General features: G+C 40.0%; 3 protein-coding genes across 3 annotated transcripts; 1 reads left to right on the top strand and 2 right to left on the bottom strand.

The window, feature by feature from the left end:
• Nucleotides 1–3614: 3614 nt before the first annotated feature.
• Nucleotides 3615–4214, bottom strand: NEUROG2 (neurogenin 2). Its single transcript, XM_088523979.1, has one exon. The coding sequence runs from the start codon at nt 4212–4214 to the stop codon at nt 3615–3617; it is 600 nt and encodes a 199-aa protein (XP_088380105.1).
• A 5010-nt stretch (nt 4215–9224) lies between these two features.
• Nucleotides 9225–31906, bottom strand: ZGRF1 (zinc finger GRF-type containing 1). Its single transcript, XM_088523981.1, has 28 exons — nt 31810–31906; nt 31585–31665; nt 31404–31460; nt 30735–30920; nt 28119–30387; nt 27715–27797; nt 26890–26988; nt 26266–26439; nt 25560–25665; nt 25367–25473; nt 24974–25124; nt 23263–23930; nt 21480–21618; nt 20743–20927; nt 20097–20284; nt 19241–19380; nt 18345–18491; nt 17262–17376; nt 16389–16624; nt 14967–15126; nt 14336–14413; nt 13389–13536; nt 12707–12834; nt 12275–12398; nt 11653–11829; nt 11370–11504; nt 10431–10692; nt 9225–9369 (listed from the first exon to the last, which is right to left on the bottom strand). Exons 1-28 carry the CDS (start codon nt 31828–31830, stop codon nt 9254–9256), a joined length of 6480 nt encoding a protein of 2159 aa, XP_088380107.1. The 5' UTR covers nt 31831–31906; the 3' UTR covers nt 9225–9253.
• A 4791-nt stretch (nt 31907–36697) lies between these two features.
• On the top strand, nt 36698–60683 carry LARP7 (La ribonucleoprotein 7, transcriptional regulator). Its single transcript, XM_010224047.2, has 13 exons — nt 36698–36712; nt 37882–38097; nt 39199–39299; nt 39417–39500; nt 41746–41910; nt 42482–42590; nt 44159–44533; nt 45593–45740; nt 48739–48896; nt 49773–49891; nt 52629–52788; nt 55214–55305; nt 60306–60683. Exons 2-13 carry the CDS (start codon nt 37890–37892, stop codon nt 60384–60386), a joined length of 1800 nt encoding a protein of 599 aa, XP_010222349.2. The 5' UTR covers nt 36698–36712; nt 37882–37889; the 3' UTR covers nt 60387–60683.
• Nucleotides 60684–69102: the final 8419 nt, after the last annotated feature.

The following is a 69102-nucleotide window of genomic DNA, read 5'->3' as shown; positions in this document are numbered from 1 at the left end:
AGGCTGAGGCAGCGCGGGCTGCCGCCCCTTGGCGCAGGCCGTCACGTTAATAGAGGTTGATTTGCAAACGGCGTCGCCCCCCCGGAGCCCGACTCCCGCTTCCCTGCTCAATGGCACAGATGCTGCTTTGTGCTGCCCACGGGCAGGCGGCTATTAGCAGCAAATCCAGCGAGGGAAATTAATGAAGGCGACTCCTAATAAAAGACGGCTCAGGACAGCCATACCAACTTGCTCCCAGCAGTAATTAACTTTTTCTAAAACTCATGAAGGTAAATATGCCGTCAGCTTCGGTCCGCTTGCTCTTCTTTTTAATAAAAGCTGGAGGGAAGAGGAGAGGGGGAAGCGCCCGCCCGCACCGCCGTGACTTGACGGATGCTCCCCGCCAGCCCAGCAGCCACCCCACGCTGGGAGCCCCACGAGCTCACGGCACGCGTGGGGCGACCTTTTGTCCAGTCCAAGCTGGCGGGATTTGCCTTTGCGAGTCACCTGCCCAGCTGCACTGCCAGCGGTTTCAGACATCACAAGAGGGCATTTCCTTCTGCGCGACCACATGCGCTGCCGCCAGTACCTGGCGGCCCGAACATCCCCCAGCTTGCGTCTCCCAGCTCTGGCAGACAACGCGTCTCTTTCTGCGTTTTCCCTGTGCATAAACAAGATTAGGTAAAGCGGTTGCTCTCCGCCGCTTAGCAGCCGGCGCGTGCCGTTGAGCGCAGCTGCCCTGTCACGCGCCCCCACGGAGCCGCCGCGCGGCCTGGCCTGGGCGGCAGTGAAACGGCTCGCCCGCCTGGTGCCTGCGCCTGCTCTGTCTCTTGCACTGATTGCCTCAGCTGGGAGCAGCGGCCTGCGGGCACCCACAAGCATGAATATATATGTCTGTATGTATATCCATAGCAGTGTGTGTATATATCTGCACACACATATAGTACGTATTTTTATATATATATATAGATTATCTTCACCCTGAGAGAGACACAAACCTCAAGTTAGTGTCAGCCTCATAAGCTCCAATGCAAATGCAGCTATGAGGTGCTCCCCGTGCTGCCCAGAAGCCACCCTTGCACCGTATGCACTGGCCCAAGCTGCCCAAGCTGCCCTTGGACCCGCTGCCTGCCCCTGCCCCAAGGGCAGAGCTCTTCTGAGGCACCATGGCACCCCTTGCTCTTCATGGGCCTGTCACACACTGTGGGGAGAAATGTGAGGCCCTCCATAGAGAAAAGGGTGTTTTGCAGACATTTGAGGGTAGGTTTTCAGTGCCAGGGTGCTACATTTCTTTACACGGTTCCTTATGGAAATAAGGAAAGATTTAGTTGTTTTAGGATTTAACTGTTTCTTGCTGTAGTGTGGAATGCAGCAATGAGGCAGCAGCGTGCTCACCTGACAAGGGGGCCCTGGACTTCATAGGTGCCCTGCTCCAGCATGGCCGCGCGATGGAGGAAACCTCAGGAGAAGCTGGGCCGGCGGCCAGGTCTCCTCAGAGAAACCCACCGTGTGGGTCGCAGATGGGGCGCGAGCCCATGGCGGGACCTCAGGCCTGGTGCTGCCCAAAGGGGCCGAGGTAGCAAAGGGGCTCCTGGCCCATGGCCGCTCGGCAGGGAAGGCGGCTCTGTGCCACTGGCCACATCAAAGCGGTGATTATGCAAATGTGCCCACTTTTTTCTCCTTTTTTTTTTCCGAGAATTATTTATCGCACAAAACCCTCCTGCCGGGGTGGGGGGTACAATAGCTTGGGCCAGAGAGCCCTGCTCGCCTGAGGCAGCGGGCAGGGGAGCGGACCCCCGCGTGCTTTATTGGCCTAACCTAATTTCACTAATTCTCTTTTCACACGTTCTTTTTCCTTCTTCTTCTTCCTTTTCTTTCCCTGCTTCGGGGACGTCGCTCTGAGGGCTGGGTTTCACGCTCCCGAGAGCTGAGGGCACCGGTCAGATTAATGTGCTGCACATTTTATTTAATTAATACGTGCAGGCGCCTCGGCTGGTTTTTAATGATTTCCAGGTGTTTGTCCCCAGCAGAGAACGAGGACTCCTGGGTACAAGGAGGGGGGCTCAGCGCTGGAGGGCCTTGATGAGCTGGCTGTCTCTCTGGCAGCACATTGGGTAAAGAGCAATGAAATGAAAGGACCTCGGGGCACCTTTCCTGGGGGTTATTGCTTTGCTGAGGTTTTATTTATTATTTTGGTGGGCCAGAAATGCAACCAGAGGGAAGAGACGAGTCGATGAGTGGTGGGTTTGGGGGAGATGCTCTGAGGAAGAGCCACGCGCTGTCCTGAATCTGCACCTTGGATCTGCAACTCGGATGTCACTGCATCCAGTGAGTGTGTGAAGCTACTTCTCTGTCCATCACTGAAGTGCACTTGCGTCTTACCAGGAGGCCAAGGTGAACAATCAGAAAAACTCAACTACGGAGCCTCACATCAGAGCCACAGTGGGTTTCCTTGGCCACTTTGGGGTTGCGAAACTGAGCGACAGGAGGGTGATAGGGTCTGATTTTGGTGTGTGCACATAACACTTCTCCCAGGTTTGGGGAAACCTTCCCAAAGTGTTGAAGATTTACTTTGGTGGAAAAAGGTAACATTTCTGGATCTGTTTCTCCCAGTACCTTTTCACTCAAAGCCTGCCCCATGTCCCCCTCGCCTGGGCTGCCTTGATGCCCCAAAGAGGAGTTCAGCTTCCTCCTTCTTCTGCATGAAATAGTTTTATTTTTCTACAGAGCTGAAGCAAAGCTTGGGGAATGAGAATGTACATGAGACTCCTGGAAAAGAGGAGCCTCGGGCTCCCAGGTATCACACGAGCAGCGCCCGACTGGTTCCTGCTTTGTGGGAACGTTGTCTGATGGCACATATGTCTGCAGAAGCAGGCGGGTAGGCGAGCGTCCCATACGCGGAGCAGCCGGCTCCGGCTCGGCTCCACGGCCGGGATGGGCACCGCGATGCTCGCAAGCCCCTGCTGAACAGCTCCCGGCAGGCAGCACACAGCTCCCCCCTCACAGCGGCAAACAGGCAAGGCTAGGAAAATTAGATATTTTATTTATAATTGTCTCATGACGAGAACAGTCCCTTTGCTCTTCAGCTGTAAATACATACTAGAATAAACTCTGTAAATTATACAAAAAATACATATTTTTTTCCATGAAATCTTTCTTTATAATAAATAAACGCGAGCACGTGCGTGGCTGATCGCTGTAATGTCCCGTGTCCGTGTAGGTTTTCAGCCTGTTGATTTATTTTTAATCTCCTGAAAGAAGGGGGGAGTTCCTCGTCCCCTTCGAGGTCGAAATAAATAATGCATGAGGCGGGCCTCCCCCTCCCGCGCCGAAACCCCCGCTTCCCCCTAACATTTCTCCCTTCTTTCTTCTTTTTTTTCTTCCCCCCTTTTGAGAGAGTTCAGCCTAGATTTCCACGCTTGCATTCAGCCCTCACAAAGCCTACAAATTATACAGTGACTTCTAACCTGGACGTCTAACAAAACGTCTTTTTTCGCTCCTTTTTTCTTTCCAGGAAAAATAATAAAAATAATAAAAATTAAAAGTTAATAATAAAAATAGCTCTTGTCCCCACACCCGCGCACCCATACGCGGATACCCCCCGCGCGGTTCTTCTCCCCGTCGGGCCGCGGGGGTCAGAGGCACCGTAGATGCGGCGGCGGCGGCGGGGGGACGCAGCGGGCGCCCCAGGCCTCGGGCTCCGAGGCGGAGCCGGCGGGGCTGGCGGGCGATAAAGTGCAGGCGTAGGGCGAGGCGGAGGGCGCGGGGCTGGCGGGCGGCGACGGGGCGCCCAGGCGGCCGGCGCCCGCGAGCCGCAGCGTCTCGGTGAGCGCCCAGATGTAGTTGTGCGCGAAGCGGAGCGTCTCGATCTTGGTGAGGCGCGCGTCCTCGGGGAAGGTGGGCAGCACGTCGCGCAGCGCGTCCAGCGCCGCGTTCAGGTGGTGCATGCGGTTGCGCTCGCGGTTGTTGGCCTTGAGGCGGCGGCTGCGTCGCAGCCGCTGCGCCGCCTCCGCCGTGCGCGCCGCTCGCGGGCCGCCCCGCCCGCGACCGCGGCCGCGCCGCAGCGACAGCGCCGCCTCGCCCGCCGCGCCTTCCTCCTCGTCCTCCTCGTCCTCGTCCTCCTCGCCGGCGCTGGAGGGCAGCGAGGGCGGGCGCGCGGGCGAGGCGCGGCGGCGCCGCCGCAGCAGCAGCTCCTCGTCGCCCGCCGGCGCCGCGCTCTCGGCCGCCCCCCGCATGCTGCGGCGGGGCGGGGCGGCAGGGGGTCGCGGGGGGGCCTGGCACGCGCCCGGCGCAGCGGCCCGGGCCCGACGGCGGCGGGTCTGGCACACGACCCGCCTTAAGGCCCCTTATATACCCCGCGGGCCCCCTGGCCCCCCCGGGCCGGGCCGGGCCGGCCGCGGTGCCGCCGCGGCCCCCCCCGCCGCGCGGCGCGGTCACTGGCGCCATTGGCGGCGGGCCGGAGCGTGCCGCTCATTTAGCCGTGAATGGCGCGCGGCGGCCAATCAGCGCTGCGCGCGCGCCACGCGCGCCGCCGCCGCCCCCGCGGGCGCCCCCCGCCGCGGAGCGGCGCCCCCCGCCGCGCGGCCCCGCCCCCGCGCCGGGAGCGCCGCCGGGGGCCCGGGCGGGAGGGAATTAATTTTTCCTCTCTCTTTTTTTTTTTTTTTTTTTTTTTTTTTTTGTCTTTTTTTGTCTTTTTTTTTTTAGGTCGCGCTGCTGCAGCACCTGCTGCGGGGGGACGCGGCGGCGGTCCCGCAGGGAACGCAACCCCGAGCAAGGACTGCGCAGGAACCGGGACTCAGGAGCCCCGCTCAGCCCGTTGCTAACAGTGACTCAGGTCTCTGCACCACCATCCCAGACGAGAAGTGGCACAGGGCTGATGCGGCTCGGCTTGGTGAGGCTGGGCGCGCAGGTGCGCTTATGCTCAGCCCGGGCACTACAGCACTGCTACTGGCATGAATTCGTGTTCCCTTCACCCCTCCTTCCTCTGCATCTGTAAGGAGCAGAAGGAGACGGAGGAATGGAGACTACCTGCCTGATGTCTGTGTTTTCCTGGTCACAAAAGGCAGCGCTTCTCACTCAGCTGTGTAAAGCCTGACTGCAGGACATGGCATCCACTCAAGGAGACTTGCGGAAAAAAAAAAAAAAAAAGACAGAAACTTGTAAATCCACAGGAAAGCCCCCTCCAACCCACCTCCTTCCCAGACCACCCTCTCTGGTAAAAAGCCCCAGTGAATAGATGGGCCTTGCAACATGCCCCTCGGGTCAACAAACTTGCTCTTTCTGACAGGCCAGCAGGGAAAAAGAATGACGCTTTGGGTATTTAAAATGAAAATGGCAGTGTGGTACCACCATGGACAAAAAGTCATCGGTAGGGCAGTTGCAGGGAGTTGGGCTTTAGTGATAGAATTCTAATGCTATGGTTTTATGCACAACCTGTGGGGAAAGCCCCCAGAAAGACAAACCAGGGCTAAAGTCCCAGAATCATCTCACCAGAGGCGCCACGTGCAGCCCCAGTTAAACCCCATCGCTGTGCTCCCTCATGGCCCCACTGCTGCTTGCCGCTGGGTGTGGCCAGGCTGCTGGGCAGAGCTGCTGCCAGTGCTTCGTATACCTGAGCACTGGTTTTTAAAGTGAATCTCTGCATCGTCCCCTACCTATGTTATGCAGTTTCGCACCCCAGCGAGTTGCCTCCTCCTGTAACACCAGTGACCACCAGTTCATTATGATTTAGCCTGTCCATGTCCGAGACTCCAAGGGACTTTGAACACTCTATTCCCCCTCCCAGGGAAGGGGAAACCCATGTGCTGTCTTGGCAGCACAGGGCAGAGTGGTGCAAAAGGCAACTGAGCTCCCTGTGGAGGCTCCTGCTTCACCATCACCTCCTTAAGCTGTGGGGCAGCATCACCTGCAGCAGGGCCACCCCATCTCTCTCTACCACACCCTCTGCTTCCAGCCTTGGTGTAAAACCCTGGCCAATGCCAGCTACTTGTGCTGAAGCTCCCATGACCCAAACGCCCCCAGAAACCCCTGAGGGGCGCAGCAACTGCCACAGTGCTGCGGAACAAGGAGGAGACGCGTGGCAGTGGCGGCAGCGGTGGGTGGGACAGGGAAGGGGGCTGTGGTACTTGGGGCAAGCCCCCTGCCCCGTGCAGGGATTTGCGTGGCCTGGCCAGGCGAGAGGCATCTGTGTGGTCTGGCGCCGCCCCGTGGGGTGAGTGCTGGTCTGGGGGGCAGGAGGGCCGCCGCTGCCGTCCGCGGCATGAACTGTCCTCAAGGGGTCAAGCTGTTCAGCTCCAGCCCCTTTACCAGGCGTGCTCCTGCTTTGCAGGGACAAAAGCCCCAAGTAGGCAACGATCAAGAACCTATGCACAATGATTTAAGCTTATCACACAGCCACGAAATAAAGGCTGCTGGGCGGGCACGCAGGAGCAAGGGAGCCCCTCGGGGCGCCTTTGTTTGCCCTAAGCAGCTTGAACTCTGAGGCGACCCAAGAGCCCTAAAAGTTTAGGGTCGGTGTTGCCCAGAGACCTCAAGAGCCGCGTGGCGACCTCACAAGTTGTGAGCGCTGGCAGAGCCCAGCCAGGCCCACGGCACCCAGGCTGACAGGGGAGAGGTGTTGAGCTGCCCTGCACTGAGGCAGCCCTGCACCCCATGGCCTCATGCGCCAGCCCAGCAGCAGAGCCCTGCAGCCTGGTGAGGGATGTGGGGGCAAGTGGGACAGCTCTTAGAGCAGAGATCATGTCATGCTGCACCTCTCCTGGGGTGTAAATGGGGGCTGTTCCCCTTCCCCTCCCCCCCCCCAAAAAAAATTAGGCCCTTCCCGAAGCAGCTGCAGGGGCAGGATAAGCACAGGCCCTGCTCCTGGGCTCCCCACAGGCCTGGGACTGCCACTGGGGTTAGGTGGGGAGGGTACCCCTGGGTCCCTCCACGTCGCCCCGGCCTCCCTGTGGCGGAGCCCCATGCGGCGGCGATTGTTGCTGTCAGATTTGCATGGCAGGTGCAGGCCCGTGGTTTTGCGAGCCAGAGCCCTGCCTGTGCCCCGTCCCCCCTGCTGCCCCCAGCCCCAAAGGCAGTTTGCATCCCTCCCAACACCCCCCTTGTGAAAAAAGGCCGCCGGTGCCCTCCTTTCCCATGAAGAAGAGAAGAAGCTTGAAGCTCGCGTGAACACGCTTCAGTTTTCTTATTCTTTTCTATAGCCGTGGGGAAAAGAACAGCCGATTGTGTGAAAAACCCGGTGCCTGCAAAAAGGGACATTGGCCACGCAGGCGAAGGTGCGCCGGGGAGAGCACTAATCGCTGAACCAGGAGACAAATACGATTACCAGCTCCGAGCCTTGAGTCAGAAAGTCTCATAGACTTTAAGATGTTAATCCCCAACATAATCCTTCCTTTGGCGTGTAGGAATAGTGCAGCCACAAGAGTTGTTTTGTTATTTATATTGGCGTTTAATAAAACTCAGCCAGCAGTGAATGGGCTGCCCACTCTCCAATGGTAATTAATTCCCTATTTCAGTGACCCAATTGTGCTGGGATAGAGCAGTGGGACAGTCCCACTGCCCCGACCCGCCTTTGTGCGGCTACACAGCTCTCGTGCTTCAACAGCTATGGAAACTCGCTCTTTTGATGTCATTCAATGAGTTTTCCTTGGGCATCTTCTAAACTTCAAGGACCCTTTTCTTTCTCAAACGCATGAAAAGCAGGACTAGCTTGACCACCTCTGTAGAATTTAATGATTTGGTGAAAGGGCCTTTTTGGGGGTTTGTGTAATGAAAGAGAGAAAGAGAATTTGTCAGGCTGCTATCAAACAGGGGCTATCCAAACGCGAGTGCACCCAACTCATTCAGCTCCTAATTCGTACGCATCTTAAAAGGCACTCTTCCTTACTGCTGAGCACTGCCCTGCTTCCCTTGGCCAAGGTGCTACTTTTACAATAGGCTTGCTGAAAGGTGCATACCCTCTTTTACACATTTGCCAGAAGTCCACAGCAGGTTGGGGATGGGTACAGGCACTGCTTCAAAGCAAAACAGAAGAAGTTAAAAGCAGCATTTTCATCCTTCCGAGGGGAAAAAAAGTCCCAGGCCCCAAGGTCTCTGGAAGCACCGGGGTTGCTATTAAATGTGTGCCCGGGACTTTATATTTTAGCTCTTACGCAGAGCAGTAGCAGTGAAGTGGCTGCAGGAGGAGTGCACGAAAGGACCACGTGAAGTATATGCAGCAACCCTGCAAAGCTGCCCAGCACAGGCAGCCTCTCCTATGTCTTTATACACACTTCCAAGGAAAAAAAAAAAGAAAGAAAGAAAGAAAAAAAAAACCCTTCGCAAGTCACAAACAATTCAGAATTCAACTAAGAAAACACAGAGTGAACCATATGGCCAGGGTGGCTCGAGTTGGCTGCATTTTCCCCCAGACAAAGAAGGGATTGAGAGTTGAAGGAAAGGAGAAAAAAAACCAACTTTCCGGCTGATGAAGCTGTTGTCTGGAGGCAATGATCCCAAATCTCAAGGCTTTATTCCAGGCTCCGACTGAGACGTGATATGTCATATGATTAGCATCTTTCATATTTACAAGAGTAGTATAGGCTGCCAGTCTTTAGAGAAAGGCGAGAGAAAGAAGGGGGCATATGCTGAAATAGATTTAGCATTTGAAAGAGAGAAAAGAGATTGGATAAATACACTTAAACGAGGATTTAGTTTTACTCCCGGCGAGCCCTAATGGATTGTTGATTGAGATTTTAGGGAGCTGCGGCAGAGGTGTCAGCAGTAATTTAAAGGCGCTATTCAGCGCCGCGGCCGCCCCCGCTTTCCCGCCCCTTCGCTCGCAGAGGGGCAGGGCGGGGGGCGCTGCCCCGAGCCGCGCTGGGGCGCTCCAAGCGGCGCTGCGCAGCCCCGAGCCGCGCTGCGGCGCCCCGAGCCCCACGCCGCGCTGCGCCCAATTGCGCTGCGGGCGGCAGCGCCCCCTGGCGGGCGCGACGCGACGCCGCCCCCAGCGCCGGCCCCGCCACTGCCTCAGAGGCAGCCCGGTCCCCTCTACGGCTGGGAAGACCCTCCGAAAGCCCTCAAAGGGACAGCTCTCAAACACGCACAATTACTTTATTCTTGGTCACGTAAACAGAAGGTCATAAACATGTAAAGAGAGGGTTAACACGGCAGTGTCAGCACACTGAGCGGTAAGTAAAATTAATTATCCCGCATGAAACAGTACCTTTGCTTGAAGAAGTCTAGTGATTTTTATAAACACCCAAGTTGCATTTTCAGGACATAAAACTACACACATACTTTATTTTTCCTTTTTCTTATTCTTTTCCTCTTCACTCTTTTTCTCCAAATAACACTGAAGAATGTTGTTTAGCTGCTGTTCAGAGTGGCTTGCATGTTGTAATCCATTTTCCCATCCTAAAAGCAGCAATAAATGGGATAATTACACCTCATTTTATAGTATTCATCATAATTAGTTCATTTTTGGTGATGAAAATATTTCCTCAAACCCAACAACTGGTTACAATATTTCTACTTTGAAAATTGTTCTTCTTGAGAGTTCAACCATGAATAAGATGCTTCCTTTGATGTTAACCAAATATTAAGTAAAGTAAAGTTAGTAAGTAAATAAAATAATTACTAATTCAGCACCTATCTCTAGCGACGAATCTCTTGCCAAGACTCGCGATCTCCTGTCTTAGAGACTAGGGATTCCCTTTGCAGCACCTGCTAATGGAAAGCTCTGCTCCTCTGAGAGGGGACATGCCTCTCTGCAAGGGTGCCTCAGTGGGCACTGAAGTCAAGTTTAATAAAAGCTGACTGAATCTATTTAGATGATCTGGCTACTTTTGCTTATTAAAAGAAAGGGTTCCAGGGTTCCAAAAAAATCTAGACATGAGAGGTAAATAATACTTTGAGATCTGAACTGTCTCATTTCAAGGGGTATCAACTCAAGCACAGATGAAGGGAGGAAATATGTCCTGCTTTACCAAAGTGTGCATGCTGGAGGAAGCAAAGATATACAGGACAAAGGGGCTCCTCAAGTATTTAAACACCTTCTAGTAGAGTTGTAGAGAGAAGACCATGAGGATTTGTGCTTTGTCATTTTTAATCAGGATTAGTTTTCAAGATTATAAAATAAAGAATTACAGTAAACTTCAGGAAACACATAGAAACTATGCAAGAAACTGACTTTCCAAAATCTGTATTTCCTTCTGTGGCCTGATTAAACAATTGTGTTCACAAGACAGTCACTGGCAAACAAACCAATGAGAAATTATGTGATAGAGCTTACTGATCCCCAGCATCTGATGGCATCAAAGAGAAGTCCTATTACTGGATAACAGATAAATATCAAGCATGAAAACGGTTTGCAGATGCAGCTGCAATCATTGCATGCTTACAACATATCATACATAAAGAGAAAAAAAAAAAAAAAAGCTACCTGATTTTGAAAATAAAGGAAAAGAATATATTACCTTTGCAGTGATTAATTACTCTCCCCCACAGGCTGTTCTTAGTTAAACAGGCCAGATTTCCAACAATCAACAAATGCCTCTTTGCTCTTGTCAGTGCAACATTCATTCTCTTTTCTGAATCTATGAATCCAACTTGTCTTGTTCTTACACACGACAAAACAATGATCTCCTTCTCAGCTCCCTGGAAGGCATCTACAGTGGACACTTGCACAGCTTTAATTTCAAGGACTTCGGAGTGTAGATCGCTAAGCAAATTCTGAATCTGCACAAATGAATACAGATGTCAATGAGTTACATATTTACCGAGTCAAGCACTTGTCTTGAGCTAAAGCGAGTCACAAGTCTGAGTTTACGTGAGCCGCAGATTGTGAATGTAATTACAGGATAACCTCAACCAACTACTCTAAAATATTCTGCAATGAATCCATATTTGACAAAACACTGGTTGCATTCAGTTTAACAGTCTGTGCCTTTGCTGAGTAATCATAGCTGCCCATGTCAGCCTCGGATGAGCACATGAAGTAACCCGCAGCCCTGCTAAACACTGCTACTGAATCTAACAATCATCAGTGTTACTGAACAGAACAATTCTGCTCCTGTCATAAATACCAATTCACAACAGCTACTAGATCAGTTGTGAGTATTATGTACTATTTAACTTAGCAGTTTTCTAAGCATGCGCTTGGGAGAAAAAAGCCTCCAAAAAAAAAAAAAAAAAATCTGAGGCAAGTTTGATTTAAATTTTGAATTGAATTTTCTCTAATTTATTAGAGAAATAGCTATAGATTTTTTTTTAAAATGAGACGACACATGCAATATCTGCTTCACCTTTTTAGCACTTCTTTTCACCTCTAGCTCAGTTTTTCTAGTTCAAATAGATCCTTTGTTTATTCTAAAAGAATTTAAGAAAATATTTCACTAGTAATATCTTATACAAACCTTGCACATCTGTGATTTATAAAGAGTAATCACACCAACTGCAGATCCTTCTATTCCACTCGCAATCAGAGACTGGATTAGTTTAACTGTAAAATGAGCTTCTGCCATATTATAAAAGCTGTTATCTCTCTCTATCTGGAAAAGAGGGAGAAGTTCTGACTTAGCTCTGATGAACAGCCCTTGAAATACATTTTGCTGCTTAGTGACATTGCAAACAGAAGTGCAGTGGAAAAAATGGCAACATATTGAGTTTTTAATATGTAAGAAATGTTTAAAAGCTTACTTGCTCCACCCCATTAACACTATAAAAACATAGTGTTGGAAGCCAATCCAACAGAGGACTTCTGTCTTCCTCTGAAACACCATTTATCAGACTTCCTCCATAAAACAGCTCGTTGGCTATAGCACTGATAGCAGGGTGACATCGGTACTGTGTACGAAGCAGGACTGCTTTATGTCCCTAAAGAATTATAATGCAGAAAATATGAATAGGCAAAAAAAAAAGTTTTTCACTATGCAAATTAGAACAAACAAGTAAGAAGTGGAAGTAATTCCTGCAGTAAGTTGACTTGACTCTCAGCTCAACATACATACAGTTCAACAGAAGTTAAAACAAATACTTTCGTTCCCGATTCTTCTACCTGGATTGGAAATGTATATAAATTTCAGAAGGTGGAATCTGTAAATGTACTTCATATATTCTTACATTTTCTGGGTTTTCAAGTTTGTGCACTGTTAATATAACATTTAAAAAGGATTGCATCAAAATGGAATCTGCTTCATAAAACCAACCAACCAGCCAGGCTGAAACACTGGCCCTTCTGACATCTAAATCAGGACTTTAACTTAGTTCAGTGGGCCCAGACTGTCCCCCTCCATGCTGTTACAGTACAAGTAGTACATACCATTAAGGAAAGTCGATCAAATAGAGTCTGCTCCAACCCCTGTTCATGAAAACTATCAGACCCTTGAATAGTTGGTGGTAATTGCTTAGGGTCTCCAACAAGGACTAGCTTTTCACATTGAAACCTAAACATGAACATGGGAAAAAAAAAATAAGATGATATACTGATTATAGCATTTACAAAAGAGTGTGCTTTTCTTATCACAGATCACTCTATGGACCAGGCTATCACTCTTTCTACAACTAAAATAACACGGTAACTTAAGAATGGCATCTAAGAGCAGGCGTTGATTTATAATTATTATTCTTGTTTTCTAAGGCAAGAGCTTGGAGCTCATGTTCTTTGCGTGTCCAAGTCTGGTAGCTACTTAAAAGTTGTGACATGGCAAGCTAGAAAGTATTTCTTGGCTGAAACACAAAAGGATGGCTGTACCTTGCAATGGGAAGGAGAGAAGCAGGTTCAGTCATCTGACTGCACTCATCCAGCACCACCACTGGAAATTTAAGGGTATTCATACAAGAGAATGGGCAGGCAGCACAGGTCACTCCAACAACTTTTACCTTTGTTATTGGCGAGGAGAAAAGGAGCAGAAAAAATGTTAAGAGATTGTGTAATAGTTTATCTGAGTGCAGTATATAACTACATCTACTTTTTTAAAGCAGTTCTGCTGCATGCTATATTACACTCACACAACCTCAAAAATGAAATTCTACCTTTCAGTAAGAAGAACAGTGTATGCACAGAGATGGATCAAAGGCTGACGTTTGCTGTATCTGGCATGCTTCTGTATTAGAAGAATTCACAGACTCATGGATTTAATACTGGAGCAAATCTGATAAGACTACACAACCTTGCCAAACCTATGGAGCCCCAATGGCAAAGGTGGCAGCAATAACCACTAGGAATAAGCAGAGGGAAGCCATATACCCAACAAGACAGTAAGCTACATGTGTGGAATCAAACCTGCCTCAGTCCTAGCATTCATTTTATTTTTCAAAACTGTAGGAGTTTGGCAGCCTCAGGTGACAGAGGGGATTCCCAGTTTCCCTTTGCCAGGCCTCGTGGATATGGCATGCTGAATACTGACTTTTCCATCCAATCACTTGGACAGTACCTGTTGCAAAGCAGCTTTGTTGGTCCCTAGTTTATGTTGCTCAATGCTCTTCCTCACATAAATTCTTTCAGCTGGAGTCAAATCTTCTTTCATGAGAGCAAGCAGCTCTTTTAACTGTTCATTTTCATTTCCTGAGCCAGCATGCAAACTTCAAAAACAATTTTATAACAGGTATCATAATTACAGACAATTACAGAGCTTTCAGATTTCAGTGAACACCCAATATAGAAAAATAACTATATGCAGTACATAATGATACTTCACAGGAATGTATTAATTCATAACAATTCCAGTTGAGATGGACAATACCTATTTTAAAACAGACAACACCCAGACAAACAGGCACCAACCCAGACAAACACCCGAGCACGGTTAGTGCTTATCTGCACTTATGCTCCGAGCTATGCCGCTGATTTCAGACCTAGAACTGACTGGAAATACTTCACTCACCATTTTAAATCTTTTATATGCTATTGTTATCAAGTAATGGAAATGTAATCTTTATTGAGCTTGACTTATACCTCATTCTCTTAAACTGTGCTTTAGATTTAAATAAAAAAGTTAACTTGGTTAAGGAGTATAGAATTCATGACTCGTTACCATAAATTCACTGAACATTAAATTTATGATTACTTTCTCCTAGTTCTCACCCCTAGGAATGATAGGTATCTATTTTAATCCTGTCTTTTCTGCTTTTCTTCTTGTATACTTTTCCAAATTCCCAACTGCCATTATTTTGTTCTCTTCTATTGCTTACCATCCAAAAGCATTAGCTCCACTCAGCAACTAATCAAATTCCCTAAACAAGATAAAAACTATTCACTGTTCAAAACAAAGAGATAGGCTTACCACATTTGGAATGACTTTAGAAGAGTCAATTTACAACACTACGTAATTATGATCTGCCTTACAATCTCTGCAGATCCTTCAAATATGAAGATTCTTACCTATAGGGAAGAATTGGTTTGGCGATTTTCCTAATACTTCCAACTCTGATAAAACTCTCAAATCCAAGATCAAGTAGACTTTAAAGAAAGAGAGATTATAGATTTTACAAAAATATACATACATATATATATATATATATATAAAACAATTTTGAATTGTGATTTGTCTCAAAAGCATTCTACCTTTATAATACCTTTCTCATAAATGATCTTCCATTTGTACTTTCCTTTTCTTCCTTTAGCCTTTCAAATCAAGAACTTCATTCCACACTAATCTATAATGACTTCTTTTTCTTCTCCTGTATTTGCTGAAGCTCCCCAAGCCCTTCTCCTACTGCTGCTGCTTCCCAAAGCTTATTGAGAACCTGGCAGCTTCAAATGGTAAATGTGATGAAAGGTGGGGTCAATATTAGGATTATATACATTAGTGCTGCTAGCCTTAAACAGTCTTATGGCATAGGTGAGCTGCGCAAATGATCAAGGGTAAAACTGAAGTCCTTGGGTGATACTTAATAGGGGAAGAATACCATCTTCTAAAAATTTATGCTGCAAATATGACTACCCTTACCATAGCAATGCATTCTTTTCATTGGAACAATAGCCTGTACAATTTTAGCTCACTGTAACCTACCTAAGCAGTATCCTGTCAACAGCAACGTTGGTGGAAGAAGCAATCAGAAATTTCCATGGAATTGGCCTCTGGCTCTCCTTAGCTTCACTGCTTTCAGAGAGCTGCACTAGGAACAAGATCACAATAGACAGCAAATAGCTCTTTCCAGCTCCGAAAACACCTGGTATTTTAGAAGAGAACAAAAATTAAGACTAAAAATGTCTATGACATACAGTTCTTATTAATTGTTTTAACATTAATCTATCTTCTGAAATATTATGCTGGGATTCTTTGTATGTTGTATATTTTAAACATGTGCTAGCTGCAGCAGCCATAAGCTTCCAGGACAACCAGCTGGCTTACACTTTGTATTTATTTATTTTTTTATGTAATGTCTAAAAAGTTAGATAGAGAGTAAGATAAGGCATTCTTCCTAAATTTTCTGATGGAATACATGTAGTATTTGTATAGGAGTCTCATTATGGCATTAGCATAATACAAATGCCAGCATAAGCATCCTCATACTATCTCCACAGGAATATGCATTTTGGAGATGATGATTGTTTTGGAGTGTCTGATAATTATGAATAAATTAATATGTCTGACAGCCTAACAAAAGCTCAGGCAATTTAAATTGTACAATATTTGTACTAAGAGTATCATTAATGTCAATGTATTTATTTTGACAGAGTCTAAAATTTATTTTATGGTAACCATTTCCCAATATAATTTTAAAATCTCCTTGAACTAAGTTGTTTATTAACCTTCCTGGACACACAGAAGAGGTAAAACGGAGATAGAAGGAAATATAAAACAACATGGACAATGTATAAGAATAAAGATATGATAATTTAGCAGAAACAGTACAGAAGCAGTTCATCTATTAAAAAAATAATATGAAAAAAGAAAAGCAGGAGATGCTGAATAGCAATTTTGTGTACAGCTATTTCTACTAGGAAAAAAATATGCACTTGGCTAAGATTTCTACAAAAGTTATCATGCAAATCAAAAATCTAGAGGTCTGTGCTGATAGAATGGATAGACTGATTATATTATTGATAGATTATATTATATATATTATAGATAGATTGATTATACTATATTATTGAGGTATTACCAGAGGTGCCTAACAAAAGAAATGTTCAAGAAAAATGTAAACTTGGTGAGGACAGCTGTGTCACAATACAAATGCGGAGGATATTACAGAGAGTTTACTCAAGACCATGTTTTGGTCGGGTTTAAAATATATCAACGTTTGTCTAGATGTAAGAATATCTCAGTTTGCCTAGAATTTTAACAATCAATTAGCACAAAGGAAACAAATCTACTGGATCATCACTAGGAGAAATTTGGGATATGTCATTAGCACTGGCATTACATATCAATTAGCATTGATTTCTTAGAAAAAAATAGCTGTAAATTTAACAATTATTTGCCGTATACCACGTATAATTGTGATAGGGAAGATCTGCTGTTCTGCCTTTATCATCATTTCAGCTATCTGAATTAGTGCTGCTGCTTGATCTGGGTTCAAAGAGAATGTCTGGATCATCTTTCTGGCTAGCCCCATCGCTATTTCGGGGCTGACGAGTCCATGCATCATTGTGCATTTCAGGTTCAAGGCTGGAGGAATAAATCTTTTGTTCACCTTCTTAGTAGCTTTTTCAGAATCAGAATTCCTAAGAAAAAAAAAAAAGAATTCAGACCATTACTATGAAATGTATAATACTGGAAATGTACAACTTACATGTCATGTTTTTGACATTCTAACTCACTTGACCTAGAAATGCTGAGGTTTTACAGTAAGAGATGATCAAATTGGAAACTGTTGCCCCCCTTAGTCCCAAAATATACCTGGCCTTTATATTTTTCCTCCTTATAACTTTCCTGTGTAAAAACTGGGTCATCAAAATAGATTTTGGAGTTATATCATTCTTGATGTGAAGTTACATTTTCAATCTAACTTATTCTTTCAAAGCTGTCAATTTGACAGAGTTAAGAGTGGTAGAAAATCATAGCTAGAAGTAATGGGAGTTTATATAATTACTTGTTTTATCCAGTGAACCACAAGCAGTCTTGGATACATCCCTATATTGCTTTGACTCTCCAAGGAAATAGTTCCCTCTTTTTTTCCCCCTTATTGTATTTTCTTTTTAACAGATTCTGAAATTTGTGCAGTTTGCTAGGAAAAAACACTTTTAATGAATCCCCATGAAAAATACACATTAATTTAATACAGTCACCAAACTGTATTATCGATCGAACGGCCATAAAGTTGTCCAGCATGTTCACAGTATCACTGAAACCATAACTTACATTTTTAGGAGATACGGGATTAGCGGTAGAGTGGATGGATTGAAGTGCTCTTCCATGTTTCTTAAAGACGTAAGCTCACCACTAGCATTACAAACCAGCAAGGCATGAACAAGTGCTGAAGAGGTCACAGAAAAGCATGATTAGAAAAATATGCAATTAGTCAAAACTTTGCATCAGCTTAATCCACCCGTACCACAGTAGCTCAAACCGCATTGTCTATCAATATTTTCATTACAATACAAAATTATTTTTCATCTGCTAAACAGCTGTGTTCTTACAGAACCCCACCACCAAAACCCACAAACACATCTAGATTGAGCCAGTCTAAAAGTCCATCTAGTCTAGTGTCCTCTTTCCAAAATATCCTAAGAGCATGCCTACGCATGAGAACAGAGCACATTACTTAACCGCATTTTTCTGAATTCTCTGCCAGAAGCCTAAGGTTCTCCGACTCGGGGATTTCTTAAGCAAGAAGAAAGAGGAGAGTTTCTAATATGTCTAGTAATCCCCCTACATCAATTTTAATGTTATAATCGGCAGCTATTATATATTATTTAAAGTTTTGTTTTCATAGTACTCTTAGTTTTGTAAAGCTCATAGAAGCATGAAATAAAATCTGTATATGTGATCAGGAAGGTGCTAATACCAAAAATGTCCTAACGAGAAATAAAGCTGAAATCCTGTAATGCAGCAACATTAAGACCCGAACACTAAACTCCCCTAGACCCCGACTGCTCTGAGGCCTCAGTCTTGCAATTTATACTCAGGGAAAAAACAAAACCTCCAATTGATTTTAAAGCCCTTAATTTCAAAAGGGCTAAATTTTTAAAATGATTTAATTTTTAAAGTTTTTAAATTTTAGCAATTTTAAAGCCCAGAATTTCTTGTTCCTTACTTCATAGCTTTAATTGCCTAAGTACTGAATTTAAATTACATATTTGAACATACTTAAAAGGAAAACATCCTGTGAATAAAGTGATGTATTAGATTTTAGAAAATCCCATCTCAACTTTCATCACGGGCCATATTTCTCCCCACAATGGTGGCTTTACTTAATGCTAAATTATTTGATGTACAACTTACTATTTGTTTGCCAGTTGGAGGGAGAATAGCCTTTCAGTGGTAGTACTTCTACTTCATTGTTAGATGACGGTCCAAAGAAAGCACTGCTTGCAATGAAAGTATCCAGGGGATCAAAGTTTAGAGTCTTCGAAACAACCCAGATATCATCTGTCAAAATAATGCATAGTTATCACAAGCTTTTTCTACTACAGGCTTTTAAGGGAAAGAAAAAGCCCCAAATTACTACACTACAAATTAAGCCTGCACTAAACCGACAGTATGAGAGATCAAAGTCCTAAATAGGTTTAGTTCCTTTGTCAAGCAATGCCAGGACTTGAGTAGAAGTTTTGCTTGTGTAGAGTTGCAGAATCTAAATGTACAAGAACGGGATTTATCAGAACGCTTCAGAATCCATGCATGAAGTGAGCACAATCATGTTTTGTTTCTGCCTCATCTTCCACTATTCTCCACAGCCAAGCAAACTACAAAGATGTAAGTATCAATTCTTCAGTTACTGAAGCAAAGCCAACAGAGACAACCTAGGGAAGATCACTGAATGTCCTCTGAAACTCCAATATTTCACTATATTAGCAGAGATATGCAGCAATTTTTCAAACACTAATTTTCACGTCAAGTTTTCCCTACAAGTCTGAAGATTGGCCTCTCCCAAAACTTCAGGGCTGACTTAATATAGTCTGAGCCTAAGAACACAACATTAATATTTTTCTGAAGATGGATTTACCAGAAAAGATGAATTACTTACTTTGCTGCCTTCTAGAATGAGAATTAAATTACCAGTCTTGTCACGGGTTCAAAAAGGAAGTTTAGCTTTTCTCTTTCCATTAAAATTTAAAACTGTAAAATGGACAACATGAATCTAGATATAAATAATCCCTGTGACACTCAGATTTGCTTACCTTTACTATAGGTAGAGGAATGCTCCTTTCTGCTCAGTTTGAGGTATAATTTGTGCTTGGAATCACCATCGAAATCGGCATGGGTATTCATAAATTTCTTTAACTTCTTAAACTGTTTTGTTTGAATTTCAAAGGCTTTCCTGTTCAATTATATTTTTAAGAAAAACTTAACCAACAGCACATTTGGAATCATCACAAAAAAATTAAAAAAGAGGTCCAGAGAAGAGACCAAGCCATTACAACACAGGTTTTGGTGTTTGTGCATCTTTTTAAATTAGCAAGGCTTAAAAATATTTATGTCTACTAGGAAGTAATTCTGATAGTCAGACGAATTTAAATTGTTTCTCCCACACTTAAGAAGTATAGAAAGTCTCTAATAGTAACATCCAAATAAGTATGTTGTATCCAGCCAGGTTTTCCTCTTCTCATTAATATTAATGACTTTTACTAATAATGACTTTTAATAATGATCTTTAATAATAATGATTTTTACTATGTCTGCTTTAAAAAGTATCACCCCAAGAATATATCAGAGACTGTCCTAAACTCTCCTACCAAATTTTAAGTGAATAATAAATCAAATGGACAGTCATAAGGACCTTCACTGAGCAGTTAATCAAGTTGCGAGTAAGCAGGTTTGATTCTTGATGAAAGGCATACTGTCCTGAAATGCCAATGCTATTAATATTCATCCTTCAATAATTTAGCTTTTAACTTTCTATACGGAACTGTAACCCTTTTAAATAGTTTCTGAATGTGACTTTTAAATTCTACTGAAGTACAGAGTTACTAGTATATCTACACATATCCCACACTTCACATAATCCTACTAGGAGGTGTATAGCTTTCAGAATACCTCACCAAAAGCTGGCATCCCTCATAGAGGGAAATCTTTTGACTTCTGAGGTATGCCCCAATACTTTTTATATCATGAAGCACTATACTGGGTCTGGATTTTATCTGCCCTTGGTTCACCTCTTCTATCCATTTGAAAAATGAACACTGCTCAGCTTTTGGAGCATCACAGGTATAGAACAAACGACCCTAAAGGGAAAAGAAAACAACAAAACAAAATAGACCATTAGCACTTTAAAACAAGCGAAAATGCATACAGCAATCGACCAGTAGTAGCTGCTATATAATACAAGCAGGTAAAGCTCCTTTTTATTCAGCACATTCTTCTGTTTTTTCCTCATATTCCTCATACTCTGGAGCCACTCTAATCTTCATGTACAGAATTCCCCTATAACCTAGACAATTAAAAGTTTGGGTCTTTCTCTCCACATACACGAAACTGTTTCCATATGGACAGAACTATTAGCTCATTAATTCTGGACATCAGTAGATATTAAAACTGATCTTAAAAGCGATCTCTATAACATATCACTTTAACCTGTAATTGCAAAATACATTTACAGACCTTCTTTAATTGCTCAGAGAATATAATCCACATGACAGAGACAAACATCCCAAATTGTAAACAAATGAGGAATAAACAGCACCTTGTTCTGACCTTCTTTTTTAACCACAACAAGCTTAGCAGGAAGCATGTGATTGCACAGGGGAACACGGCTTTCTTTGCTCTCATTTTGCCCATCTTTCGATGAAGTGTAAAATGATATATCCACTTTGGAAAGAGCCTTGTGTAATCTTTGTGACAGCTCAAATAGAATTATGTTTAAATGCTCTTGACATAAAAAGGAGAATAAAAGAGCAATTAGTGCAGCAGCAAAATGGTTACAGGAGTACGCAACATTAAAGCAAGCACATTTTCATTAGAAATTGTCAATCTCAAATCTAAATTATTTAATCTGAATCCTAAAAGAGACCCCTTATCTTCTGGGCCTACAAAGTCCACATTTTAGCACATGCAATTGATTTATTACAATTGCCTTACTTCCACACTAATCACATTTAAATGTATGGCTCCAAAAGATCCAAACATTAAATAACTATACCTGCAAAAAAGAAAAAAACTAATGTAAATACTGGTAAACAAACTCATGTTTACATAGTTGGATCATAAGTAAGCTAGTCTTTTAGTTTGTTTTTGCAACTTTGAGTACAGACTGAACATATCTGAGTATATAAGATAACCAAAACCAAATGGAAAAAGTTGCTCAAAAGAATGATGTGGACATTATCTCCCTCCCCAACCAGTTTTGGGAAGCGTCAGAAATGTGTATTTTTAATTACATCCTATTCACAAATGACAGCATTTTCAGAGCATTAGACATACCTGTCAAAGCAGCTGTAAAAATTTGTTTGTAATGAACATGAGACTGAAAAACAGACGGAATGGCAATCTTTCTTTTAGGAAGATTAGTATTTTTCACTTTATCCACATTAGGAAAGGACAACTCAGAAACTGTTAAGTTCTAAGAAGTAGAAAAATAAACCATTAGAAACTTGAAAAACCTGACTATAGAATTCCTTAGAGAAATGACTAAATATGCATAAATGAATCTTCATAACCAGCAACTGGACAGGAATGCCAAAACTCATTTTCCCTCCCTCCCTCAAGCATCGTGCTCAGATTTGGAGATACAGCTTGCAGATACAGCATTGCTACATTTCAGGATCTCATTCTGCAACCAGAAGTTTCAAGATGAAGACTGTCAAGGAAGAACCAGTTTTCCAAAAGCAAAATATAAATCCCCTTCTCCACCAAACAAACCTGGTTAGCTCTAGGTACAGTTAACCAACTGCTGGCTGGCAACAGGAATAAAATTAAGTAGAGCTAGAGCTATAGTAGTGAGAGCTTGGATTATTCTTAATGATGGTCAACAAAGTTAAATTTGTCCTGGGACATACAGACTGCATTTTGAAAACCATAGGTAAAACTTGCCAAGGTTTTAGAGTAAATTATGTAAATCAGAGATGTGTTTTAGCCTTTCACACAAAGAGGGAGCACACAAATCCCATTTTTGGCACTGTTTCTGAATTGAAATATAACTCTCCAGAAAGGAAAAAAAAAAAAAAAAAAAAAAAAAACCCTACAGCAAGGGTAGTATAGACCAGAGAAAAAAAGAATCAGACTAGCACTATTGCCAGTTTGATTTGAGCCTATTGCCAGTCTCCCCTTTAGTTAGTCCCCAAAAAACTTCCCTCAGTTTTTGGCACTGCAGTTGATCCTGGGCATAATAGTGATGATTTTTCTCAAAAAGTTTTTTTTAAGATCCATATATTTGGATAGAGTATATATGTGCATACATATGTAAGTCTATACACACACATGTATACACACACATGTATACACACACATGTATACACACACATGTATACACACACATGTATACACACACATGTATACACACACATGCACAAAGTATATACCAGTATATATGAAATACAGTGGTATTCGCCCCTCTAGTTTACATGTATTTTACTGAACAAACATGCTTTAAGAAACTAGAGAACAGTGCACGCATTTGTGTCAAGAAAAAAAAATACATTTTTCATCAGCTCTCAAGCATAGCTACTTGACAACTTCTAAAAAGTGAATTCTGTTTTCACTATTTGTTTCAGATCATCTACTATTCACAAATAGCTGTATTAATTTAGGCTTCTTATTCAATACTACAGCTTACTTTTAAATATTTAAAAACTATCTGTAATGTTATGAAGAAAGATGTGTTTGCAAAAACAACACTGATTTCACAGTGTTTCTGTTTCACAGAAAACAACTTTTTAAAAATATGTTCTGATAAATCAGTCCAACTAATTTACTGTGTATTCCTGCCAACAACAGTCAGATTATAAATCTAATTGTCACTACCTGTGTCAATGAATTATCTTTATAAAGGATTAGTCATGGCTCTGAAAAGTATATTAGTAACTGCTGTTCTGTAGCTGAGACTCCTTTGTGTTACTAAAGTGTGCTGAAGAAACACTTCACCCAATCACAGTGATAGTATCTCACAGAAAATCAGATGAATGCAGTTACTTTGTCCAGGAGAAAAAAAAAAAAAAAAAAAAAAAGCATTTTTGTCATAACTATATCTGCTTGAACAGTTACACACCTGGGCTTCTCCTCTTGCAGTGTGGCAGCTCAGATGACTTAACACCTTTTGTGTTGCTTCAGCTAAAGGTGCCCGACTTAAGTGCAGAGAAAGTAACTTCCTCTCTGAAATTAGATCTCTGTCCTTGTCATTTGCACAGCGTTTTCCATCCATGCGCTTTCCTGTCCGCAGAGGCACAGAGCCGGGAGCGCTTTTACTCACAAGGCTGCTCTGGCTCTCTCCTGTGTCACCCAGTGGCATTCCAAGGATGTTCTCCACCCAGATATCATCAGTCACTTCCACATCACTGCTGTTTTGAGTTATCAAGTCACACTGAGCATTGTTTTGGTATTTTAGCCACTTGCTTTGTCTATATTGTGAAGTCACATTAGGAAACATTGGTTGTATAGACTCCCTTTGTTCATCTTCTGTGTACTCTTCAAACATCAAGGTTTCAGAATTCCTGTCCTCAGGGCCAAAAGCACCCATAGGAAACACTGCTGACTGGTTGCACAAATTGACTCCTGAAGATCCAACAGATTGCTGAACCCCCTTGCAGTCACTCAGATAAACTTCTGCGGCAGGAATCTTCCCAGTGACAGGAACAGTGACAATCGGGGCTCGTGCTTTACTGGCCAGTTTGACCCTCGAGAGGTTGCCGCCTTCTGCATAGCTGGATTCCTCCTGTGCTGTAGGATACATACATCTCACAGGCAACATGCACCACTTGCAAATACACAGAAATAGAGCTAAATAAAGAAAAATTTCAATGCTCTCCATTTTCATTTTACATCCTGTCTTCTAATTGGCAAGCTCTTCTGTTACTCTCTTTCATCATTCAAAACAAGCAACTATGACTCTTATTTATATCCCTATACTCTGGGCACATTTTTATATACAAACTACTTTTAGGCTGAAATTATTTAAATTCTGGAAGTTATTAAAAACTATGATATTTTTGGCTGTCACTACAATTGCTAACTGAAAAACAAATGTGAATCAGATGCTCTCGCTACTCTGGATAACGATGCTGTGTTTGGAGAAACATGGGTTATTGCTGAACCTGAGCAAGCTGGACAGACTGCGTGCGCCCAGGTGCTGAGTTTACAGTGCAAAGCATCTCTGAAGCTAGCAAAAATACATTCTATGAAACCATCAACTTAATATTTGTTTCCTTCCCCAAAATATTACACACAAAACTGTGTAGAATTAATATTAACCAAAAAGGATAACAGGTTTTTAGCATTACAAGCATTATTTGGTTTAAATTAAATATCAATAAGAAGCAACAGACAATTTAATCACACAGAAGGCAGCATAAGGAAGAAAACTATAAGCAAGTAAATAAATGCAGAACACTAGCATGAATTAGAAGCTTAGCTTACAGACTGTTTTATTTATTTATTTATCAAACTAGAAGCTACTTCTTTATAAATAGAACCAGTCTAGTAAAGCTTCTTTCAAGAAAAAGGGTATTATTTTAAATGGAGGGAAAATGGACCCCAAGCTAATTTAATTGATCTGGCGAAAGAGTATTAAAATTGTATTAAAAATGACAAACATGTATACAAACATGATGAATACAAATAGAAGTCTGTAGTTACCCAGACACATACGAAATCAGACTATTTCAGGGCCCAGGGTGCTTCTATAGTTGGACTCGTGCTCCCATGAATCTCAGATTTTCTAGCAAAAATACTGTGAAGCACAAATAACAACTACAATTTCTTACTGAAGAAGCATTCTGAAAGTTCTGTGTTAGATGGTAACATCCTGTCCGACAGGGCCTCCTGGATATCTTCAATAGTTTCCTCATTTCTTGAAGTTGGAGATATTAGAGGGTCTGAATTTAGTGAGAAAGTTGGTTGTATGGATGAAATCTTCTAGAGATGAAAAATTAAAATGTCAAGTGAAGGACACTGGGGAGGCGAGGAGAGAGGGAAACAACTTGATAATAGCTCTTTTGCCACTGTTCCCTCATCATTCTAATTGAAATATCTTTCAGCTGAGATTAGAAAGTACTAAATATGACATAAAATATCCACCATAAACACAGAGAGAGGGGAGGAAAAACAAACAAACAAACAAACAAACAAACACACCCTACAAGGGAGCCAATTCACACCTTGCAAGGTTCCCAGGAAGTCCACTGTGTTTGCTCCAAATCAGAACGCAAGGGTGAGCCCAACATAATCTGCTTGGGAACTTCAGCATATATACTCAGTGCTAAGGCTAGGAAAAATATGGGAAGGACAACAGTCATGCTGCATTTTTTTTCCGAGCCCAACAACTGCCATTCTACTTTTACTTTCACTTACGGGTTTCATCCACTATTGTCTCCTTAATAATGTTAGACTTCTTTTGAAAATTCCCTTCTCCAGTCATACTGCTATCATATTCATGAAAATTTCTTGAATGTGGAGACTTTACAAAAACAGTATGAATAAAAACTTGTTAGAAGTTGAACTTTTTTTTGATCCTCTCTTTAAATACTATTTTTTGGATGAAGATCTTATTTCTAAACATAAATCTACAGCATCATCTATAGCACATTCTGGAAATAAAAACATGCATGCTTCTGATTTGCTTCCAATTTTACAATACTGAAAGGATACTGCATTAAAAAAACAGCTTGTGTTATGTTGTGTCTCGTGTTTCATTTTCACTCAAGATGAGTATCATACTACTAACCACAGGAAATAACTCTTATAAAAGCCCCTTGCTACTTTTTTTTCCCCTATTTGATCACGTTCATTTTGGAAACAAAATAACCACCCACCTCTACCCTCCCAAACACACACAGAGACAAGATGTGCTTGTCTTGCAAACACATACTCCTGAGACAAAGGTGAGGAAAATAATTATATCTAATTGCAAACTTTTACCCATAAAGTACTAGCCTTAGTTCCTAATGATTTACATACGCTTATAGTGTTCCACTATGCATGGGATAGAATACTGTCTTACAATAAAGTTAGTAAGAATATCTTCAAAAAAAAAAAAAAAAAAAAAAAAAAGTTTTACCTGTCTGCAGTCAGAAAGAATATGATTGCTTGAAAACAGGGGTGTCAAAAAACTCTCAGCTGCAGATTCCACAGTATCTGGGTACTGGTGCCATCCTAGCGCTGAGCAGGGAGCTCTCAGCATTATCTCACTAGTTGCTGACCCTTTTACTCTGTGCCCTTGAAACTCAACAGGCTACACAATATAGTAAAATTATCATTAACTGAAAACAGTAACTGTTCAGAACTACCTAGTTAATAAAATTACTTTGCATGCATATAACAAAGAACACCTGTTTAGAGCTGTGATAGAGGGAAAATACGTTCAAAGCCATCTTTCCCTTGCACCTCTGCAAATTGGCAACAATAAAGTTTTGGAAAATCTCTTTATCAACAGAAAACTGATTGTCTGATTTAATATGTCCTAGCCTTACTTTCACATTGTGAAATCTGCATTTGAAATTCTCAATGGAAAAGACCCCACAGACAAATTATCTAAAGAGTGAGCCATCTGAGAATACTAATATGAGATTGAGATTGATTAAGTATTTATTAAGACTTCTTGTAACTTAAAGGAAAGGGTGAACTGCTAAATTTAATTTTAACAGACAGTATTTATTACATATTGATTCCACAGAAATTTTACCTGTGGTTGGCCATCAAAAGTCCTAGCCTCTCCTTGGCCCAGTGCTGTTGGTAGAAGAGATGCTTCAGTTTTCTGTAACATGTAGTCCACACAGAGGGGCTGCGTATAAAAGTACCAAAAACGTATTAGTTAATCAGTTTAAAAAACAATTAAGACAGGCACTTAAGTTAGTAAAACTTAGCACTTTTGAAAAACCCTATGTATGGTTACAGCAGAGGGCATTTTAAGTCATATCCTTTTCATATTGAAGTACCCCTGCCTCACCTTCCCCAAAAATGACATCAATGATAGGTTAACAAAATATGTTTGCTGCTCAAATGGGTTGGGAAAAACAAAAGAACTCATTCTAAAAATCTTTCTTTCACTTTGGAAGGTGGAGTCAAAAAAGAACTAGTAATAGAACTGGATAAAAATCAATCCGAAGCATCAAGCACAAAGCAATTTTTTTTGAAAAACATTGCTAGCACACCTCAATTCAAATGCTAAAGTTCTTAGGAAAGCCATGAGTCCAAGAAGATGACAAAAGAAAGAAAAGCTAAATAGTAAAAGATTATAGAACAGGAAACTGAGTGTCGGACTATAATTTTGTGATATAAAACACAATTAGATATTACAATTGATATTAAGTTTCTTCTCATAGTTTCAGTTTCATCAACACTTACTAGCAATATGGTCCACAAGATTACATGCTTCGTTTACTGTCAGCTTGTTAGTTGATATCTTTAAACAATTTCCAATAACTGTTGTTTCATAAACCATTAATTTTGTAAGTTAAAAACAAGCTTAGTTTGTAGGGATACATATCTGTAGTAAAAAATTGGTTACCGTAAGCTCGGAAGAATCCAAGTATGAACAAGAAGGTATCTCTCTACCTCCCGAATAAGGTATTTCTGTTAATTGTTTTATAGCTACAAGAGATTGAAAAGCATTGTTAGTTGTAGTTACAGTATTTATAAGAAAAGAGCTGAATATTTATTTAGTTTGGAAACCTTACCCATATGAATAATTGCACAAATGAAAATATCTGAACTACAGCAAACACAGAAGCAGATTTTGAGCCCCCACTGGTGCTTTAAACACTGAAAATTACGTGAAGCAGCTTTCATAACATATTACTCCAAACGTACGATTCCTGGCTATAAATCATCCAGCAAGAAAACTAAAATGCAGAAGTCAAATATATGAAAATCCATGTATACACATCAATTTAAAATAGAAATCGACCTAACCTTCATCTTTTACAAGGGGTTCAAATATCTCTTTAAAAGTCTCTGCTTCATATAGTAAGCTACTATTTTCCTGTATCTTTTGTAAGCTTTCTAATGCTGTGCTATGTTCAGTCAAAGCTCTTAGAAGAGCGATATTGTTTACCAAATCAGGAAGTTCTGATGATTTTTCAACAAATGCTGTGCTTTTCAGGCAATCCATTCCTATTCTTTCACCTTCGCAGGCATCATGAAGAGAATTTATGCTGTCTATATTTTCAGTTTCACCTATTTCTGTTTCCTCTGGAGATGAATGGCCTGTTCCTAAAAGATAGATAGCACTTCTGGAAATTACAGTATCTTCCTTACAAGAAATGTCAAATACATTTTGCTGATCCTCTGCGCTATATTTGAGTGAGCCACATGAAGCATCAGATTTTTGCGACAAAGCTGGGAAAGGACTACCTGGTTTAATGTCACCATTACTAGTACCCTGGAAACATTCTAAATCTATGTATTGGGATTTTGTGCATCTAAGTGGTAAAACATCTCCTTCCGTTCCTTTGTCCATGGCAGAAATCATTTTGCTGGCAGAAATGCAGGAATTACAGTCCTTGCCTTTTATCAGCTTGTAATTAATGGTATTTGGTGCACAGCCATTAAGGTCCTTCTTAGAGGTCCTACCTTCAATATTTAACTGACTTGAGTCAATCTCTTTTGTTTTGCTTTTACCATCCAAAAATTCCATGTCAATTCTGGTGAGGCTTACAGAGTCTTCTGCAGCTCTCCCAATGTCATCAACATAGTTGTCCTGAGGCAGCAATGATATACCTCCTGTAGAGAGATTCCCATCAGTCTCTCTGTTGAACGTGAAATCTCTGACTTCTTTGTTTTTGCTGTCTGACGTTACTTCACAGGAAAAATGAAGTCTCAATTCAACAGTTTGTGCTGTATCTTTTTCATTTAAACAAGATGAATCTTGTGAAAATGTTGCCTTTTCCCCAAGCTCTTCCACATTTCTTTCACACAGGTCCTTATTATCCAAGTTATTAAAATCAAAAGCCTCCAATAAATTGAAGTTAACCTCCATCAACTGTTCATCTGGACCACTGTCTCTGTCATGTGTACTTAATCCCACTTTTACAGCTTCAAGTCCACTCAACGCCCTATCTGCAGAGAGCTCCAATTTAGTAGATGCTACTTCTGAATTTTGCCTTGGCTGGAGTTCATTTTGTGACTCTGTAAGACCATTGACCAGTGAATGCTCCCTGGATGTGGAGGGGTTTATTTCAACGGCAGTGGGCTCAGCTGGACTTGCAGAATAAGAAATACCACTTAAGGATGAGGCAAATTGACTGTCGCTCATTTTGTCTATGCTGAATTCAGAGGGGGAGCAATTTAGTTGGTCATTGGCAGCACATCTGTTAAGTGATAATAGCATAGGTACCCCCTCACTTCTAGAAAATGAGGGTTCTCGATATCTTTCACTATCACAATTACATTGCCCTTTGCTGTCTGTTAAATTCATACAGGCACACATTCTTCCAGGGGGCAAAGTCTTTGTATTGAAGTGCTCTTTTAAGTCTTGACTTAAGTTATTTGCCTTTCTGTCATGTCTTTGTCTCACAACTTCTTCATCACAAGGTTTTTCAGCTGAACTTGGCAGCATTTCAGCATTCCATTCTCTTTTATCACTTCCAGTTTCCTCTGCAAAAAGCTGGTGCTGAATATTTTGATCAAGTCCTCTGTCAAGGTCACCTGAAAAGCTGTAAAAAGTTGTGCTATTTCCGTTATTGAAATCACCTACGTTTTCTGACTTCTGAAACCTAGGACAACCCTCTGTGACAGCAGAAGTTGCTTGCTCTCTGCATGGTTGTGCTGGTTTAGACTTCAAAAGAGCTATTATCTGTGCCGTGCTCCTGATTTTCTGTGACACAGCCACATGACTGGTTGTCCTGGTGTGCTCTGTAATTGCAGAATATTCTGGTTTCACAATGGACTGATCAGAGTTCCTCTTCTCTGTATCTTTACACGTATCAGGAAATGGAGCAGAAAACAGCGAGCTGAAACATGTATGTTCTTTATCACTGTTTGTATACACCTCTTCATGAAAGTCGGTAGATAGATTTGCATCTGTATCCTTCTTGCAAATCGTAGAAAATAAGGGAGAGGTGACATAAAACTTTGATGGAAAAGAACCCTGACACTGCTCAGATAAAGGTAATACTGTTGCTTTTTCTTCATCTTCCTCTGTCAATATTTTCTTTTCAACTTGGCGTGGCACTTGGAAACCCTAAGAGAGAAGTTTAAAATTAATTCTAGTCATAAACCAAGTTTGCACTTTGTAATCTAAAAGATGACAGCAAGACATGTCTCATAAGCTATATTCTGGCCAAATATCACAGTGATTCATGTACAGAAACAATGTCAAACCCTTGTGACTTTTACTGTACCCTTAGTAACAGCAAATCTGCTAAATCCAACAAAGATTTAGCAAACTATGAAAAAATAACTCTAGTTCCGGTTCAAAAAAAGCAGGGAGACATGATCTATATATCTGTATATTTACCATTTTTTTTTTTTAAAAAAAAAAGCCTTTGGTGTTTCAAAATGCAGACAACTTTTGAAACAAAAACATACTGTAAATTTCCTTTTCAACCCAACAGGCAGGTGTCTTGGAGGCAGACCACTAGGCTTTACAACATTTCTATTCACTGCTGGAGTTTCTGCTTTCCTTGGCTGATCTTCAGAAGATTTTTCATCCAGTTTTACTGCTTCAATAGTGATCAGATAGCGTTCACTTTCCAAATTATCTCCAGCATTCAACTATGAAAGAGAATGCAGCAATATGTACATAACAGTGCTACATAAGAAACAAAACCACTTCTTTCTAAATGTTGTGATACTTGCACATAAAAAAACCTCAGATACTTAATGTTTTACACCCAATATAACACTACTCCCCACACAAATTGCCACTCCAAATATGAAAGAAAACATTAACATTTAGTTTTGAGTCATGGTGACTTAATATATCACTGTAACACACTGCTTTTAGCCTAAATTAATACCTTTCTACAAGTTTTCTACATTGGTACTAGAAAAGTTTTATCAATAAATGGAAGCAGTTTTAGCATTTCATTATTTGCACTACACCAATTTTTCATGGAAAGAAACAACAAACTACCAGCCATATCACCAGAGAGAAAAAGAGGTGTTACTGTAATTACTAAAAGGACAAGTTTCAAAAGCCTCCTGAAACGCAAGCCAAGAATCACACAAATAAAAAAACTCTACAATGAAATATACCTGAGATTTTGTAAATATGCTCTCCAAACATTGTCCTTTATCATCAAACAAGACTGCCTGCAAAGAAAAAAGAGAACTTCATTTTAAATATCAAGTTCTTTTTTCACAGATCTACAGCAGTAACACTTATAGTCAAACAGCAGCAGATTATATGAAATTGTCTTAAATTTAAGTCGCTCACCTTATTTCCTCCAGTTTTAATCCTCAGTATTCCATCTTGCCATGTTTTTGATTTTTTCATTTTTTGGTGAGTGTATAACACCTGATTCAAATGAGTAAATATTGAAATAATAAGTAAGAAAAGGTTAAATAATTCAGCAGCTATAAAATATAGCTGTCATATGAAATGATATAAAATTGATTTTGCTTAGTTGTTTGCATACAGTTAAAAAAAAAAAAGACTTACAGTAAATTCTTGAGAAGTCATTGTTTGGCAAAACAGTCATCCAACAGTTTATTTTGCGAATATTCATACCTTCATATAGCCTGAGTGACAGGAAAAAAAGAAAGTCAGAATCCTCTAGAATTGTAAGGAAAATGTATTGAAGAAAACTGATGTCTGATCACTGTTTTTCCCCCTCAGAAAAAAAAAAGAAAAAGAAAAAAAAAGAAAGAAAGAAAGAAAAAAGAGCGTTAAATGGAAAAAAGTCAAAAAAACTCCACATACATCTTGGCACCCTACCTCAAGGCCTACTTGATGTGGGTGCTTTAAAGGAACACCTTGGAAATAATTTAACACAATAATCTAAGCCTCTAGGTTAAAAATAAAAGGCATTTTAACAGGTGCCAACATCTATTTTAAAGTAAATGAATGTTGGGTATACCCCATTGATCATACTGTAGTTCAAAATTACAAATTATCACAACTGTTTTTATTGGCCAGAAGAAAACACCATATAAATTACTAATTGGCTAATTTTGTCAAGAGTTTATTGACTTGACTTGGTCATGCATGCTTAACCTCACATTAAAGATAACGGATTTTCAAAACCGGTTGCCCATGAAGCTAAGCTTCTTTACATATTCAAAGTCATCTCAAAATAATTTTAGCTGAAAACAGCTGCTGCTGAAAACAGGAACAAAGTATTATAAAAGCAACTGTTCTTCAGGAGCTGGGTCTTACTGCACCCTCACTAGCAACTGTGGTTGCTAATACTCAGTCAGAACTGTGACTTACATCAGTGTTTGAAGAGCAGCACTTAAGAGGTTATTAACAACAATTAATTGCAATACCATGAAAACTGATTACAGGACACATCAGATTTTCAGCTATTCTCACCTGGCGACAGACTGATAAATATGTAATATAAAGTAGCTACATGCGAGTCTTCTCGTGACACTGCTGCTTACAGCTGCCACCTTCTTGGCATTCCGGGAGGAGCAGTTCGAGCCCTGAGGAGGATGGCGCACACAGAAGCAAACAGGAGACAGGACATTTGGCAAGGTGTGAAGCCTGGGGGGGAAGCAGGCGTTCTCCAGAGACACAGCACCGCTCCTCGGACCACTCACAGCACTTGGAACAAGTAAACTTGATGGAGCTTAGCACGGAAAGCACCACAGCCGCCTGCCGTTTACGCGGTTGCCCAGCCCGCGACAGAGCCGTGCCAGCTCAGCCCTCCCCAGAGCCGCCTCACGGCCTCGCAGCCACTGCCCGTGCGCGCGCACTGACTGGAGCCGCCCCCGAACGCCCACCCTGCTCCGCGGCAACGGTACCGCCACGGTTAGCGACCGTTAACGGTCACGGTTAGCGACCGCTAACGGCCACGCCAGGCCCCGTCCCACCTGTCAACAGCCACCCGCTCACTCCCTCCTTCCGCGCGCTCGAATGTTTCCCGCCACCGCCGGCGTGACGTCACCAGGCGCCGACAGCCAGAGGAAAAGGCCCCCTGCCCCGCCCGCCCGCGAGCAGCCAATGCGCCGCCCCGCCTGAGGCGAGGCCGCCCCACCCGCCGCCGCACCGCGCATGCGCGCGCCGCGCCACGGGGCTTTCCACTGCGAGGGGCCGCGCGTCGCGCTGGCGCTGACGGCGCGTGGGGGCTGAGGGAGGAGGCGGGAGGGGGCAGGGCCACAGCGAGAGGCGGGCGCGGGCGGCGCGGCCCCAGCGTTCCCAGTGTCCCCAGTGTCCCCGTGCGGCGACAGCGGCTCCCGAGCCGCGGCGTGGCGGCAGGTCAGTGGCGCGGGGCGGCGGCGCGGCCCCCGCAGGGGCCGCTCTGCGGCGGCGGTGGCAGACAGGGGGCGCTGCCGCCCCTCGCAGCGGCGGCGGTGCCGCGCGCATGCGCAGGGCGCTGCGCGTGCGGCGGCCGCGGGGGGCGGCTCGCGCCGGGCGGAGCGCTGGGCCGTTAGGGGGCGCCATTTTGTCGCGCCCCAGCAGCGCTGTTCTGGCAGCGGCTGCGGGGGAAAAGACGGCGCCTCGGGCAGGGAAGCGGGTTCTGCAGCCCGTCCCTGCCCTTCGAGGGAGAGCGAGGCGGCAGTGCGCGTGCAGGTGTCGCTGCTTCCGAGCCGGTCTGCCTGTAGTGGCTAAAGGGCAGCAGACTGCCTGGGTCTGTAGCCTCTCTGTCCCCGAGTGCTCATCCCTACAGCTTTCCTTGGTCGTCTCTACTGCTTATTAAATTCCTTAATGAGATGACCTAGCCTACTCAAGCAGAAAAAAAAAAAATGAGACGTTAAAGCAGTGACTTAGAAGGCTTGAACTCTCACCATCCTGCCAGAGGATGATACAGACTCTGAGGGATGTCTATATGGTGGATAGGAGCCAGGCTGCTCTTGTAGTCTCAATGGACTATTGGTTCATCCAGCTAAATCTGCCTAATTACACCCTGTAATTTTGCACCTGAAGCTAGGTTTCTTCAACTTATGACCCAGCATAGCTGTGCTAGTCATTTAGAATAAAGAATGAAAAGATGGGGTTCTCAATAAGGACTTAGGACGATAGATTGCTTCTGTGGTTTTCCTTTTGCTTCAGCTGTGATAAGTGGATGGTGAAGTTGACTTTATTTACAAAATTGAGATCCACTGATAAAATGTCTTACTTAAGGTGCCTGTTGTCCTATTATTACAGTTGTCTTGTGCTATGGCCCTGTTTTTTATTCAGACCTCCCTTTGAGGCTCTATTGATGATAGGGAAAATGGTGCTTACAGCAAGACTGGCCCAGTAAGGTCTGCTTGTGTCTGGAGATGTAACAGCCGTTGTCTTTTATGTTTGTGAGCATGTTGTCTACCTGTTTAAAATTATCTGGCAGTTTGATGGTTCAAACAGGAGGAAAAAAAAAAAGAGGAGGGGCAGAAGATTCTCCGTTGCTAGATAATGCAGCAGGCTGTGCTGGTCTTCATGTGATATTTTTTGTCCTTTCTTATGACATCTTCTGTATAAACAAATTATAACGCAGGGTATGAATATATATGAATATATAGCTTTTCCTGTGTATGCATGAGAAAAATAATACCTAACATAGATGCAACATAAAGCACTAAATATTTTTTCTGAGTACCTGCTTTTATTTTCGAGTATGTCTCCAAAAGCAGTAATGCTATCTATACAGAAACATGTTCATAGTGTAAAAGAACACTTTGAAAAATTCTTCCCCTTCTCATTCCTTGATACTTAAAATTCCCAAAGCAAATAAGTATCTGTATTGATACGTAAAGCAAGGAAACTGGATGTTTTACAGATAGAACTATATTTCTTGCAGAGTCTGGATGATAGTTGCCATTAATGAATGCTTTTCCAGGCGTCCTTTTTAGGACACCTGTAGGAGCTGCATTTGGAACTTGTTTCTGTACATGTTGGCACTAAGTTGGTTGCTATTTGTTTTGTATAAAGTGCAAGGGTAAGCTGCTATAGACTTGTGTGGGTTTGCATTATTTTTATATAGAACAGCTTTGTTTTTTTTTTTCTGGATTTACTCATTGCCTCATCTATCCTGCTTTCCAGCTTAATTGTCCTTCCTTTTTCTGCTTTCAGTCTCGTACATATTTCATGTGTGACTTTTATTGCATTTGAGGAAAACTGAGGGAGTAGTAGTCCTGCTTTCATGAGCCAAAACCTTTACTTTACTTGTGCTTTCTTCTCCTTTTTATTGTTTAACAAAACAGAGCTTGCAGTTGCAAGGCTGGCAAGTTAGCAAAAATGTCTCTGGATTATGTCTTTGGATTACAGCTTTCATTTCTGGATTGAGATTTGCAACAGTAATTGCAAAGAAAAGGAATAACGATTAAAAAAAAGTCAAACTCGTAGCATTTACTTATTTGTGGGCAATATTTCCATGTAAATTAATCACAATGATCTTTCAGGTATGAGTATTTTACTACTAAATGTAAAATCCTACACAAACTATAGGATAGATTTGTAGCTGGTATTTGCTTGTAAGCCAGTGTCACTTGTAAACTTGAATGAGAACTTACCTTCTGGAAAAGAAGTCCCAAGGCTGAGTGACTCAGAATGCATGAAGCACCTTAGATGCGTTTTAAAATTATAGCTTGATTATGCATAATCTCTAGCCAATATAATTATTTAATATGTTGTTCAACCAATAAATGCATTCCATAATATTCTTTACCTTAGTCAATGCAACTACCTATAGCCCACAGTTAAATAGTATGCTGTTCTGCTGATCAGTAATATAAACTAATATTTTGCTGAAGAGCTTGAATGTAGGTTAACTTGTGCTTCATTGGGGAGTTTTAACTGGCTTATCTTTTAAAAGTGTAATTGTCGACCTTTCACCGGCTTGAGTCAGCTCACAGCAGGTAGAGAAACTGATATCTGTCTTAAGAAGCGTGATTTACACAATAATTTGAAGACAATTTCCATTTTTATCTCATCCTGTTCTAGAGGTGGCCTTCCTCTCTGATGGCTGTACTTGCCATTTCCGTGTATGTTGCAGGGTATGTCAGTGAGCTGAGAGGCTTTCATATGGTGATTGTTACGTTAATTACTCCATTTTTTTTGTGTTAACTTGTGAAAAGCTGTCCCCTTTTTGCCAGGCGGTATTTCTGGGTTGCTTGGTAAAATGAAGTGCTTGGCAATTTTCAAGGAGGGCTGACTTGCTACGGTGATTTGAAATGTCAACAACAGTAAAATGAATTAATGCATTAAAAAGTATTTTTTCAAGGTAAACCTTTAAATTCAAGTTACTTCTCTCTAGTTAGTACCTACTTACTTCCTAAGGACCTGGTTCATAAGTTTCTTAGCAGGACTTGGTTTTCCACTAAAATCTGTGACCTTTGGTGGGCCAGTCCTAACTAAAGAAAGGAAAAATGCCTATTTAAATATATCACTTTAAAGTTGCCACAGACTTGCAAGAAGGGTGGTAAGTAATGGCCTCCAGAATGCAATACTCTGCATTCCAATTTTTAACAGACAATAAATGTAATAAGAATGTTTTGGACCACATTCAAAGGCAAGATCGGAAGTTTTAAAATGCCTGTTCTTTGGCAAGAATTTGGCAGTTGACAGTGATGGTGGCTCCCATTTTTGACACAAAAGTAATTTCTTAGAGCAAACCTCACTAACCCTCCTGTGAATACTAAATGCCTGCTTAAATATACCTTGACATTGTGTTTATTTATAAGAATTAAGAGATATTTCTTATTTGGCAGTTGTATCATGAATTTTTCAGCTGTTGTTTGTGCGTCAGTGTAACCTCTTTGCAGGTTACTGAATTTACAATATATGCCTGCTGAGACATTGTCCTTTGGACAGCCTGTTCTGAAGTCTCCTGTATAGTCTGACATTTTTTCCCTCTTTCCTCTTGCTTTGTCTTCTGCATAAAAGGGTAATTTCTGAAATGTAGCTCTATATTTCTAAGATTCCTTCAAGGAGAATTTAGAAGTAGAGAAAATAAACTTAGTGTTTTGTTTGTTTTTTCTCTCCTCCCAAAAATCTAAGGAAATGTTTTTCTGTTTTTTTGTTTGTTTGTTTGTTTGTTTGTTTGTTTTACTTTGGCTCTGACAATTATTTTACTCTTCTGAAGGCAGGGATATTTTCTGTCCTGTGCAAGTGCTTTAAACAAGTCCCTTAAGCAGATTTATCAAATATATATTTTTATCTGATGAAAGCAAATGGAACTTTGAATCTATGATTTTCACTGAAATTCAAAAGCTGCAGTTAGGAAATGTAACGGAGCAGATTTTGTTCATGAGGAATTCTGGTTTAATGTAATAATATCAATTTCAGCTTAAAACCTGCGGTTTGGTACTGCCTTGCCGCAGTGTACTGGGAGCCATGACACTTGAGTTCCGGCTTAGCCTTCACTACCCAGTTGTAGTGTGACCTAATGTTCCTTATCTCCCCTGTGCTTTGTACAGATAACAAATGGCTAGTACTGCAAGTCTCATGGGAGAACATGTGAAGTTGGATTCATTAATGTATGATGTAACTTCTGCAAAATAAATGTGGAATGGCTAGAAATGCAAACCAGTATTTACTCCTTGTAGTGGAAATATTTTGATCTTAACAAAGGTTATGTTTAATTTTGAGTTGGCAGAATGACCGAAATGGAGACTGAAGCTACAAGAGACAAAGCCATGGAAGAGGAAAACACTAAACAGAAGAAAGAAAAAGAGAAAAAGAAGAGGTCAAGGGTTAAACAGGTGCTGGCAGATATAGCAAAACAAGTGGACTTCTGGTTTGGAGATGTTAATCTCCACAAAGATAGATTTCTCCGAGAACAAATAGAAAAGTCTAGAGATGGATGTAAGTTGTTTTTCAGTATATTTCTGCAAACAGAACTTTCGCTTTTTTTGAATACTGCTCATGACATTACAGATGATTTTTAGGAACATATGTGCTTCTGGGGAAGATAATAGTAAACCAGTGTTGGGAATAGGAGGTCAGGAGTCAGAATGTGGTGCTAGATTTGAGAAGTTGTGTTCATCTTCCTTATGTTCCTTTCCTTTACTGCCATCTACAGAAGTTGTGGGTTTTTTTGTCTTTTTTTGTGTGTGTTTTTTTGTTTTGTTTTGTTTTTTAATTGGCAGGGGGGGGAAGAGGGAACAGGGACAATGTGTGCAAAAATTAAAATGTCACTTGGACTTGCTGTGTTGTAGTGTGTGGTGTGTTTTAGTTTTGTTTGTTTTTTCTCTCCCCTCTCCTCCTGTTCTCACAGTGGTAGTGCATTTGCATAGGACTATTACTGGTCTTTTTCCCAAATACTTGTTTTTGCGTGTTTAATTTGACCTCAGAGTATGAGTTTAGACCTCTAGGACACCTGTAAAGTGGGGTGGTTATTTTCCATCAAATCTAACAAAATTGCAGGTTTCACAAGTGTTTACTTGTTGCTTTTAAGTCTATATTTATTTAAAATGTTAAGCGAAGGGGGGAAAAAGTCTTTGGGACTAATATTGCATAATTCTCTCTCTGTCAGGGCTTTAGCAGCATGACTCATCTCATTTGAAGAGTAAGCAGAAGCTCTTTTGTGTTCAGAGCATTGGGTTAAACACTTAATTGAGTGCTTGAAGGAGAGGCATGTTTTCAATGCAAATTTTTTTGTATTGTAAAACTACATGAGAAAAGGATTTCTTCCCTTTCAAAGACAATAGTTATCAGTGGAGAGGTAAAAGAATGGGAGAAAAATCCTTTGATAAAGTCTAGCACAAAATAAATATAAGATTACTCAAAACTTTAATTATGTTGGCAAAAAAAAAAAGCTTCTCTATAAAACTTGGGCAGCATGCAGTATGGTTACAAACTAGAGTTAAGACTTGAACATTGTTTTAGAAAAGTACTAGATGAATAGTCATAACTAATGATTCCTAGATTGTAATGGTTTCATCATTTGCATCTTTTTTTCTGTAGATGTTGACATTTCACTTCTTGTTTCTTTCAACAAAATGAAAAAATTGACTACTGATGGAAAGTTGATAGCACGAGCAGTTAAAAGTTCCTCTGTTGTAGAAGTGAGTATTTAATATTTCACACATTTGAGTTTGCTGAAACTGGAGTAACTAACAGTGGCACTGAAGTAGGCAATAATCTTGTAGAAAACGTCTGTTTGATGTTTTTGTTACTCTTAGTTGGATTTAGAAGGAACGAGAATCAGAAGACGTCACCCACTGGGTGAGCAACCAAAGGATGTGGACAGTCGTACAGTCTATGTGGTAAGGTTGCATCTGCTATATATGTTAGTAATCTGGTGGGCGCTTTACCTTTGTCATTACTAAGATCTGTAGAAACTATTTTAAACTTTCTTTCTATACATGCTTTTAGATTGGAAATCCTGGGCAGTGTCTTTTAGGCTCTAAAGATATAATCACAGAGTGTTATTTATTATTACTAAAAATAGAACTTCAACATAAACCAGATATAATGTTACCAAAATTGGAAGTTGAGATTTCTTTAGCAACATTGCAGGAGTAGTCTAAGAAATGCTTGCATAAGCATAGAGCTTTTTTTAGAGAAGAATCACCTTGTGAGGGAGAAACACACTATAAATGTATTAAATGTGTGATTCTTAGCACCTTAATTGAATATTGATGTATATATTTAGTGGATAAAATATAAAATATTGGAAAAGTGTGCATCAATCCACAAAGGACTGTGTGGGTTGACAGGTGCTTGTGCAGCATGAAGGGAAGGCAGGATGAACCTTGTGGGAATGGCCGTGGAAGGAAAGGGTTTTCTTTGCTGTACTGTACACTTCTTGTACCAGCCTGAATAATTTTAAAAGCTGAGCACAGAATGATTTCACACAGTAGTGAGAAAAACAGTGCATTTATTTTGTAGCTAGTGTGCTCACTGAGCTTTTCTAGTTAATGTTGCTGGAGAAGTAAAACTGGTACTTAGAAATTTTTACGAATTATTATAATGTAGTCAAAGCCTTGAAATATTATTATTAGTTTCATAAGATAAAATAAACTTGCTGAATTTGTAAGATATTCTTTAAAATATTCCTGATCTTCTGTTTAAAAAGGCTGGTTTACAGATGTCACTGTTTTTGTGACACTTAACATTCCTTTAAGGGGAAAATTTGCCAAAATGAGGTAGTCTTATGTTTAGGTGTCTTTTTTATTTATTTTATTTATTTGTTATCCTTCTACTGCTATCACAGTATCCTGTGGCTTTTTGTTTGTTTGTTTTTGATACTGGACTTTCATTAGTTTGTGCTGTCAGAAGATGTGTTGAAATGGAACAACTGTTACTGCATTGTTGGGGCATTTAGACAGTAGCATAGAAAAGAGATTTGATGGTCAAACTGCTATTTAAAGTCAGTTGTGTTTTTGAGTAGATTTGAAAAAGAGCAGAATTATCTTAGTCTGTAAAGAAAGCTCTTAATGACTAGTGTCAGCTTACCTGAAGCTGTCAGCAACTACATTTTCCTGAAAGTAGTAATTCCTGTTATGCACCAAGCTTTCTGTGACAAAAGATACGTTTTAATTGGGTCTTCAGTACCAGCCAATCCAGATAAGGAGAAACTGTATTACTCTGATCAATGTTTGTTCTTTAATATGGTATTTACCTAACGTGATGATATGGACTGTTTAGAAATCTTCGAATATTTTGTCTTTATCATCTTCAGAAAAGGTATTCCAAATGTTATAAACTACATAACCTGTAGATAGCTTATAGCTACCAGTTGCTTTTTTTTTTTTTTTTTTTTTTTTTTAACTGCTGTGGAAATCCAAAATAAGTAACTGTTGTGTTATAGAAGTTACTGAATTCATAACAAGATTGTTTGGAGAGGATGTAGCAATCAAACCTCTTTTGTTGTTATGAAAGACTCTTCTCTCATAAGAGCATTAGAAGTGCTAAGCTATGTTAAATGTTTCCCTTTGGTTTGGGCAGCAGAGGAAGCAGTTGTAGTCAAAGTATTTTGGGTAGGTTCTGCTTCATTCAACAGTAGGGGAAAGAAAGATTTCCAACTTCCAATGGGAAGGAATATCTCCCATCATGAAAACAGTAATGTTTTCTAAATTCATACAGGAAGTTAAGCCTTCGCTACCGAAATAAGGATTCAGCTTTAAAGATGGTTTTTTTTAACGAGTGGTAACCTTACGTATATGTAAGAGGAACATTTTCTTGCAAAGATGCAGCTGAAGTTGGTATAAGTCACAACAAGACTACACAAATATAAATATTAAATATATACTGCGTTTGTGTCTTCTGGTTAGAAATCTGTTTTCAGATCATTGTTTGAAAATTTGCTGCTTTGAAAATACTATGACCTCTCAACCATGGTTACCAAAATAGAAGCAAAAATATTTCTCAAAGTTTCCACCATGATTTTTTAATTTTTATAAGAACTTTTTAATTAGAAGATATAGTAAACAATCTGATTATCGTTATAATAACCTTCGTAAGAATGTGTATATAGTATTGATAAATTGTTTTGTTTTGTTTTATTAGGAGTTGCTTCCTAAAAATGTTAATCACAGTTGGATTGAGCGGGTGTTTGGAAAGTGTGGTAATGTAGTTTATATCAGTATACCCCGGTATAAAACTAGTGGAGATCCAAAAGGATTTGCTTTCGTTGAATTTGAAACTAAAGAACAAGCAGATAAAGCTATTGAGGTTAGTAATTGTAGCTCTGTTAACATTCCTCATGGTTGTCACTCTAATATGGATAGTATTGTTTTTACAAGTTCAGTCGGAGAATAGCTTAGTGCATTTTAGATGCAGAAATTTCTAAAATATTGTAATTTAAAAAATAAAGTATAGCTGGAGTTATACCTCTGTCTTCTACTCCCAGACCTTCAATTAATTCCACTATTCATAGAAAGGTAATTCTGTCAAGCAAGGTGGAATTTGAAGGGAAATATAGTGGGTATTTTGAGTATAGTGGATATTTTGGGGGCTAATTTGGCTTGATACTCTTAGCATATTTTGATGACAGAAATGGAAAATTCAATCTAAAAGGAAAACAGCTTAATAAATTCAATTAGAAGAGTATAGTCGTAAGTTCTTTACCTTTTAGTTTGTTATTTAGAAAGTTTAAAAATATGCATTTCAGTATCATAGTTGTAATAGAGGCAAAATACAGAATAAGCAAAAAGACATAACATTAATGATGTGAAATCAAGCTTCTAAAAAAAAAAAAGTAGGAATTGGTTGATTTTATTTATTTATTTATTTTTATCATAAGTTTTTGAATAATCCACCAGAAGAAGCACCACGGAAACCTGGGATTTTCCCCAAAACAGTAAAAAACAAGCCTGTTCCTACACTGAATACAAGTAACAGCAGTGTAGTAGGTAAGTTTTAATAAGCTACTGAAGGTCAAGAAACACTGTTTTGTGCTTTAACTTTTGAAGAGAAAAATTTGAACTGCTATGTTTCTGCAACATAATGGCTTGAAAAAGCTATAAAAATAAGAATTCTTGTTACTGTAGTTCTCTGTTGGCCAATGCAGGTGTAGAAAATGGAATTGTAAAATCAAATGAATTATGAAAGTGGAATATGCTAAAAATCTGTCTTTTCTCCTGATTATTAAGTAAAATTATTTTTCTTCTTTTGCCAGCCATTAGAATTAGTTATTGTTATGCTAACAGAACAGCTTTCAGATTGTGCAGCTAATTGTTTTTTAAGCACTAAATGTTAGCAAAATATGACAGATTGGTTTAAAATTTTTATAACTGAAAGAAAGATAGAGCCACAGAATCAAAAATATGTCTAAATGTTAGTGCTCTTCAGATGAGGCTATGGTCACCTGATAGGTTTTGTATCAAGCTTTCCAATATTTGCGCTCTCATTAACATTTCAGCCAGATTCTCATGAAAATGGTAGTTTTGACATTTTTCTACATTTTCCTCTTCAGAACCTCCACTGTTTAGGGAGTCTATGAGGGAATGAACTATTCACAGTGCATTTTTGGTTCTAGCTTGGGGAATATCACAGAAATTGATCTTAAATTCAGTTGAGCCCCTTTGCAGTAAATGACTTTACCAAGTACTACTATTGCAATAAAACATCATCATAGTCGTATGTAAATTCCATTGCTGAAGTGTTTTTCCTCTTTCTTTTTTCTTTTTTTTCTGATGTTCTTTATTTTCTAGCCTTCAGAAATCTTTACTTTTTAAAGCATGATTTTGAATCATTTGTTATGTTGCTCTTTAGCACTACTCATTTATCAGTATCTTTAATTCAATACCAGTAACTACTAGGGTTTATATTAAAAATCAAAGGAAATACTCTCTTCCCGCTCAACATCCTGTATGCTGTTTCTTCAACAATTTTGAAGCAGATGAATAATTTGGGGAATGAAATGTGTTGTGGGTGGATTTCCCCTCCTGCCGCTGCTATTTGTTCCCCCCCGCAGCACAGATTGCTGAAAGTTCAGACAATATCACTTAATTCAGTAGAACAGTAAGTAGTGATAGATGCATCGTAATTCCAAAAGCCCCTACTAAATACATTCAACTAAATGTTGAGTATCCCATTGTATTTTTCTCAAGGTACACATCAGCAGTCTTTCTTGGGGTTTTTTTTTGTTGTCTGTCTTGGAAGGAAGAAGGGACCTCCTCTCAAAGGATGCACAAAATATGTGTGTGTTGTGAAGAAACAATGAAGAAATCTAGACTCTTTAATTTAGTAAGCATTCCAGGACATGAAAACAGTCCAGGACAGAAAACAGTGGTTTTTTTTGTTTGTTTGTTTGTTTGTTTTTTTCTCTCATCTGTCTGAAATGACTAGGAAGTGTTTTGGAATGTTTTCTTTGTGATAGGTATTTTAACATCCCAAATAATAATGACATGTGGTAATGCTAATAAATTAGATTGGTTAAGTCCTTAATCACAGGCAGAGTCTTGTATTTCTAATGCAGAGGAAAAGAAAAAGAAGAAAAAGAAGAAATCCAAAGTGAAGAAAGAGGGCAATGTACAGGCCGCAGTAGAAGCAAAGGAATCAAGCGTAAACACTACTGCAGAACAAGCACCAAAGTCAAAAAGGCATAGGACTACTTCCGAGTGTTCTGAAATGGAGACAACTGAGGCCCACAGGCAGCCTGCTAAGAGAGAGAAAAGAAAATGGGACAGAACAGAAAGCTCTGAGGCACCTGTGGAAAGCAGGCCAAGGAAGAGAAAAAGAAGCAGCTCTGGAGGTGGTGAGGCCTCAAATGCCAAAGTCAAGAAAACTGTTCAGAAGGATGAAGTTCAGTCTGTTAAAGAGGAAACAACAGAAGCTCAGAAAGATCCCAGTGGTAAAACGTGTTGCATATCTTTATAGTATTGCATCTTTATTTGGAGGAGGAAAATTGAAGGAGAGATGTCCTTGCTAGCTATTATGAATGCTAAGTTTAGGAATGGGGAAAAAGTGATTAAGGAGAAAGGCTCGAGTCAGAAGTGCTGTCCTTTTTGTAGATTGCCAAGTTAATAGAATTTTTGTAATGCTAGTAGGTAACAAGCAAATGAGGAAAGGAAAGTTGCTAAACATATGCTTAGAAAGCAGCAAGAATTTAACAAGACTAATCTGTGCCTTGGAGAACTTACCGTAGGAGGCTAAAGGGTTTATTACTTGGATTAAAGATCATACCAGCCTTTCAACTGCTGGTATGATTCAGACACTGAATGTCTTGTTTTTGAAAGAGTAAAGACTAATTGCTTAAAAAAAAAAAAAAGGTGCTTCTGCTTGGGTCAGTAGGTAGGAATCTCTCACAATAGTAGAGGGTTAGCAAAGTCAGTTTTGGAATACAGAGTTCTGAAGTTAAATTTAAATCTAGTAATGAGGCATTCCAATGAGACAAGCTAAATGGAGAATAGGAAAGAACTTTGAACACTTAAGTGGGTGAATCTCATCAGAAGTTTGCAAAAGTTAATATCAATAGAACTTCAGTAAAGTGAATTAAGGATTTAAACAGCCTGTGCTAAAATAATCTAGATGATAGATTAAAATATAAAAGAAAAAGCTAGTGATCCAACTTCCTTATATGAGATAAAAAGCAAAGTAGCAAGCTCTGGTTCTGTGAAGGGTTTTGCATTCAGATTTGGGTCAAAGAATCAGTGCATTTATCAATTAAAATATTGTTGGAGGAAATGGAGGTGTCATCAGGATTGCAGTTGATTGCTGTTGCAGTTTTCAAATGATTTATTATAAAAACAAAATAAATGTTAATGTAATTATGTTCTTTTATGAACTATGTTTATGAACTGTCTACTAAAGCTGAAGTTTTTTTCTAAAATTAGAACTCAAGTTTTCTTTTGACTTTCATACAGAAGCTTCAGCAGAGAATGATATAACTTTTCTTTTGACTTTCATACAGAAGCTTCAGCAGAGAATGATAAAGAGACTGATAAAGAGACTGATAAGAAAGACACATCCCTTTCAAAATCTAAAAGGAAGCATAAGAAAAAACACAAGGAAAGACACAAAATGGGTGAAGAAGTCATTCCACTCAGAGTACTCTCCAAGTATGTTATAAAGAGAATAGTAATAGCTATTAGTAGTAGTTATTTAAGTACTCTTGTGTACTGCCTTTCTTATTTGCAACACCCTGTAACACTTGTTACAGCCCTGTGAATGAATTCTATGACAGCAAAAGACCTAACAGGAACTGTTCACTAGTTGTTAATCGGAAAACAGCCCCCTTGCCTTTTTGCAACTACTGCAGCTGGCTGAGCCAAAGACTAACAAAATAACAAGCCAAATGTGTTCTATGAAACTTGAACACTTACTGTCCTGGCTTAGGCACAGGCTGGATCCTTGCCCTATTTGTTCACTTTCACATGTGGCAGCTGATGAATGATCAAGGCAGATTACCATATATTGATGCAACTTGAAGTTCTTAGTTCTTCAACTTTTGTCTTTTTTTAATATTCCTAGAAAATCTATTGAAAATACAATCACTGAGTTTGATGTACTTTATTGAATTTTGCTGCTTTACAGACTTACAGGATGGACAATTATCTCCCAATGTTTCCAAGCATTTAAATTTATTTCAGTAATTCAGAACCTTTTACAATGTCTCCAAAATTTTAAATATTTGTTTGTTATGTCTTACAGTCCATCACCATTGCTAAAGTGCAATTCCAATTTTATACAACAGAGTTGCATATTAGCAACAGTATTAGCCTGTAGTTTAAACGAATTACAAATAAGTGAAGCTAATTAAGCTCATATAAATCTCATAACTGTTAAGACTTGCTGGATTTGTTTGAATGTTTTTTGCTTATGATTGCACTGTACATATGATGAATAGTGTATTTCAGTTCTAGCTGTATAAATGCGGTTACTACCCTGTAATTATTTGACACGTTCCTCGTGGGGGATAGTGTGGGGAGGAAGAAAAGTAGATAGTTCAAGTTTTTACATTCCAGAAATTCTCAGTGAATTTAGGATTCACCACAACTAAAACATGGAAGCACTTACTTTTTCAAGCATCCAGCAAGTACCTCCATGTTAAAGTAGAGGGGGTCCTTTGCTGTAACTGTACCAAGACCATCACAGATATGCCATGCACCATAATAGTTGAATATTGCAGAAAAGCAGTCTTACATTCTGGGACAAATATTATGCTATCCACCTGCACACAGAAGTTTATGAAAAATCATAGTAAGGGGTTGTTTTGAGTTTCTCTTGTAGGAAGGAAAGTTTCAGTGTTTTCAATGCTGGCAGTATAGGATTCACCGTCACTAAAACATGGAAGCACTTATTTTCAGGAACAAAACAAGCACATCCACATTTAAGTTGTGGGGAATCCTGGTAAGCAGTGACTTACCACCTTTTCTGTTCTGCTCTGAAAATTTAACTATATACCAGCTTTTAAAACAAAACAAAAAAAATCAAGAGTTTACTGATAATACAGTAATAAAGCATACAAACACTTGAGGCTGGAGCTGCAGTTCATTTCTAGTAACATAAGAGACTAGGATCCACCACCACTGAAACATGGAAGCACTTACTTTTTTAGGCAGCAGGTACCTCCATGTTAAAGCAAAGGTGGTCCTTTAAAATTGTTCCAATATTCGTGTTAACAGTTGAAAATACTTAGAATTGCGTAGAAGTATTTTGAGCATTCAGAAGTTTATGCTTTTAATTCCGTTTATCCAAAGCATTCCTCCTTTCATTTGCTTGCTGAAAAAATCCTCAGGACGGCCTCTTAGGGTTTTAGTCATGCAAATCTTGCAGTAGTGTAGTGGAAGCGTCGTTTTTCGGCATGGATGATATTTCAGAATTGAGAACAGGATTCACCTCTACTAAAACATGGAAGCACTTACTTTTTTTGAGTCACAGAAAGCACCTCCATGTTAAAGTAAAAGGGGTCCACAGTAATAACTCTTGTCCTCTTCTACCAGGATACTGCGAGTGCTACATCAAATATGGGGTGAGGGGGAGAAGAAGGAAGGAAAAAAAAATAGTTAATTTCAGCATATAGCATGGGGGGGAGGGAGTTCAAAAAAAAAAAGCATTGTAGGTACTTGCCTGGCTCTTTCTCTCTGGTCTTCTCTTCCTTCTCTTCCTTTCAGTCAAGTTAACAAGGAGCAAGTCCTTGAGCTTGTATTTATACCATACCTTCCTAGGGAATGGCGTTGCCTTTTTATCTCAAAGAATCATTACGTGGGTCTTTTGTTATTTTAATGTCTTTGCTCTGCTGAGAATGTATGATCCTGGGTGAGTCTGGATGCTTTTTTGAAGTATACAGTTGTCAATGTTAACAGCTAAAACCATTACCACAAGATATCCTCCTCTTTAAAAATCCTCTATCAGCTTGTTTGATAGCACAGATTAGGGTAACAATGAGTCGTTCTCACAGTGGCACTGTAGGCATTGTGTTTCTGGGGAGCAAAGCTCTAGCTGTTTGCAGAAACATCTCCATGTTAAATGTATGTAAATATATAAATTGCTTCCATGTGGTGTTATTTTTTAACCTAAGTGCATTTGAATAGTAAGGAATGTTCTTATCTCAGTAGGTTTTTGGTGAGTTTAACCAGTTGTTGATTTTTGATCAGTGATTTTTCCAGAAAAGAAATAACTGCTTCTTAATATAGTAACATGCAGGAGAGGGTTCAGTGAAATAATTTAGTGAACTCAGAGTTCACTGTGAATCAACTCTGAATGAAGTAGTGTATGCACTCCGTGTGGTTTCAGGAGAAAGCACAGGATCCTTGTTGTATACCAAACCATACTAAGTGTTTTTTGAAGATGTGTAACAAATTTGGGAGTTAGTCAATTTGAGTGATGGGTAGATCTTGCTAGAACTTCCTTGGAATATTAAAAGATAAAGCAAATAATACAACACGGAAGTAGACTTAGGGCCTGAGATAAGCGAGGAGATTGCTAATAGTAAGAAGTGTCTTCCAAAGTTAAAATTAAATTATTTGTATGATGTTGTATCTTAAGCTTCTGACTTTGAACTTTGTTGTTCGTTTGTTCACTGCTGACATTCTGTTCCTTTGTTGTCATCCATAGGACTGAGTGGATGGATTTGAAGCAAGAATATTTGGCACTTCAGAAGGCCAGCATGGCCTCCTTAAAGAAAACAATGTCTAAAATCAAACCAGAGTTTATGGGAGAAATGGAAACAGACACTTTTGCACAGAAAAAGCCTCAGTCTAAGAATGGCAAATGTAATGCTGATTGTGATGTTTCCTGTTTTGTTTTCATGGTGATTGTTAGGGTGCTTTAAGACCTGAGTTGTTCAGAATAATTGGAATGCAGTTTTAGGTTTTGTAATGCTGGTGCTTTTTCTGAATGCCAAGTAGTATGAAAAGCAAGCATCCCTCATTCAGGTTCGGGTATAAAGAAGTTGGGGTAAAGAACAATCCAGTGATTTAAGAATATTCCAGTAGCATTTTTAAACTTAAAGATCGCTTTAGATAATATAAATCATAAACATCCTGGGAAATAAAATGATGTAATCAGGGCCTGATTCACTTTGGCTTAACCATTCCTCCACAGAAGTTTGCCAAGCTATTGTTTTAAGTAAGGAGTCTATAAAACTGCTTGTAATCAGGTGGTCTTAGGTTTCTTGTAAGAAAATTTTGTAATAAGACTGCTTGCTTTTCATTTTGGATCCTCTATACTTCTGTCCGTTACTTCAGTAGCTCAATGCCCTTTTGCTTGCTTTATAACACTCTATATTTCAGGATTGAGCTATTACTGTAGTCAGTTAAATGTAAAATATTTGTATCAGGACCACCCTTAAGATGTGAAAGATTTTGTGTAAGTCTTTTTCTCGGGACATAATTTAATGTGTTTGTTTTCTTGGTCACAATGACTTCACTTAAAGTATTCTAAGTATTTTCTGCTGCTAGATGTGCGTGAACAGACTGGATCTAAGACTTTAAAAAAAAAAAAAAAACAATATTTGATGCTCCTTGCTCTGTTCTGTGTGCATTTTACACTGCTTATGTGTTTCATAGTATCTTTTGGTTTGGTTAACTGTTACAGGTATAACTTCATTATGTGCCTTTTTTTTTTTTTTTTTCCTCCAAATTAACTAGCCTCTAGTGAAGACTCTGACCCTCCTGCCAAGGCTAACACAATGGGCCCCCAGTTTGTGAGTGGAGTAATTGTGAAGATCATTAGCACAGAGCCCCTGCCGGGCAGGAAGCAGATCAAGGTAATGTCCTTGTAACCTCAGGGTGGTTGTTAGCTTTCCCACTTACCGTGCCCCCAAAATGTTTGAATATGGAATAGTAAACCAAATTTTGTCTGGCCAGGAGCAGTGTACAGATTCTTCTGTAGCTCCAGTTAAGAGAAGGTTTATCAAATAGAGAATCAGGTAGTGTTCCAAAGGGTTGGAGGGCAGGGAGTAGTCATTAGAAAGTGCTTCAGGCAATACCAAGTTTAGGATGAAAATAATGAGAAAAATGTCCTAAAGTGAAAGCAGTTTTCACCTCCAGCTTCAGCCCTTGTTGCTTTGTCCTTGCATTTTCAGTGCGAAAAATGTGGCTAATTTTACATTGTTAAAAGTAGATCACTGTTGATATCATTCATACTCTTTTGAAGAATTCCAAGCCCAAGTGGGTGCAGCATTCTTGAAACAACTTAATGCTGACTGATGGCATTAGAACTTGTGCAATGAATCTTTTCTTTTTTTTTTTTTTTTTTTTTTTTTTGATGGGGGGGGGGGAGGAGCAGGAGAAAATGATCCATTTTCTCAGAAAATAAGGATAAAAATATTGAAGATGACCTGAATCATTACATATATGAAATTTCTGTACATTAAGTGGAATATTTTCTTGTAAAGACATTAATACTTTTAAACTGTATCCTTTCAAAATGAAAAATTTGAAACTGTTTTCCAATGGAAATGACAGCATTTTTTATTCCAGCCCATAAATGTGACAGGAGTCTTTTTTTTTTTTTTTTTTTTTTTTTCTCCTCTCCTTCCTGCAATTATGTTTCTAGATGGATAACAGTTGGAAATAGTTTGAACAGCTTTAACTATTATTACAATAGATATTTAGTAGACTATTTGAGACATTGAGAGAATAATTTAAACTTGTTCTGAGGTGACTTATCCAGCCACTTATGTTTACAACTCTGACTAGTCTATTTGAAGTCACTGTGGCTGCTCTGAAGTGTGTGAGGTTTACCATGTGCATAAATCTAGGCAAGATGAGAAGGACATATCTCTCTCAGAAAACAAACTGTTGATACGGATTAAACTTAATCAGTCTTATCTATTTAGGTATTTGCTGGCAGTTGTCTGAGTACTGGAGACACTTGAGAGAATGTGTGGCCCTCATATTGGTTGTCACTGTAGTATCTGAAGTGTGGCTGCATTGTAGATTTCAGCATGTTAAGTTTGTGTTTCAAAACTATGTATACAGGGGGAAACTTCTTCCAGAAGAGCTGAAAAATAACCACCTCTGCTTCTGCAGACATAAATGATTATTCGATTTAGTTTTGGGCAAGTGTTTCAAGTAATGTTAATACTTTATGAAAGTAAAGGGAACTTTATGAAAGTAAAGGGAGGCAACACAAGATTAGTGTGGCCTTTGCCATACTTGGCTTACATCCTTGGTTACAAGAATAAGGAGGATAAGAAAAATATTTTGCAGAAGTGTTAACTGAAAATGAGGCAAGTTTTTAAGGGCAAATATAATTACAGAATACAACTATAGGTGGAAGAATTTGCAGGCTTTAGGGAGTGTCAGCTCTCTTTCAGGTCTGAAAGCTGCAAAATGTGCTCAGTATTCACTTTGCTTTATTTTTTTTAACGACACTCACTGGTTCCTTGAAAGGTCCCTCTAACTCTTCTCCTAGGCACTGCTTTGCCTGAGCTCCTGAGCTGTCATAGCTGCAGGAGCACTATCATAAGGCAATGCTTCTACTGCCTCCTTAATCCGATTAAAAAGTTACCTCTTTCTGGTTATGTGCAGCAAGCCACACTGGAAGGCTGTTTGCAAAATAGTTTTACTGTTTTAACATTTAAAATTTGTACTTCAGTGTTTCCATGTTCTTCTGTTCAATATGGCATTTCTCAGAGAATCCTAAATGTCAACACCAAGAAATAGTTCAGGTCCTTTCTGTGCATGTCGTACGTGGGATACTAGAAATGAGTAGTGTTTGTTTTGTTTTGTTTTGTTTTTTCTCTAAAATTATGTTGGCAGTCTTTGCACTTATTCCCCTCACCCCCTTTTAGTCGTCAGTTGCGTCTGGTAGTGGAGGGTTAAAAGCAGTGTGTAACTCTTGAATAGAAGCATCTTGAGATGCCTGCTGTGAATAAAATTGACTAGGACTGTGCGATCTTGGTTAATTTCCCTAACAGCAGGTACTATAACCGAAGTATTTCATCTGAAAGAACATGTGTGACCCTTCTTTGTCTGTTGGTTAAAATTTTTAGGCAGAGGTCACTTCATAAAGTGAAGGGCTGATTTGCTGTACTGATTTCTCAGTTTATCTGCTGCAGTTGAGCTGCTGTTTATATTTCATCCTCCCATGTCTTATTTGCTCTTCTAAAAAATAAATTCAGTGTATTACTATGGAATAGACACATGAATGTTCTGTTTAAAAAATAAAAGTTTGTGCGGATACAACGGTGTATTTAATGGAAAATTACTTATGGACCATTAATTTTTTTTTTCTGCAAAAATTATCTGCAAGAGCTAGCTGCTCTAAATTCCTCTTGGAGAGCAGGATCAGAGATTAATTAGATGTTCTAAACGTTAGTGCATATAGTGATTCAGATCAATAATATCCTTATGAAAAACAATGCATGAACTCAAAATTGCTTGACACAGAGATTTGCTCATTAAATGGCGAAGTTACCATTTTGAAGATACCAGAGATCCTCAGCGTTTTTTGTTCAGTCTGGTTTACAGTTTGTGTTCTCTCACGTGCTTTGGCAGGATGCTTTGTCAATGTTGGCAGCTGTTGCTTATGTTGACATGCTGGAGGGAGATACAGAATGCCACGTCCGTTTTAGGACTCCTGAGGATGCCCAGACTGTTTTGAAATCACACAAAGAATTACAGATTAAGAACACCTGGAAGTTCGAAGTCCTCACTGGTAAGTGTTATGTGTGTGGTGGTGGTTTGTTTTGAGATAGTTGAGAGAAGACTTCCATGTACTGTGTAAAGGCTGGTTATTGCTTTACGGAACATATTTGGTTGTTTTTGTAGTTTATATATATGAATCAATCCCTTTTAGTTTTTCTCTATTTTTGTTTTTAATTAAATTGTTGAAACGCTAAATATTTTAAGCTACTGTTCAGATCAAAGTAATGACTTTATTTGCCTTTTAACCTAATTCTGTTCTTTTAAGATTGTTTTTCATTTATTGCATTACTTTTACCAATGTACTGCAATAGTCAGTTCACATTTCAAATTTAGAATCATTAGGACATTATACTCAAAGAACTGGAAATGAAGTTTTTTCTTGTGAATGCTCGTTTGTGGTGTTTCACAATGGAGCAAAAATCTCACAGCATGAATATACCTGTAGTGGTATTAGTATTTACATTCCAGTTTATCGTCTTTCAGGATGTTGGATAGCTTATTCCTATATAATGCTTCCCCCACTGTTTTATCTACAGTGGTATACCTGGAGCTTTATCTTCCTGTGTGTAGGGATGTTGTTTTGTTTCAGAATTGCTCTGCTGTTCTAAATGCATATCTTATATTTGAGTTATTTCTGTTCATAAAGAAGTCCCTTATCGGGGGGAGGGATAGAAGAAGAATCTCTCAACAAAGTTACTGTATCTAAAAATTTTAAATGCAGACTACACACATACAGACACACGCACAAAAGCAAAAAGTAGATTCTAAAACAGTGAAAATGATTCTCTCATATGTATGTATTTAAATATTTCATCACAAACCTGCAGTAGATTCTTTTACAAGTCCCAGATAAAATATTTTGTGCCACGCATATGTTGATGTAACACAATTAAGAACTGTGGAAGGAAGAGCTATAATGGAAACATTTAGCCTCATGATAAAGCCAAAGTTAGTTCAAATTTGGGACTCGCTGAGTACAGCTAATGTCTTTTTCAGATTTAAAAATTGAGATTTGAGATTTAAAAAAAAAGCTTTCTTGAAGAAATACGGCTCTTTGCAGCTGTGCATTCTGTGGGTATTTGTCTCATTTTTTGCATCCTATGTAAAAGAGTATAGTAGTATATTGGCGATAGGTATGTACTAGACTGGAGTATTCTTCCATTAGTGTTTGTAAGATTTCCCTCTCTCCCCTCACACTTCATTGAAATGAGAATAGAAAGGATTCTGAGGAATGTAGAAGTCGCTCACAATAAGAATTTCAGTTTGCCATGGTAGGATAAGGTGAACAGAGAGTAACAACAGGGAAAGAGTCTTTTATGCTCCATACTGAAGAGAGAAGCTGACTCAGCAATATTTTATTTAGCAGAATTTGACATGGACTAAACATCTTTGCTTTTCATCTGACAAAATAGTAGACATACACCATGATGTTTAGATGTTAGTGTCACTGAACTTATGTAGTTATTTTAAATTGTTCTCCAAATTAATTCTATAACTTGCAGGCATGAAGATCACTTGGAAAGTTGCTCACAACTAAATACTTCCCATGACATACACCATTACATCACAAAATTGACATATAGTGATAATTGTGGTGCAAGCCAGAGAAAACAATAGGAAACTGCTTCTTACTGCAAAATGGCCACAAAGTTAATTCCACTTAAATCCTCCTCCTAGTCAGTTATGTTACCTACAAAGTCCCAGAGTTTACTTCAGTTTACTTTTAACAGCAGTTTTGATTAAATTAACTTTTATTTTAAAGAGCAACTTATTTCACTTCGTTCCATTGTTTAAAGTTAGTTGACTAGGTTGAAGGATATTAGTGAAGCAAATGACCTCCAAGTAGTGTGGCGAAATTTCTTTTAGCTAAAACTGAGCTCCTTCTACTGCTCCTGTATATACAGTGCTGTTGAGCTTGTAGTTGCTTTGGGATGCTTGATTAGCTCTGATATGATGGTCTTAGGGTTGTTAAAGTGGTGTGATTCAGGTCCTACCCAAGACTTGATTTGGGTGCTGCTCAGTTTGTATGGAATGAAGGTTGTACTGTAAGCTTAGTCTCCCTGACAGAGGATTTCACCTTTGTTCACCTCTGTGTGTGTTGGCCATATGCTGCAGTCCTCTGTGACTATAAAATTCAAGACTGATAGTAAAGAACTGAACGTAGTGTGATTTGTGCTCAATGATCTGATTTGAAACTAACTTTATTGAGATACAGAGAAGCTTGCGAGAATGGAGTAGTTTTGATGTCCCAATAAAAATAAATTCATGTATTCTGACAAATCATTTTCTTACTAGAAATGAGATTTCAGGCTTCCCTAGCAAATGCTTTTATATATGTTCTTGAGTTAAAATCATTTCCTAATCATCAGAGATAAAGTACTGTATCTACTTTTGTTGGATACTTTTATTCATGAATTGTTAACTTGTGTGCCAAGGTGATCATGAGCAACGATACTGGCAGAAGATTCTGGTGGACAGACAAGCTAAACTTAACCAGCCTCGAGAAAAGAAGCGGGGTACTGAGAAGGTAAGTAGCAAGTCAGGTGGTATATGGGAGGAGGAAGTTATTTTGTTTTTCCCTGTCCAATCATGATTGAAAATATAACTATGTTTCTATGTTGGCCAATATTTCCTGATAATTTGACATTTGGCTCACCATTTTTAATCCAGGTATATCCCATTCTAGTGACTTTGCAGCAGGCCTGATAAATCCTGGTATCCTTTTAGGTTCCTGAAATTAAACTTAGTCCGATTCTTTGCCTGGCGGAGAGGGCCTGAAGAGTGTTTCACAAGCATTTGGTTGCTAGGTTTGCTTTACACACCTCATAGATTGAGTTGGCTTTAGTCTAAATCTTTGTCCTGTCACTTAGAAAACTTGGAAATCACTTTGGCATGCAGTTTCTAATGATTTTGGTAAAGTATAGCCCTTTTTGTTAAGATTTTTGGATGCCTCCATAGTGCGCACAATTAATAACAAAAACTTCCCATTCTTTTTTCTCCGTAGACAATTGAAATAACACATATATCTAAATAAACAGCAGTTATGCATGTCTAAACCTTGTCTATTCAAGACATACTTTTGTATTGTTATCCTGTTTGTCTGAATTTTCTAAGATCCCACAGATACATGAATCTAGTCCTTCTAAACAAATGGGTTCTTAAAGAATTTCCCCAAATGATGGATTTAATTTTTCCTAAAAGCATAAAAGCAAGTATTAGCCTTTAGCCATTATTCTTCAATAAAAGCAGGAGACTGTGAAGCTCTATGAATGCAAGATCCATACATGCTTTTACTGCCATTTGTAATTTAAAAATTAATTTTTATTTCAAACAAAAAGTATTTTGCCAGTGGCATCCCTGTCTTCATTTAGGACTTCTCTCAAGTCTTCATCTTTTGAAGACAGATTGCTATTTGTTGCCCAAATTGGTGCAAAGTGGTCAGTAATGTGCCTCATCTAGGTTTGCAAATATAGACTGTCTGAGCTGTGCCTAACAAAAGAAGCAGCAAGGATGCAAACTCCTACTGCCCCCCGCCCCTTACCGATCACCTTAAACACTGGGAGGTGTTAACTTCAAAGCTTTGTGAAGGCTATTTAAATGCTAACGCTGTTAAGCAAAACATCAGGAGAAGAATGTCTAGCTGTAGTCAAGTATGCTTAACCCTTTTGCAATTTTGGGGCAGCAATCTTGATTTCAAATCAAGAGAATTGTTTATAAGTTAGCTCTTAAAGAAAAAAAGGCTATTAAGTACAGTATTTCTTTGTCCATTAATTTTAATGTTAATCTTTTATGTTGAAAATATTTCCAAGCTACTCAGAGGTGGAATTCTTTGAAGACCATAATAGAAGCAAGGAAAACTTGTAATATAATTCATAATTAAATGTGCAGAATTTAAGTGCTATTAGTAAGTCTTTCATTATAAATATCTTCAGCTAAGAGTTTTATAATCAATTCATTTTGTGAGATATACGTGATCTCTGAAGAAAAATGTTTATTTACTAAATGTTTTATGCTATATTAAAGACAATTACAAAGGTACATTTACTCACTAATTAAAATGAAATATTTTTTAAAGTTACATTCATATAAGCCATGTTGCTGCAGTGATGTCAGTGTAAATATAGTAATAATGATCTTTCGTATCGTTGTGTGGACAGCATCATGTTATGAGCTACACAACAAAACAAAGCATGCTTGTTTAACATTAAGTCGAGAGCCTCTCTGCGCTCTAGACATTGCTTCTTTTCCAAGAGTTCCAACGTGCATGAGATTACCTAGTCTCCTGAGAATATGGTGAGTGTCTTGGCATGCCAGGGTAAGGGCTAGTGAATGCTTCAGCGAGTTGTACCTGAGAGAACACTTTAAAAGCAAACAAATAAATATAAAAAACCACACTTTTTTCTAGCAAAGTTCTGATAGTATGCAGATGTCTAAAACCTAAATACAATAGCCCAAACTTCACAATGAAAGTTACAAAGCTGTCTTTGGTAGGAGAGTTAAAAGATATTAAATGTCAATCTGTAGTGTGACTACGCACTAATACATATAATATAATCTCCTCTTCCCCACCCCTGGTTGTTCCTTGCCACCTGGCCTATATGTCCTTTTGTGCAACTGCATGATCACACAAGTTGGGGAAGTGATACAGATTAAAATGTCTTCTTACCAGGGTGGCTTCTTTTTAGGACAGTACTAGTTTATGCAAGTTTAAAGCATTAATCAGACTGCAGCCTTAAGCTCTTCTAAAACCTGCTGATTGCTTCAAGTTGTCTATTCACAAAGCAGGCTGGAGGGCTTGCACGTTTTGAGCTCAAGTGCTCTCTTGCAGAGGCTGTGCTGCTGGAGGTCGTTTGCATCCTGTGCACCCCTTTACCTAGGGGGAAGGGCAGCCTTCAGAGCCGGTACGAGTGGTGATAGTGAAAGGTGTCTGCGGAGGAAGTGCGAATTGGGTGTTTGAAAGGAGGGCTAACGGGCACACAAAATGGGAAAGGGGGAAGATGGGAACACCCGAGAGCAGCCCACATTGTTCTCCCCTGATTATATTAAAGAGAAAGGAAGAAAAGACCTATCCCTATGAGCACATGTAAGACCCCTTCTCTGTCATTCCACCTAACTGATATCCAGGGGAGGGTTAGGTAGCTACTTGGTGACAAGAATAAGTGTTGTGCTAAGAAATAGGCGCTGATGAGCGGAAAATGGGAATGCTTGAGGTATGTTGCAAATGTTGAAGCAGAGGTGCTGAGTGGAAACACCCACTGAGATGAACTGGGTAGTTCAGATCATAGTGCTTTGGTTTCAGCATTTGTGCTTTTCTATGGGATATATTGAATAAGTGAGACACTTCACCCGCACCCCCCCCCCTTTTTTTTTGACTTTACTCTCTTAATTTGCTTTTTACACACCAGAGAGTTAAGGTAACTTTAGGTTGCCTTTTTTAATCATTTTTACTTGTTGAAGAATAGTTCCAGGGAAAAAAGTTGTTTACCAGAACTTGACTTCTAATGCTGGTGAGGATGCATGAGGATTGTCATCAAGTTCAACTCTGTCTATTGCAGGGGAAAAAAAAATCTGCTAGTGTAACTGTAGTGCTGCAATAATTTTGCAGCAAACAGTGGAACCATGTAACATCAGTGTAGAGAGTCCTTCCTGACAGCTGTAACCAGTGCAGCAGCGCGCCATGCACTTTCATGCTGTGTGCAAGAGGTGGTGTCTACAGAACATAATACAAGCACAGTCTCATGGATAAGTTGTAAATCATTAGATTTATGTGATATTTTTCAAATTCAGCAGTTCCCCTTTCTCTCAGCACTAGCTAATATGTTTTAGCTGTCTACATCAGATAAGTTAATGCACATTTATGATGGTGCATTATGGATGTGTCTACGTTCACAAGAGTCTCAACGTTCTGCTAGAACGTCTTTTATCTGCTTTGTACTCTGTTTTAATATGTCTTTTGTCTTTGCCATGGAGTCGTTAATTACGTATACCTTACGTATAGTTAAGGAGTATCACAGAGTGGAGTATCACAGAGTATTAATGGAGTATCACAGAGTAACAAAGCTTGAACTTTTGCTTTTTTTGGTATTTTTATGACCTGTCTGCACTAGTAAGGTTAAATGAGGTTGATATTCTAGTATGGATGCTTTAAAAACAAGCATGTTTTACAGTATAGTTTCATGGTAGCCAGCAGCTGGAAGCTAGCAGGTTACGCTAGGCCGCAGCTGCAAGATAACAGGTCATGTTTAACCAAAGCTTTTCTCATCCTATTATACTGGGAGCAATTCACAGAATCACAAAATGGTTGAGGTTGGAAGGGACCTCTAAAGATCACCTAGTCCAACCCCCCTGCTCCAGCAGGAACACCTAGAGCACAGGGCACAAGGTGGCATCGAGACGAGTTTGGAAGATCTCCAGAGAAGGAGACTCCACAACCTCTCTGGGCAGCCTGTTGCAGAGCTCTGTCACCCTCACAGTAAAGAAGTTCTTCCTCATGTTGATATTTTCATTAGCCAAGAAGTGAGGTCTTTTCATTAGCAGCACTGGTGATTCATGTGAGTGCTCTGAAATGAATAAATGAAACAAACTGAACACAGTTTGATGGAATACACTATCCAAATTATGATGATGTTTTGTAAACCAAGTTTTTCTTTCTGGTTTCTTTATATTTTTAGTATTTGCAAGGAAGCAAGACAGCTATTTGACTTGTAGGTGGGTGGGTTGTAAGAGAGTTGCTACTGAGATCACTTCAAGGTAAAAATATATCAGAAGATTCTAAATGGCCCAGTATCTTTAGAGTAGCAAAGTCTGGTTTTAGTGATTTGGATTCCCAGCTCGTGGTGGTGGGGAAGAATCTCCAATCCGTGGAAATAAAAGTATGTTAAAGTCCTGATGGATGGAGATCTCATTTGTCAGGGTAGCGGTGTACAGAAGATGTCTTAGCTGGTCTTCTGTAAAGCAAATGAGAAAAGCTGTTTTAGCAGAAAGGAGAGAGATGCTGCTATGGGTGAAAGGCTTTACAGTCAAAGCAGCACGTAGCAAACACCTGTAATATCACCACAGTGAAGAACTCAGACAAGCAGTTTCAGTAACACTCCAGCTCAGCATCTGTGGTTTCAAATTTTTCTGAAAATACATGGTCTTGGGCACCTAGTAATTTAGGCAATATCCCTAAAATACCACTGAAAACATCTGTCTGATAGAACACAGTTTTGAGTTACAGGTTCCCAACACCCATATTCTACTACTCACGCTGTTATTTCTTGAGATCAGTTTTCAGCAGGGTTGTGATACTTAATGCTTTGTTTTACCAGCTTTAAGGATGACCCTTGTCTGGATTTCTGTGTGTGTGTGGTGGTTGTTTTTTTGTTTTGTTTTGTTTTGTTTTTCTGAAATGATTTTTCTGCTTTTAGAAAATGACATAACCATTCTGAGTTAATTGTAGGTGTTTTGGATTGTGTGGGTTTTTTTGGCTGTGAGATGAGCTCCTAATAATAAACTTTATTCCTTATTTTTTCCTTCTGTTCACAGCTGATTGCCAAAGCAGAAAGAATGAGACTTGCGAAGACTCAAGAGGCAAGTAAACATATTCACTTCTCTGAAGATAATTAACCAAGACATATGGCAAATTTGAAAGTGATTTAGGGGAAAACAGTAACAATGGCTACAGCAACTAAACTATTTCTAAGAAAATATCAAGAACTGGTTTGTTTGCTTCATAATTCTGCAGACTGCAATTATGAATCCCATTTTTCAGTAGGTTGAATGTTTACTGCCTCTGAGCCTTTAGGTAAAGCTTTGTGGGGGGAAAAATGTATTAAGAGTTCTTGCTTTAGTTTCGTTTCTGAATTTTTGTACGTTGACATTTTATACACTAGGTTATAAAATAAAATGCTTGAGAAATTTTCAGTTGTGCATCTCTAATTCTTCGTTTTTAACATTTCTATGATGCTATAAAACTGATTAATGCTAAATAAACCTCTCTTGTCTGATGGACTCAACAGAAACCTAGAAAAGTACAGTAGACTAACTATAATGTTCTTGTTCTGTGTTTTTAAAGCAGCTAGGATTGTCTGAAAATCTGCATCGTTGAGAAGTCTGGAAGAACATTTACTTACATGAAGTGCACACAACTGAGCTTAGTCGCATTTTTATAAGTGTCTGTAAAAACTTGAAATTGTATTTTTGAGGAGGACAAGTAAGAAAACTTTCAGTACATCTGATTATTCCAGCTCTAGAGAGTTCTCATTTATGGATAGCTTTAAAGTCATGCAGTCCACAGGTTAAGGTAGAAATCTAATGCACTTGATTGTAGACTGATAGAAATAAAATTGAGATTACCTGAACATTTTGGAGTGATATAAAAGGATTAACTTCAACATGCATAAGTCTTTGACTTTTTATTTTTTAATATAAAGAGAAATTCACATGTTTATTTGTGGATTTTATTTTAAGTGAGGTTGGATTGCAGGACAAATGGAAAAATAGAACTTAACACATTGGTTGATAGAAGTGTGAAGTTTCCATATAAATAGAAGGATGAGCCAGTTATTTTGAAGCTAAAAGCACATTCCTAAAATACCACGACAGTATCATGAAAAACTGTCAGTCACAATTTTTTTTGTGCCTGTAGATTTTGCTGGTAAAATAGGTGAACATTATCTTAAATTCTCTGCTGCCAAAATACTGTAGCAGTGTAGATTGTTTTGTTAGTTCATATATATATATATTAAGTTTGATTATTAGTGTGTTTCTGCTGTCTAAGAATATTTGCATTTCTGCTGAACTGTTGAAAGCATTATGGCTGTTATACCTAGGCTAGTTTTGCAGGGAGAATAAGAGGCAATTAAAGAAATACAATAAAAAGATTTCTGAAGCTGTTAGACATAGCAAGTGTAACCAAACTACCCAACACAAGAATAATGCAGTGCAGAAAAACAAATAGAGCAGAATAACATTTATGGAGCAGCATTTATGTGCTAGTTCTAGTTATGTCTCCTAGTGCAGCAAGAATAGGAGCTATTTATACATGCAGGTCTGTAGGCTCAGGCACCAGTGGCAGGAATCTCCATCCTTTACTCCCACAAGATGCAGATTAGCATCTGAGCCAGCAGCCAGCGGACCAGCCATGTATCCCTCTCCTTGCACAGTGTGTGAGTGACTTCAGAAGAGCACCACAGAGCAATGGAGAAGGAAAGATAGTGATCAAACCAGAGACAGCAGAAGTACAGGGGTGTGTGTGTGTATATGTCTGCGTGTGTGTAAGATAAGAGACAAACTTCCAAGCGAAAAACAAGGAGCCTGCTAATTGTTCCTGGAAGTTGTAAAAGGACAATTCTTTCCAGAGAATTCCAAGGAAAAGCAGAGAAGGCCAGGAACTAATGTATGTGACAGGATCGCATGCATGGCCTTCACCAGCAGTCAATCATTTTGTCCAATCGCAGTTTTTGAATCTGCCAGTGTTCTTAAAGTGCTTACTAGGTGGGTGAAATATTTGATTATGTAATAGAGTTGAAATACCTAGCTACAAAAAGAACCAAAATGATCAATAAAATGTTTTATACCCATCTTTCCTGAAAGATAGTTTGAGGTTTTGTTTTTTTTGTTGTTGTTCTTGGTTTGGGTGTGGTGTGTGCTTCCCCCCCCCCCCTTTTTTTTTTCCCCCACTTGTGACTGCAGAGGAAAAAAAAATGCAGTACTACTCTGGACAAAATATATTTGATGTAAATGAAATGTCTTGGACTTTTCTGTTGAAATTTATAGAAACCAAAATTCATGTATTATAAATGACGCAGATCATAAATTATTTTTTTTTAATGTTTTATGGAGAGCGAAGCTGAATGGTTTAAACATTGAGTTTTGTTACTTTGCTTAATAATTCCTGACTTGAACATACAGCAAGATAAATCATCCTTCTGTTCCTTTCCATATTTATATGTAAGTACTTACCATTAAACAGAGTTCTCTTTTTCTCCTCAAACTACTAAACAACTTCAATTTGCCCATTAAGCAAAATCATTCCTTATTGAGGTTGGTAGGATAAATATACTTGATATCTCTTTCGAAAGAGAGAGGGAAAGAATTATGTCTAATGAGACCCTTTCTGAAGACATTAATAGAAGTTTTGCCATTCATTTCAGACATATGTGAATTATGGACTTAGACTTTTGCAGATGATATTTGGATTGATGTTTGGATTCTTAGGTATGTCAGAAGGTTCTGCATATTCTTTCTTAATATTAACCTGTCTGTTAAGATCTGCTGCTTTCATTCTCTGTTGACCTATATTGTGAAGTATGAGTGCTACTATCCCCAAAGAGTTGCAGTCCTAAGGTATATTGGTTTTGACACTAGACCAGTGGTTAATATCATAGTTAATACACTATTAACTCATTCTGGAACATTTTTCTGCAGTGACTTTTATTTATTTATTGCTTATAATTGTGTTCTGCTCTTTTTTTTTTCTTTTTTTCCCCAAGGTTCATCAACTTACAGAATTTTTCAATATTGTATTTTTAGGGAAAAATAAACTTGTCAATTCCCAATCGCATGACATTTTGACCTTAAAATAATTTTTAAAAAGTATGTTAGCTTACAATTACAGGAATTTGTAACCTTTTGACTGCAGGACTGTACGTATGAGGTAGCTGAGGCCTTCAAAGCCAGCAAAAAATTTATTGTTACTATGATATTTTTTTCTTTTTTAAGGCACTCTTACATGAACATTGTAATCTTTGAAGATTTTTAGATCCAGTACTGATGACTTGGAAGATTTCTCTCTCTAGAAATTAACTGTATTCTGATCCACCAGTCTGTTGATGGGTGCTGTGTTCAAAAATATGCAGAAAATTGGGGGGGGGTTGTTTGTTTGTTTGTTTCCCTCCCTGTATAACATTTCTTTTTTTCAATTGCTCTAGCATTTTCAAGTTTACAGACTGGTCCTGCGAGTATGCATCGTACTGTAGTAACAAGCTCTATGTATTACAGCTAATTTAGTGGTGTCAGCTGGCTGACTGAGACCAGGGCTCTGTTGTATTGGGCTTTGTGGAGAAAAAGAGCTCAGAAGCAACAGAGAGGAGAGGAAAGGAAGAGGAGGAGGAGGATGGGAATGTGCATGCGTAGCCACCCTGGAATGGCAACAAGCAGCATGGGCAGAGTTGAAGAGGATCAACTACCCAGCAGAGTTGGAGTAGCAAGATTAGGGAATATGGGCTGATGAGAAGGTTCATCGATGTACAAGTCACAGGTAGCAGAAAATCTGGGTCAAGACTTGGAGGGAGCTGTGTTGCAGATCATTGTTGCCTGTGGGAGAGTGTCTCAAATTCCGAATACCGGGGTGTGTCGGCCTGGATTTAGTTTATTTTTTTTGCAGAATTTATAATGGCTATTCTGTCTGTGAAGTCAAAGTCAGAAAACCCTGTTAACTGTATGTTTCTCGCTAAAATAATTATTGATAGATCGTAAGAAACTCTACAGGTTCTGATGAGAGAGCTTTGAATTGCTGTTGTAACACTAAAAACGTTGTAATCCATTCTCATCTTGAACTCATAATGATGCCTTTGTTTTTCAGAATGGATGCTATGTTCGTTCTGCTGCAGCCTTTTTGAGCGTGGCTCTTGTGCCAAAGGTGGTTTTCGGGGCTGTCCTCAACCCATCATTCCTGCAGGTGGAGTGGATTTGCTGCTGTGTGCACTAATCCACCCTGCAGGCATGCACACCTTCACAGCAAGTAGCTCCCACTCATCCTTTGAGTGTAATAAGGGCTTATCCCTGTGTCCATTTGAGTCTTTTTCCAATGAGCAGATGGAAAACTTGGGCTGTGCAGAAAAAGAGCAGCCCAAGAAGGACCTCCTTGCTCTGAGCCACAAACGGGGTCTGCAGCTCTTGGGAACTTTGGCACATCTTGTATCTTTGTATATGCACCCACCCTGGTGCAGCTGCCTGCCTTGCACAGACACAGCTTGTACAGTCCGTGTGCTGAAGGAAGGAGTAACACCGTTTCACTAAACCACCCATGCTCCAGAGGAGCAGCCTGATGACCCCAGGTGCTGGAGCTGCTGATTTCAGCAGGCAATGGTTTACCGCTAGAGCAGGTATCCCAGTGTTTGCATTAACGCTTGTAACCTGTGTGCTTTCTTTTTGTCCTTGTAGAGTAGATTTTTTTTCCTACCTTCAGTTTTTCAGCTAATGTTATTTTTGAAGCTTCTATTACTGTCATCTGGAGAAGCCTAAAAATTCTGCCTATTCTATAGTGAATTTGCACTGAAAAATTGTTATTCCTGTAGGAGACACCCTCTTGAGAAATTGAGACTCCAAAATGCACTTGTCCAGGGCAGTATCTGCAATAAAAGAACTTTCTAAGTCTGCATCCTCTATTCGCATGCCATATTCCCAAAATTCACAAAGACTGTGTGTCCTGTGTCCTAGTTTAAATTGGACTTTAAGCTAGTCCTTGAAAACTGCAAGGTAAGTCAATTATCTTTTTCTAGAGAGGCTCTAAATCAAATACTAATTAAAAAAAAAAAAAAGAAAAATAATTATCCTCCAATGGATGTCAAAGGCACTTGCCTGCCTAAACCCTCCTAGAATTCAATGCTGTAATTGTTTACTTATAGCAGAACAGTGTCTAATGATCTCAGACAGAATTAAATCATGGGGAAAATGCTGCATAATGTTTTAAAAGGAAAAATAATAGGTAAGGTGTGCTTGAGTGACCCTGAAATGTGACCGAGTGTGGAAGTAGTATTGTTATCTTACCTACAAATTATCAAATTAATAAGTTCTTGTGGATGGTATTCAAGTCATTCTGTACCAAAACTGTCCAACTATGATTTCTGCCATACAAATTCATGCAAATTGTGACTCTATAATCGAGGAATGGGGCTTTTTTCCCCTGTGGTGTTTTAAATGTGTACTAGCCATGCACTTACTAATGGTACTAAATTGTTGTAATTTCTTTTTCCTTTTGTAACACTACTGAAGATTGGAATTGCAAGTATTGAAGAACATTTATCTTAAGTGCGAATACGTGGCTGCCATGTATTTTTTTTTTTAACTTCTTAAATATGCTAGAAGGTGTTCTGTCAGTGTGTCAGAGAAAAGCCTGGAAGAAAACATACTTGATTAACTTTACAAAGGAAATATGCTGTGTATTGATAACTGCTTTTTTTGTGCTGCGATTATCAGTCTGTTTTTGACAGTAAAACTGGTTTAGAAATTTCTTCCATCTCCACCTGGGGCCTCTCACGCCTGCTCCTGTTGCACAGTTCGTGACCCTATGGGTTTTGCTGCCACAAGTGTCTGTGGGCATCCACCATAAAGTGAGGCACCCCAGCGGTTTGAATGAAGAGGAAAATCCCGTCTGCAAGGAGAAGCCAGGATGTGAAGCTGGGCCAGCAATGGTGGGAAACTTTACACTGGCTTCATGGCTGAAGGAAATCTCAGGTGTAAACGCACACGGAGCGGCTGCCTGTAGCTCCCAGCAGTGGTATATGTTACCCCTCTCTGATGGGAAGTGCTGGAAATCAGTATGTGCTGCAATGCCCTCCTTGGGTTTAGCAGAAAATAGCAGCAAGTGCCCACATCCCACCACACCACAAACTATTGATGCTTGTGCATGCCATGGAACTAATGCAAGTCTTCTAACCAAAACCTAGTGCGCAAAGGGTCACGTCCAACGGAGCTGTAAGAGCGCCGGCAGCGTAGCGCTGTGGGTTGGTGAGCTTCCCCTCTGAGCACATCCGCTGCTGCCGCGGTGCATGGACGGGAGGGTGAGATGTGGCCAGGGCGCCCAGCTCTGCTTTGGTGTCCTTGGCGGCCCCCACATTCCTGCCAGTTGACCAGCAGAGCTGGGCCCACTTTTCTATTCATGCTGCGTCTGTTTGCTGGGATCAGTGTTGCTGCTGTACTTAGTATGCATACCTGTTATCCAAGCCGTGCAAAGCACTACAAAATCTAGAGAAAATGAAGGCAGAACATGGGAGAGCATTGCTTGCTGTTGTCACGGTAACCTGTTTCGAGCTATATACACACGCGTTCATCAGAGCTGCACTGTTGCTGCCTCCTGGCACTTGGAGAGTGGAGCACAACAAACGCAGGTCGCTAAAGAAGTGGGCAAAAGGGGAAGGGACAAAAACAGCCCTAGTACTTGAAAACAAATGACAACGGCTGTAGGGAAGAGTGCTGCTCTTGAAGTGGTGTTTCTGTGCCTGATCTGTGTCCCAGCACCCTGCCTCCATCCTCAGCACTGGTAGACTGCAGCCAGTAATGCATGTGTTTCTTTGAAATATGTAATTACGCTGTTCGGCAGTGATGACTTGTGCAAAAGAGAAGGCTTGGAATGATGCGAGGTCTGTGAGCCTGGTAAAAAGCATTCCAGTATAGTGTGATACTACCTATGGTTATTTAATTTGGTCCATTCCTCTCTAACCTGTTAGAGGGTTGGAACAGTAATTTGTATTACAGCAGGGAGGGACCTGTGGCTGCATGAAAATTTGCATTTTTGTTCTATTCTTTTGGTAGCTTTTTAGTGCAGGTGCTTCTGGTGACAGTTTCCGCTAATGCTTGAATTTGAACTCAAATGGACCTCAGAAATATTTTGGGCAGTTAGCGATGCTTCAGTGGGAGTGGATAAATACTCAGAATTTCCCATGGTTTGCATCTGTCAATGATGACAGAGCCGAATACTCATAAGGAGGTGCTCAAATTCACTCATCTCGTTTGCAAGAGCTGGTCATGCTCTGTGTGAACAGAGCTTGTGCAGGCTGTAGCCTCAGGTTACCAACCTTCGGCCCCCAACCCCGTAGTTAAACGGTCCCATGGCCCGAGAGACTCGAGTGGTGGCGGGAGCATCTCGCCCTGAGGGCCTGAGGAGGAGCCTCGAGGGATGCTGGGGACAGCAGCGGCCCTTCGGCAGGGCTGGCACAGCCCCCTGGCCTGTGAGGGACCTGCGCCTCCCCAGGAAACCCCGCCAGGGGCTCTGGCCAGCAGAGGGCAAAACTGCTACATGCTGCCCTCAGCTGAGGTAAAACGTGAAGTGTAGGTCGGCTTTGCATTAAGTGTGTTGTCATATATTACATCCCAGCTGATGATCACAAGGGGGAACCTTCTCGATGGCTTTTCTTGGGGGGAAAATTTCCCTCTGTGAAAATCCACCACCTCTTTGGGTAGCTCGGAGGTGCTGCACTGGGTTCCCTAGAAAACTGCTACAGGTTTCATCAAATGCAGAAAGGAAAAGTGCTCCTTGGTAACTTAGGCAAATCTTTCTGGGTTGAATACCTTCCTGCCTCAGACAGCAGAGCTATCAGCAGAGAAATGTCAGTAACAGACTGCTACAACCAAACTGGGAATACTCCTCACAAAACACAATCCCCTTCAGAGGTTATGCTAAAGTAAACAACATTCCATGAAATACTGCATACGGTAGGTGTTCAGTCTCAGAACTGCTTAGCAAGTACCTCAGCAGGTACCTTCTGGCAAGGTTTAGCCTAGAAAACCTCTCCTATGTGCACAAATTAAATGTATGTTTCACTTGCTGGCTCTGTTTAGTCAGCCTACTACAATTTATAAACTTGGTTGAGACATTGGCTGTGTTTATCTAGTCTAAACTTCACTGTAATCAAAAAAGGCCATGCTCTTGGTAATAAAAACCAAAAGCCTCGATTTCCCTCCTTTATGGCATGTAATGTTTATTAGTTATTCTTACATAAAAATAAATTTTATTGCAGATAGGAATTTTCTCTCGCAATTAATAAGCTCAAGTTTTGTCTTCACTGTGATTTTTACCTATCATAGTTTCAAGAAAAGGTGGCATTTTTTCAGTGTCTTTACACACAGGTGTGGGCGGACGTGAGTTCAGCCATGCTGGTCTGTGTCTTCATTCATAGTGCTTTTGCTGCTGTAAAGATAACTTGATTCAATTAGATGAACATGTCCATGAGTGTTGATGGGAGACGCACATATGATTAGTGCTTCACAAGCAAAATTGGGTCACTATTATTGAAAAGACAGAAGTCAGTTTTATCCAACTCCTTTTGTATTATATTTGTATTTGTTAATGTTCACATAGTATATATAGTTATTACTATACTATAAATTATACTATATATTATACTATATTACTATAGTATATTATTACATCTAGTTTCTTGTGATGTGGCAGATACAGAAGCACCCATCTGTTAATTGGCTCAAGTTTTGTAAGTAATCTCTTTTGTATGATGTTGCTTTGATATGACAAATTGCTCCTTTTTATTTTTTAATTTTTATTCTGACTTTTAACATTGAAAAGTCAAAGCTTGATTTTGATTTAATTGAAATTCATTGACCT

Source organism: Tinamus guttatus, unplaced genomic scaffold, assembly GCF_059628265.1.
Source record: "Tinamus guttatus ecotype Peru unplaced genomic scaffold, ASM5962826v1 Tinamus_guttatus_pri_ptg000202l, whole genome shotgun sequence".
In the NCBI taxonomy this organism is placed as follows: Eukaryota; Metazoa; Chordata; class Aves; order Tinamiformes; family Tinamidae; genus Tinamus; species Tinamus guttatus.
Note: the sequence above shows the minus strand (reverse complement) of the source record. Positions and strands in the feature narration are given on the sequence as shown.

Coding starts and splice junctions, on each gene's coding strand:
- NEUROG2 (XM_088523979.1), bottom strand. CDS start 4,214: ATGCGGGGGGCGGCCGAGAGCGCGGCGCCGGCGGGCGACGAGGAGCTG.
- ZGRF1 (XM_088523981.1), bottom strand. CDS start 31,830: ATGACTTCTCAAGAATTTACT. Junction 30,388..30,734: donor GGTTGAAAAGGAAATTTACA/GTATGTTTTTGT, acceptor CTTCTCTCTTAG/GGTTTCCAAGTGCCACGCCA. Junction 12,399..12,706: donor TCTCTCCTTCCCATTGCAAG/GTACAGCCATCC, acceptor GTTCATGTTTAG/GTTTCAATGTGAAAAGCTAG.
- LARP7 (XM_010224047.2), top strand. CDS start 37,890: ATGACCGAAATGGAGACTGAAGCTACAAGAGACAAAGCCATGGAAGAG. Junction 44,534..45,592: donor AGCTCAGAAAGATCCCAGTG/GTAAAACGTGTT, acceptor ACTTTCATACAG/AAGCTTCAGCAGAGAATGAT. Junction 55,306..60,305: donor AGAAGCGGGGTACTGAGAAG/GTAAGTAGCAAG, acceptor TTCTGTTCACAG/CTGATTGCCAAAGCAGAAAG.